General features: G+C 45.2%; 1 protein-coding gene, 1 long non-coding RNA gene and 1 other non-coding gene across 5 annotated transcripts; 2 read left to right on the top strand and 1 right to left on the bottom strand.

The window, feature by feature from the left end:
- Positions 1 to 16,457: 16,457 nt before the first annotated feature.
- LOC123426801 (1,4-alpha-glucan-branching enzyme 2, chloroplastic/amyloplastic-like) lies at positions 16,458 to 38,548 on the top strand. 3 transcript variants are annotated; one of them, XR_006622320.1, is made up of 23 exons: positions 16,458 to 16,700; positions 16,800 to 16,951; positions 19,017 to 19,246; positions 19,636 to 19,734; positions 19,809 to 19,851; positions 19,941 to 20,000; positions 20,443 to 20,523; positions 20,603 to 20,719; positions 20,910 to 20,993; positions 21,863 to 21,984; positions 22,464 to 22,583; positions 27,444 to 27,573; positions 27,668 to 27,778; positions 27,941 to 28,069; positions 28,922 to 29,025; positions 29,464 to 29,608; positions 34,785 to 34,932; positions 35,063 to 35,163; positions 35,491 to 35,568; positions 36,374 to 36,529; positions 37,999 to 38,073; positions 38,177 to 38,334; positions 38,435 to 38,548. XR_006622320.1 is itself a non-coding variant. In XM_045110694.1 (22 exons), the coding sequence occupies exons 1-22, from the start codon at positions 16,574 to 16,576 to the stop codon at positions 38,258 to 38,260; spliced, it is 2,496 nt and encodes an 831-aa protein (XP_044966629.1). In that variant the 5' UTR covers positions 16,458 to 16,573; the 3' UTR covers positions 38,261 to 38,548. The 3 variants fall into 3 exon arrangements, 2 of the variants coding, with proteins under 2 accessions (XP_044966629.1, XP_044966630.1); XM_045110694.1 differs by having other exon boundaries at positions 38,177 to 38,548; XM_045110695.1 differs by having other exon boundaries at positions 16,459 to 16,694; positions 38,177 to 38,548.
- Positions 38,549 to 49,258: 10,710 nt separating this feature from the next.
- Positions 49,259 to 49,397, bottom strand: LOC123433765. Its single transcript, XR_006625084.1, has one exon. It is a non-coding gene; the product is annotated as a small nucleolar RNA Z247 (small nucleolar RNA).
- Positions 49,398 to 56,669: 7,272 nt separating this feature from the next.
- Positions 56,670 to 58,820, top strand: LOC123430313. The gene is made up of 2 exons (XR_006622915.1): positions 56,670 to 56,938; positions 57,025 to 58,820. It is a non-coding gene; the product is annotated as an uncharacterized LOC123430313 (long non-coding RNA).
- The last annotated feature ends 13,269 nt before the right edge of the window (positions 58,821 to 72,089 follow it).

Here is a 72,089-nt window from a genome sequence, read left to right on the forward strand (position 1 = left end):
GACATAAGATCTCTGTCCGGTTATTTCCATGCATGTCCTGCACCGCCGATCACAACCACCTTTCAACCATCGTTCCACTGACCATCATGATCGTCTACACGGTAATAATAAGCAAATTGATTATAAAAATGCATGCATACACCAAAGTCATAAATAAAATCGGCATGACTTTCCCTAAAAATAGGACATATAGAGTTTGCCCGAAATTCCCCGAAATGGAAATAAATTGACATTTCAGCAAAACATAGGCAACTCAAGCACAAATCAACGACAACTCATTCCACACGCGCTATTTCCATCTTATCACCCGATTAGGTCAATATATATCGTGCGCGCACACACACACACACACACAGACACACACACACACACACACACACACACACACATATATATATATATATATATATTCTTGCAAAGCACAAATTTTTACTCATGTACCTGAGATCGAGCACAGTGATGAGGTCGATCCGCGTGCCTCCAAACACCTCTAGCTAGCCAGTGATCTTGACATGGTGGTATATATCTAGTTAGGGAGATAGATAGGTCACTTCATTAAATGGGTAGATCTATCTAGCTAGTTGGGGAAAGTGATGGCTCTAACTAATGGAGAGGGAAGAAAAGTGGGGAAAAGAGAAAGGGGGTTGCACTAATGGAGGTGATGTAGTAGCTAGGAGCATTAAAGAGAGAGAAAGAGAGATTGAAGAAAGAGAGTAATTGTCGTGGGTATAAGCCTGACAGTAGATGTGTAGGGTACGAAAGGATGGGCAGAGTCTTAGCTACGGCGAGGTTGTATGAGTTCAGGCCCCTCTGCGGTGGAGGTAATAGCCCTACGTCTCAGTGCTCAGGGAGCTTGTTGTCGAGTGGAATATAGAATACAGTGAATTGCTAACCCCTGCACCAGTGGGGGAGGGTGGCTTATATAGAGTGCGCTGCCCTCCACAACGGTTCGGTGCACAGGGGTGGAGTAGTGGCGAATAAATGCCTACGTTACAGGTAGCGTACGTCTTAAATGCTAATAAAGGCACATGGAAACGTATGACCATTTCCCTCCACGGGGTTACGATGCACAGAGTGGAATCCAGTCGGTTAGTTTGATAAACTCCGAATGCTAATCTCCGACTGGACGGTCGAGGATCTGTTACCGACTGGATGAAGGGAACTCCTTAGTTCAGTCGGAACTGACTAAGGGTCTTGTCCCTTATGAGGGGTAGTCCTTGGGTTGGACCTTCAGGGCAGGCTTATGACCCTACCCTAGGACTATAACCCCATCATTAGTCCCCGAATGGATTGGGGTTGGAACGACGAAGCGATGCTTGAAGTTTGGATCCGACTGGAACGGATGTGACTTTGCGTTGCTTGCCTCGATCCATTTTATTTTTTCTGACCAACGATCCGAGTGGAAGTATTGGTGGAACAAACTGTCGGAAACCGAGTGCTTCCAGGGTATCTCCTGACGTGACCAGTCAACTGACAGCGGCGGATTTTCCGGGATCCTCAAATTTTGGTTATCGCACGCTCAGCGGGGATGACGCCATCGCGCTCGAGTAGCGCCTGACGCCTCGATTCTCGCGCCTTCATCTTCTCCACTGATACCGCCGCGGTCGGTCGGTGGATAAGATTTCGGGGCCACTTGCCAGTGACCCAGTCGAAACCTTACTTAAATCCCAGCAGCGAGGGTTTTTCGTTACGCTCGCCAAACATCTCGCCTTTCCTCCGCTTCCTTCTCCATCCTCTGCGCACCCCTAGCTTCTTCCTTCTCCTTCTCCCACGCGCATCCGCAGCTTCCGCCATGACTAAGGGGTAGACTAGCAAGCTAGAGGCGCAGAAGAAGAGGGGGAAGGCGGCGGCTCCTGCGCGGAGGCAGCGAGCGCTACCGGCGGGGTGGATCCAGGGGGACTTCCTCCCCTCCACGGTGATGGAGGAGAGCTTTCTGGAGCTGGTGGAGCACGAGATGATCGCGCACAAGTCATGGAGGTTGCCGGAGGAGGGTGAGACCGAGCCGGCGCCCCGGGAGGGGGAGCGCGTCCTGCTGCTCAGCCACGTGCATCGAGGTTTCTCCCTGCCCCCGCACCCTTTCTTCAAAGGCATAATGAACCACTTTGGGGCGCAGCTCCACCACTTCCCCCGAATGCCATCGTCCATCTCTCTGCTTTCGTAGTCTTGTGCGAGTGCTTCATCGGTTGTCCTCCCCATTGGGGGCTTTTCAAACATATCTTCTCTACTAGGTCCCAAACCATCAAACGAATTAATCAGTCGGATGATAAGACTCACCTTCTTCAGCTCTGTGGGGGTTTAGGCTTCCAAAAGAAGAGAAAAAGTAATTATCCCGCTCTTCAGCTGAGTGAATCGGTTAGGAACTCGCAGTCGACATGGTTCTACTGCCAGGACGTCGCTTGCCCGAATGCCACGACAGGGCTACCTCCTTTCAGCTTAGATCGACCAGCTCCGCCTAAGCAACTCGCGCTCACGAAGGCGGAGAAGATCTGTATCCAGCCCCTGGTCGATGCACTCGTAGATGTCGTCAGAAAGGGGGTCACCGGCATAGATTTGCTGGAGGTTTTCCTCGGCCGGCGCATCCAACCACCGCAGGCCCGAGACCACGCCATGTGGCATTACACGGGACCCGAAGACTCCACTCGGACCAACGTCGAGTGCGTGATTGGGAAGACAGTGGCGTCGTGGGTGCTCCAGATCACAGGCGCCTGCGAGAACCCCTGATGGTCCCGGCGAGTGAAGGCTTTCCGCGTACAACCCTCCTCCGAACAAGGTGAGTACAACTTGTCGAGCGCACATAACTGTCTTAGATTTATTGTTGTCTTGAATCGCCGTCTGACGTCTGATGTCACCGACTGTATTTTATGCAGGAGTGGACCAACTGGTTCTCCCCTGTCTCGAACGGGAACCCGGCCGAGGAGGAGGAAGAAGGCAGCCAGGAGGGCAGCGTGGAGAGCGTCGAGTACGTCTCCGACAGTGGGGAGACGGAGGAGGAGTCTGGTGAAGAAGAGGAGGAGGATGAAGAGCAGGACTCGCCACCCCCGCCGCCAGAGCACCGAACCAAGTGCCGACATGAACCTGCAGCTCCCTCGGCCCTTCCAGCATCCTCGAGTGCTCCGCCAACTGCTCCCGTGGTCCCGAGTGCTCAGAGCACCAAGAGGACCAGGGACGCTGCTGCTGAACCTGCGGGCCAGCCTTCCAAGGTGGCCAAACCGAGCGGATCTAAACCTCGGAAGGCTTTGCCGCGGATGAGGGTCATCGTTCCCGTCACCTCAACGTAAGTGAATTGTTCTTCTAACTTCTTCTAATATCCGATTAAACTCCTGTTTGATGGTCGAATGAATTTCACTCGACAGGGTTGCCACCTCTGCCACCTCTTCGGCGCGCCAGGGGGATGATCCCATGGACACGGACAATGTTGTCTCATCCCAGCCAGGTGCGTCATAGCGATTCCGAGAGTTTACATTATTGCATCGCGAATTCTGTCTTCGGTCTTGCCCTTTTTCTGTGATCTCACGCCGTTTGGTCGGGTTTCTCTCACTGGCGATTTATGCGGATGAGGGTGACCAGGGAAGGTCTGAGAAAGCTGCGGTGCCTGTCCTTGAGGCTGCTCCGCCAGTTACTGCTCTCGCCGCGGACGTGCCGCTGACTCAGCCGATGCCGTCGACTGAATCGGCGCTTGTTGCTGCTGAATTGACTGGAGCGGGCCTTGGGATGCCGAAGGGGCCTTCAGCGATGACAGGCCCGTCGAACGTCGACTACAACGTGCAGCACCTCTCGGAAGACCAGGTGGGAGCAGCCAAGGGGGCCATGGTGGAGGCGGAGCTAATGGCGGGAGAAGCCAAGAAGGCGTACGACTCCATCGCGTCCCTGTACCAGCGAAGCTTGGAACTCTGGAACGATATCCGAGTAAGTGGGCTAGTAAGTATTTACTTTTCTCTTGTAACCCACTAGGTGTGTTCGACTGTCGTGCGATTTTTGCAATGGGTTCACTCTTAGTGAACCCAGTGGGTATAGTCCCCGAGACTTCTATCGAGTGCTTGCACCGGCAGTTGTCTTTATACACATTGTCTTTGACTTGATCAGATCCATAATTAATCTGGTCGAATGCTAACAGTTGGTGCACTCGGAGTGCACCTACTGTAAGAGTCCCCGAGAGTAATTTTACTCAGGTCGGGTAATATTAGCCTCGTAGGCGTAGGTGTTGTCATGTAGCTCAATAGGGCAGACCTGTTTGAGTTTCATGCCAGTGGGGTCACTCTCAGTGAACCCACTGGGTGTAGTCCCCGAGACCGCTGTCGACTGCTTCCGTCGGCAGGGGTCTGAAGAACTTAGACTTTTTATTGTTGGATTTGGCTGATCGTCTCTTGGCGCTGGCTGGCAGAAAACTTGCGAGATGGGGACAACGTACGAGACTCTTAGGGCTGAAAAGGTTCAGTTTGCTGGTGAGCTGGATGCGGCACTGGTTGCAATGGCTGGCATGAAGGATGTTCTGGTGGAACGAGAGAAGTCGTTGGAGCAGGCCCGTGAAGCGAACAAGGCACTGACTGCTGAAGTTGAGAAGATGAAGGCGCAAAGGTCTGATCTGATGGGGCAAATGAATGTGCTGAACAAGTGGTGTATAGCGCAGGAAAAATACGTTAGTGACTGGGCCCGGCAGATGATAACGCGTATGGGTGGTAAGTCCTGTTTTTTCGAGTGCTTGTGGTATGTGCGTTACACTCGGCGCTTATTGTTTGCTTGTCCTGTGTTTGTAGATTTTTGCATGGACGCGGAGGCTGAAGCAGCGGACGTGGAGCGGTCGATTACCGAGAACATTCCACTCGGCGAGGACGCCAATCGAGATCTGCTCCGAGCGCACATTCGCCTGGGCAAAGTTGGGCCTTTCATCGGTCGACTGAGAGAAGTCGTCGGCCGGATCGACAAGGAGCTTTGGCCTGAAGACGAGTCTCGGCATGAGATGGAAGGCTTGATGACTCGGCTGGAGGAGGTCCCAAACCGAGTGCAGTCATGGAAGAAGTCTGCGGCTCACTGTGGTGCAGATATTGCGCTGTCCCTGGTCCGAGTGCATTGCAAGGAGGTGCGCAAAGAGAAGCTGAAAGCGTTGAAGGTCGCCAACACGAAGAAACTTCGATTCGAAGACTTCATGGAAACCTTCCTTGAGAGTGCCACCCGCATCGCCGATGGGATCGACCTGGACACATTCGTGGAGCCCTCCAGTCCTGGCGCCAATCCGGACGTCGCTTAAGAAAACTTTTACCTCGGTATGCCGAGTGTTGGTTGTAAGAAACCTTGGCCACTACTGTTGGCCGTCACATTCTTGGTTCGGTGCGGGTAAGCTTGATCCGCACCGAGTCAACTATCCTTAGGTGAACTTCAGATTTAAATCAAATCTTTTGCTCTTCTGGTGCCAAAGAGTTGTTGACACCATTTTGGCTCGAGTTTTTGTTTGGCTTTTCTTGTTGAAGCCAATGGCAAACATGCGGAGCATGTAATTGTCAGTTTCCTTGAAATCTGTGTGAGCCTCTCTGAGGGTCTGCCAAGTCACCGAGTGGATATGTAGGATACACTCAAGGGTAATAGAGTACTTAGGCGATTCATGATCGCGGCTAAGTCTGCGAGTGCGACGGATATGCCGCACTCGGAGCGAGTTGTTACTCATGTAATTGTCAGTTGTCTTGACATCCACATGAGTCTCAATGAGGGTTTGCTGAGTCGCCGAGTGGATCTGTAGGATACACTAGGAGGTAATAGCGTACTTAGGCGATTCATGATCGCGGCTAAGTCTTCGAGTGCGACGATCATGCCGCACTCGAAGCGAGTTGTTACTCATGTAATTGTCAGTTGTCTTGACATCCACATGAGCCTCAATGAGGGTCTGCTACTCATGTAATTGTCAGTGGTCTTGACATCCACACGAGCCTCAATGAGGGTCTGTTGAGTCCCCCAGTGTATCTGTAGGATACAGTCGCGGGAAGCTTTCCCATTTCAGCGATTCTTGATCGCAGTTAAGTCTTCGAGTGTGACGAGTAGTGCATGCTCGGAGACAGTTATTACTTAGGCGATCAAGAATCGCAGCTAAGTCTCCGAGTGCGACGTTCAGTGCACGCTCGGAGAAAGTTATTACTTAGGCGATTCTTGATCGCAGCTAAGTCTCCGAGTGCGACGTTTAGTGCACACTCGGAGAAAGTGAGTACTTAGGCGATTCTTGATCGCAGCCAAGTCCCCGAGTGCGACGTTTAGTGCACACTCGAAGAAAGTGAGTACTTAGGCGATTCTTGATCGCAGCTAAGTCCCCGAGTGCGACGTTTAGTGCACACTCGGAGAAAGTGAGTACTTAGGCGATTCTTGATCGCAGCTAAGTCCCCGAGTGCGACGTTTAGTGCACACTCGGAGAAAGTGAGTACTTAGGCGATTCTTGATCGCAGCTAAGTCCCCGAGTGCGACATTTAGTGCACACTCGGAGAAAGTGAGTACTTAGGCGATTCTTGATCGCAGCTAAGTCCCCGAGTGTGACGTTTAGTGCACACTCGGAGAAAGTTAGTACTTAGGCGATTCTGGAATGCAGCTAAGTCCCCGAGTGCAACGTTTAGTGCACACTCAGAGAAAGTTAGTACTTAGGCGATTCTGGATCGCAGCTAAGTCCCCGAGTGCGGCGTTTAGTGCACACTCGGAGAAAGTTAGTACTTAGGCGATTCTGGATCGCAGCTAAGTTTTTTTTTTTGAGACCGGAGTCTGCGACCGCGGAAGAATTTTGGATCTGCAAAAGCAAAATCTGCTTTATATTATCTCACCAATAGTTGTTCTTTACATTGCTTCAGTCGACGGTCACGTATAGAAGCGCTTCAGGAGATCTCCGTTCCATGCTCGCGGCTCGTCTGTCTCCGTGTCGATGTTGTAGAGTCTGTATGCTCCGTTGTTCAGCACCTTGGAGATGATGAAGGGTCCTTCCCAGGCAGGAGCCAACTTGTGAGGTCTTTGCTGATCCACTCGGAGCACCAGGTCGCCTGCTTGGAACGTGCGACTCCTGACGTGTCGTGCGCGAAAACGCCGTAGATCTTGTTGATAAATGGTTGAGCGACTCAGTGCCATCTCGCGCTCCTCCTCTAGAAGGTCCACTCCGTCTTGCCTTGCTTGCTCTGCTTCAGCTTCGGAGAAGAGTTCGACTCGTGGAGCATTGTGAAGCAAGTCACTCGGAAGGACTGTTTCTGCTCCGTAAACGAGGAAGAACGGTGATCGCCCTGTAGACCTGTTCGGGGTTGTGCGAAGACCCCAAAGCACTGAAGGTAGCTCGGTGCCCCATGCGCCAGCGGCATGTCCCACCTCTTGCAGGAGTCGGGGCTTCAAACCTTGCAGAATAAGTCCATTCGCCCGCTCTGCTTGCCCATTGGATTGAGGATGCACCACGGATGCAAAATCCACTCGGATTCCTTGGCTTGCACAGAAACCTTTGAACCTGTCCGAGTCAAAGTTTGTCCCGTTGTCCGTGATTATGCTGTGAGGTACACCGAATCTGTAGATGATGTCCCTGACAAACTTGATGGTTTTTAGGGCGTCGAGCTTCTTGATGGGCTTGGCTTCAATCCATTTTGTGAACTTGTCGACTGCCACCAACAAATGTGTGTATCCTCCTTGCCCTGTCCTGAATGGACCGACTGTATCTAATCCCCATACTGCAAATGGCCACACAAGAGGGATTGTCTTCAACGCAGATGTTGGCTTGTGGGACTTGTTGAAGTAGAACTGACAGCCTTCACATCGGTCGACCATATCTTTAGCCATTTCGTTTGCCTGCAACTAGAAGAAACCAGCTCTGAATGCTTTGGCGACGATCGCTCTCGAAGAGGCGTGATGACCGCAGGTTCCCGAGTGAATATCTTCCAGGATTAATTGTCCCTCCTCTGGGGAGATGCATCGTTGAAGAACGCCTGAAACGCTTTCCTTGTAGAACTGGCCATCAATGACAGTGAACGACTTCGACCTGCGGACTATCTGCCTGGCCTGGACTTCGTCTTCTGGTAATTCCTGCCTCAGGATATATGCAATGATCGGCACAGTCCAATCGGGGATGACAGCAAGAATCTCCATGATCAGATCAACCATGGCACGTACGTCGACTTCAGTCGGATCTGTCGAACTCTTTGGTTGTACTGGTTCCTCTGTGAAAGGATCTTCTTTGACTGAGGGAAGGTGGAGGTGCTCGAGGCAGACGTCACTCGGGACTCGTTTCTGAGTGGATCCGAGTTTTGCCAACTCATCAGCTGCTTGGTTCTTCAGTCGCGGAACATGGTGGAGTTCTAGACCTTCAAACTTCTTCTCGAGCTTCCTCACTGCATTGCAGTACGTGGTCATGGTGGGGTTCCTGACGTCCCACTCTTTCATCACTTGATTAACCACCAAATCCGAATCGCCATAGACCATCAGGCGATGGACGCCGAGTGCGATGGCCATACGCAATCCATAAAGGAAAGCTTCATTCTCTGCCTCATTGTTGGAGGAATCAAAGTGTATCTGCAGCACATATTTGAGTTTGTCGCCCTTTGGCGATACGATCACAACGCCAGCGCCGGAGCCATTCAACATCTTGGACCCATCGAAGAACATTGTCCAATGAGCCGAGTAGATGTGGGTCGGTTGCTACTGTTCTACCCATTCTTCTATGAAGTCAGCCAGGGCTTGAGACTTTACAGCTTTCTTGGCCTCGAACTTGATATCGCAGTACAACATCTCCATTGCCCACTTCGCCACTCGGCCTGATGCATCCCGATTGTGGAGGATTCCCGCCAACGGAGCATCAGAAACGACAGACACCGAGTGGTCTTCGAAATAATGGGCTACCTTCTTCGAAGTCATGTAAATCCCGTAGATAAGTTTTTGATAGTGGGGATACCTCTGCTTGGAAGGAGTCAGGACTTCGAAGACGTAATACACTGGCCGCTGAACTTTGTATGCTTTGCCTTCTTCTTCTCGTTCGACTGTAAGAACAGTGCTGACGACTTGATTTGTAGCCGCGATATACAGAAGAAGGGGCTCTTTACTGAGTGGAGCAGTAAGAACCGGCTGGGTGGAAAGTAGGACTTTGAGGTCGTCGAATGCGACTTGGGCTTCGTCTGTCCACTCGAAAGTATCTGATTTCTTCATGAGTCGGTACAGAGGAAGTGCTTTCTCGCCGAGTCGACTGATGAACCTACTCAAAGCCGCTAGGCAACCTGTGAGCCGTTGAACATCGTGTATTCTGACCGGCCTCTCCATTCGGACGATGGTCCCGATCTTTTCGGGGTTGACATCGATCCCTCATTCGGAAACGAAGAAACCGAGTAACTTTCCGCTCGGAACGCCGAATGAACATTTGGCGGGGTTGAGCTTGATATCGTACCTACAAAGGTTGGCGAATGTTTCTACCAAGTCAGTCAGCAGGTCGGAACCTTTGCGTGACTTGACTATGATATCATCCATATACGCCTCCACATTCCGACCGATCTGGTCGAGGAGGCATATTTGGATCATGCGCATAAAGGTAGCTCCTGCATTCTTCAAACCGAATGGCATAGTGATGTAGCAGAAGCACCCGAATGGGGTGATGAAGGCTGTTTTTAATTCATCGGGCCATACAGACGGATCTGATGATAGCCCGAGTAGGCATCAAGAAATGACAAACGCTCGCAACCCGCAGTTGAATCGACAATTTGATCGATGCGGGGGAGCGGAAAATGGTCTTTCGGGCAGACCTTATTGAGGTGCTTGAAGTCGATGCACATTCGGAGCGACTTGTCCTTCTTGGGAACCATGACAACATTGGCGAGCCACTCGGAGTGGTGAACCTCGCGAATGAAGTTGGCTGCCAAAAGCTTGGCTACCTCTTCTCCGATTGCCTCCCTCTTATGCGCGGCGGACCGACGCAGACGTTCTCGGACAGGCCGAGCGGTGGGATCCACATGCAGTCGGTGCTCAGCCAACTCCCTGGGTACACCTGGCATGTCAGAGGGTTTCCATGCGAAGATGCCCCGGGTCTCACGGAGGAATTGGGTGAGCTCGGCTTCCTATTTAGGATCGAGGGTGGTGGAGATGTTCGTCGGGGCAGCAGCGTCGTCCGTCGGGTGGATGTTGACCTTCTTCGTCTCTCCCGCCGACTGAAATGCGGACTCCAAAGCTGGCTTCTTCGAACGCATCAAGTCAGCGGGGTCGACTGCTTTCTTGTACTCGTCAAGCTCGAGGACGGCCATCTGCTGGTCGGCGATTCTTGATCCCTGCTGCAGACACTCTTCAGCCCGCTGTCGATTGCCCGTGATGGTGATCACACCTTTCGGGCCTGCCATCTTCAGCTTCAGGTATACGTAACACAGACGGGCCATGAAACGCGCATACGCTGGGCGGCCCAGAATTGCGTGATAAGCGCTCTGGAAGTCCACCACTTCGAACGTCAGCTTTTCCTTGAGGAAGTTCTTGTCGGAACCGAAAACGACGTCCAAAGCGATTTGGCCGAGTGACTTGGCCTTTCGTCCAGGAACGACTCCATGGAACTGCATGCTGCTCTCGCTGAGTTTGGACATCGGAATGCCCATCCCCTTGAGAGTGTCGGCGTACATGATGTTCAAGCCACTGCCGCCGTCCATGAGGACTTTGCGCAGTCGGACTCCCTCCACCACCGGGTCGACGGCCAGAGCCTGTCTCCCTGGGGTGGGTACGTGTGCTGGATGATCCGACTGGTCAAAGGTGATCGTAGTCTAAGACCATTTGAGGAACTTGGGGTTGGTAGGGGTGGCCATGTTCACCTCCCTGTTCACCAGCTTCAGTCGACTCTTGCTCTCAACGTCAGCAAAAATCATCAGTGTTGCATGGACTTGGGGGAACGGATCCTCCTTCTCCTCCTCATCCTGTTCATTGTCCTTTTCACTCGGTTGCCCTTCGCTGAACCCCTGGATCAGGAGGCGACACTGTCGAGTGGCATGCTTCGCATATATGGGGTTGCCCTCTTCATCCATCTTCGTATGAACCGAACATGGCTGGTCCAGGATGGGGTTATTGAACTGCTTCTTCTTGGGGGTGAACTGAGCCTTCCCTTTGCCTTTGAACTTGGCATTGGTTACGGCTGCAGCTTCTGCCTGCGGAGTGGACGGAGCTTTCTGCTTCTGCTTCCGAGTGTTACCCCAATCTCCATCGGCGACTATTTTGTGCTTGCCGCTTCGGATGCGGTCCTCTTCTTCGCCATTTGCATAGCATGTTGCTATATCCATCATCTTGCTCATGGAGATGTCGCCTGTTCGGCCGAACTTCAGGTACAGATCCCTGTATCGCACGCCTGCCTTGAAGGCACAGACTGCTTGATGCTCTGTGACGTTCTCCACCGTGTGGTAGAGAGTTGTCCAACGCTGAATGAAATCACGCAGGGGCTCATTCTGCTTCTGGACGCAGTGCTGGAGCTCCACGAGGCCAGCAGGGCGCTTGCACGTCCCTTCGAAGGTCCTGATGAACACTCGGGCCAGATCTACCCAGCTGTAGATGCTTGAGGGGGCCAACTAGTTCAGCCACGCTCACGCCAAGCCGTCGAGCATCAGAGGGAGGTGCTTCATGGCGACATGGTCGTCTCCTCCTCCGATCTGCACTGCCACTCGGTAATCATCCAGCCACGTTTCTGGCTTGGACTCTCCTGTAAACTTGCTAATTCCCGTCGCCAATCGGAAGTTGGGAGGGAGGTCAGCCGAACGGATGGCTCGACTGAAACACTCGGGACCAGAAACGATGGTCCTGCTTCCACTCGGACGGTCAATATCGTAACCATCGCGATGGGCTCGGCCCCTGTCGACCCTCCGCTGGGCGATATGCCCTCTCTCGTCGGGCCTTGGGTCGTAAGTGCCACCGACTGAACGCCGATCATCATGATGTCGGGGCCCGTAGGTCCCACCCCGCGGAGGGGTGCGTGAACGGCGACGATCTTCGGGATTTATGGAACGACTGCCTCCTCTGTGTCGCTGATGAGAACCAGGGCTATGAACTGACCGATGCGTATTCGCATGAACATAACTATTGTAGATCCTGTTGTGCGACTGGGAGACCGCCGAATTTTGCTGCTGCGCCGTGTGCAACAGGGCACGGATTTGCTCGATCCCCCTGCCAGCCTCTGAATCAGTCGGCTGAAGGGAATCGGCTATCTTGGCAGCCGCAGCCAAGTTGAGGAGGGGTGTGCGGAACAGCTCCACGTTGCTTCGTCGAGTGTGCTGACTGGCAGAACGGCGAGGCGGACGACGTGCGCCGGACGTTTCGCCGATCTCGTGCTCGTTCCAGCCAGCTTGACGGGGATCTTCATGGGAGTTGGCCATGTGTACTTCTGCTGCAGGCCCGCGACCCGCGTACTCGGAAGGAAACTCAGTCGGAACCGAGTCCGAGTGCTGGGACGGCGGGGCAACCACAACTGACTCTAGAACCGCCACTTGTGAAGACGCGTTCTGGCGCGCCTGGGCGTGTTGCACCCAACGCTGGAGCCGCGGACGGCGGGACCGCTTGTTGCGGCGCGTGACGGCGGTGTAGGTCGACACCGGAGCCGACTGCTGGAGAAGAAGAATGCCGGGGGCGCCGGCACGGAAGTGCGTAGCCCTGCGACGGGGAAGCGCCTCGACATCGAGAGGGGCGTCCCGAAGCCATGCCGAATCATCGACGATGAAGGAGAGAGCGCCGAAGAAGATCTCGTGACCCATGCTCGAATCTCCACCGGACGACATGACGAAGTGATGTAGTCGCAAACTCATCGGAAGTCGCTTAGACGTCTGCCCCACGGTGGGCGCCAACTATCGTGGGTATAAGCCTGACAGTAGATGTGTAGGGTACGAAAGGATGGGCAGAGTCTTAGCTACGGCGAGGTTGTATGAGTTCAGGCCCCTCTGCGGTGGAGGTAATAGCCCTACGTCTCAGTGCTCTGGGAGCTTGTTGTCGAGTGGAATGTAGAATACAGTGAATTGCTAACCCCTACACCAGTGGGGGAGGGTGGCTTATATAGAGTGCGCTGCCCTCCACAACGGTTCGGTGCACAGGGGTGGAGTAGTGGCGAATAAATGCCTACGTTACAGGTAACGTACGTCTTAAATGCTAATAAAGGCACATGGAAACGTATGACCGTTTCCCTCCAGGGGGGTTACGATGCACAGAGTGGAATCCAGTCGGTTAGTTTGATAAACTCCGAATGCTAATCTCCGACTGGACGGTCGAGGATCTGTTACCGACTGGATGAAGGGAACTCCTTAGTTCAGTCGGAACTGACTAAGGGTCTTGTCCCTTATGAGGGGTAGTCCTTGGGTTGGACCTTCAAGGCAGGCCTATGACCCTACCCTAGGACTATAACCCCATCAGTAATGGGGGGAGAAGTAGTGAGGAAGAAGAAAAGTGAGGGAGAGAGGATGGGGGAGGGAAAAGTGAAGGGAGAGAGGAGGAGGGAGGGGGAAGATGGCTGCTGCGCCTTAGCAGTAGCGCTGGTTGGCGAAACACGCTACTGCTAATATATTATCAGTAGTGCATGTTTGCGAGCTCCGCTACTGCTACTCGAGGCCCACCATGTGGTGTAGTGCAGGTTTAGTTGCACCGATGGGCCTTCGACACGCGCTAGTGCTAACTATTTAGCAGTAGCGCGCTTAGACCGAGCCGCGCTACTATTCCGTTAAGCCCGATAACGACAGCCTGGTTCTCTTGACCGTAGCGTGTTTAAGCTGGGGCGCGCTACTGCTCAGCTTCTGTGTATAGGGTTTTTCCTAGTAGTGCAAGAGGGTTTCCATGTATGCATGCACTGGAAATGTAAAAATGCCCATATGCTCAACAAGGCAATACTAGGGCCATCACAAAATACTGCCATCAATCTTGAAGCTGTTTGTATCACAAGACTTCTGGATTTGACACTCTTTCTTTGGAATGCTAGAGTCCTAGAATGACAACAATGTGCTGCACAGGTGTACTTTGTTTGCCCGGTTGTGTGCGGGCGAAGCTCATGCGTGCAACTAAACCATTAATGGTCATGACTATAACATGGGTACGATATTTGTTACTGTATCTATCCTTGATGAACAACCTTTTTGTCAATACCATCCCCAATCCAAGAGGTAACAAAAAATGACACTTTGATGCAAGACAAGGAGGTGTTTGAAAGGATGCGGAGAGGACATTTGAAGTGCTCCAAGTCTTTTTTGCAGTTGTTCATGGGACCTACTAAACAATGAGATCCAAAAACATTATAGGTGATGACAAATTATGTGATCATGCATAAACGTTATTGTGGAGGATGAGGGTGAGGGAGTTTACCATGGTCAGAATTTTCAAAACATGGGTGATTCTATACAACTTCTAAAGCAGAATCCGATAACATTTGAGGAATTTCTCAAACTACATCATCAAAATTGTAATCGAGAAACTCACATGTAGTTTCAGAATGTCCTACTTGAGCATTTATGAGCGTTTTACATGGACAATTAGAACATGTGACCGAAATAACTGAATTCAAATTTGAACCGTTTATTTTAAAACTTTATGTTTGGATTGTAATTATTGCCACATTGGATATTTTTTCTTTGAGCTAGATGCACCATGATATTTTTCTTTGATTGTTTTTCAACCCATGTGAGAGAGATGTGTGTGATTCATATAAGAGAGAAAATGGTATAACACCAAAGAAGACACGACTATTACAAAAGCCACATAACATGGCCCAACTAAAGAAAACAAACCATTGATGATCCGCATTGGCAATTAATAAACCGACAAAACCAACCTAACTAGAGCAAGGGCACCACATAGGACACCAAAGTAAGGGAACATTTTTACTGCATAAGACTACAATAGACGATAACACCATTCAAACACGACCCACATCGATTAAAACCCAAACAATACTTGAAGAATGCATGACATCACTGAGCAACGAGGCCACAAACCCAACAACGCTGGGCCAGCTGTCACCGAGGCCATAGAAGAAGGACTGAGGGGTGCATACGCATAAACCGAAAGGGAGTAGGAGGCACGAGAGCACCAAAGACAATGTCCACCACGATCGACAAAGATGACATCAACCATGATCAAGTACGCAAGCAAGGGAGGATCGAGGAAAAGGCCGTTGGATACTCGAAATGACATTGGAGTATTTTTCTTGGATGACTCCAATTGGATGGCAATTGGTGGTGATGTCCATTTGGTCTTTAGTGATTCGCCCGAGATGCCAAGTTTCATAACCTCACACATCACACACACTCGCTAACACACTGACCCACTCGTCACTACTCTACCGTCCTACGTGGCACCTACTGCAAGGCGACGCCGTCCGACAATGTACCCCGACCCCTCCTGCTAAGGTTCCTTCCCCTCTCCCCGACCGCCACCGTCGGTCGCACTCACCCTGCTCCCCGCCCCCTCCCCCACCCCTCCCCCGTTGTCGCCCCTCGCCGCGTCCCCTGGAGGTGGCCGGGGCGGCAGCCCCCCTACTCCTCGTTGGCCTCCTCCCCCCTCCCTCCTGCTATTGCGTCCGAACGGCTACCGTCGTTGACAATGGAGGTTGAGCCCTCCCGTGTGCCAACGGTGCTGCTGTCCCTACTCTCGGCTCCTATTCGCCGCTATGCAGTCCTCATTTCGCGATGTCGTGGTGAGTCAACGTGGGGGCTTCAAGACCGTGTTGGCGCAGGGTGGTGATCGGTTTGGTGGCAGGCTCCGGAGCGTCCAAGGTGCTGGCAGGGGCGTAGCGAGGATTATCAACCATTAGGTTCAGCTCTACTGAAGAGTGGGTTCAGTTCTTTGCTTAGTCTTAAGCTAGTGTAAATCTATAAGGGACATGTCAAATTTCATTGGGTTCACTTGAACCCAATGCTAATGAGCTCGCTCCGCCCCTGGGTGCTGGTTGGGATCGGGGGAACCCCTATCGGCATGGCTGACGCTGACGCGGTGGCGCCTGTCGGTGCTGTCGGACATTCCCGGAGGACGTCAGGGGCTACCCTTCCGCGTACTGGGGGAAATCCTTGGCAACAAGGTTGTCATTGTCGTGATCCTTCTTGAAGGCGTTGATTGGTACCGACGCTTTGGAATCTTGAAGCTTGGTGGAATATGTTCGGTGGACGCAGCGATCGCGAGGCTTCTTAGTTTTTGTCAATTCGTCATTGTCAGCATTTATTTCTTTTGTACTTCATGTGTTGTTTTTTTTAGGCGTTGCTGTTTTCTTCACCACCTATCGTTAAATGTATTGCTTTGTAATAAAAAAGGGGAAACCCTTTTTCAACAAGGCGACGCCGTCCTGCAGCTACGCCACCGCAAAACCCCAAACCTCTTCGCCCCCATGCTACCATCCATGCAGCCGTCCGCCCGCGCGCGCGCGTTGGCCACGCCACCCGGTGGTGGCCAGGCCACCACGCCGCCACTCTCGCGTGAAGGCTCCGTCCGCTTCCTCCTAGTCCCACTCTCTGCCCGTGCTATATAGCATCCGCCCTCCGCCCCCTACCAATCTTAGCACACCCCCCTGCGCCTCCTCATTTCGCTCGCGTGGGTTTAAGCAGGAGACGAGGCGGGGTCAGTTGGGCGGTTGGGTTGGATCCGATCCGGCTGCGGCGGCAGCGACGAGATGGCGGCGCCGGCGTTCGCAGTTTCCGCGGCGGGGATCGCCCGGCCATCGGCTCGTCGATCCAGCGGGGCAGAGCCGAGATCGCTGCTCTTCGGCCGCAACAAGGGCACCCGTTTCCCCCGTAATTGTTCGCGCCACCTTGCTCACTCGCATTCTCTCGTTCATTCGTATCGGGCTGCGGTATTCAGCGATCTTACGCTCCCTCTTGGTGTGGTGATGTCTGTAGGTGCCGTCGGCGTCGGAGGTTCTGGGTGGCGCGTGGTCATGCGCGCGGGCGGCCCGTCCGGGGAGGTGATGATCCCTGACGGCGGTAGTGGCGGAAGCGGAACACCGCCTTCCATCGAGGGTTCCGTTCAGTTCGAGTCTGATGATCTGGAGGTACTTGACATATACAGTACTCCGTATTACCCTGAGTGAAATAGAACTATTATTGCCACCGCATTTTTACGGTTCACTCGAAATACCTGTTAACTTGCTATGGTTTTTGCTTTCATTGAGACGTCGACTAAATTCACTGAATTCCTATAATTTGGTAGACACCAAAATATGTGCCTTTTAGATCAAAATATTCCGGTAGTTTCACTCGTATACAAGAAACAAACACACAACAACAAAGCCTTTAGTCCCAAACAAGTTGGGGTAGGCTAAAGGTGAAACTCATAAGATCTCGCGATCGATTCATGGTTTTGGCACATGGATAGCAAGCTTCCACGCACCCCTGTTCATGGCTAGTTCTTTGGTGATGCTCCAATCCTTTAGATCTCTTTTTATGGACTCTTTTCATATCAAGTTCGGTCTACCCCGACCTCTCTTGACATTCTCAGCATGCTTTACCCGTCCGCTATGCACCACGGCTTCTCGAGGCCTACGCTGAATATGCCCAAACCATCTTAGACGATGTTGGACAAGCTTCTCTTTAATTGGCGCTACCCCAACTCTATCTCGTATATCATCATTTCGAATTTGGTCTTTCTTTGTGTGGCCACACATCCATCTCAACATGCGTATCTCCGCCACACCTAGCTGTTGCACATGTCGCCTTTTAGTCGGCCAACACTCAGCGCCATACAACATTGCGGGTCGAACCATCGTCTTATAGAACTTGCCTTTTAGTTTTTGTAGCACCCTCTTATCACAGAGAATGCCAGAAGCTTGGCGTCACTTCATCCATCCGGCTTTAATTCGATGGTTCACATCTTCATCGATATCCCCATCCTTCTGCAACATTGACCCCAAATAACGAAAGGTGTCCTTTTGAGGTGCCACCTGCCCATCAAGGCTAACACCCCCCTCCTCCTCATGCTTAGTAGTACTGAAATCGCACCTCATGTACTCGGTCTTAGTCCTACTAAGTCTAAAACCTTTCGATTTCAAGGTTTGCCTCCATAACTCCAACTTCCTATTGACCCCGTCCGACTATCATCGACTAGCACCACATTGTCCGCAAAGAGCATACACCATGGGATATCTCCTTGTATATCCCTTGTGACCTCATCCATCACCAAGGCAAAAAGATAAGGGCTCAAAGCCGATCCCTGATGCAGTCCTATCTTAATCGGAAAGTCATCAGTGTCGCCATCACTTGTTCGAACACTTGTCACAACATTATCGTACATGTCCTTGATGTGGGTAACGTATTTTGATGGGACTTCGTATTTCTCCAAGACTCACCACATAACATTTCGCGATATCTTATCATAGGCCTTCTTCAAGTCAATGAACACCATATGCAAGTCCTTTTTTTGCTCCCCATATCTCTACATAAGTTGTCGTACCAAGAAAATGGTTCCATGGTCGACCTCCCAGGCATGAAACGAAACTGATTTTTGGTCATACTTGTCATTCTTTTTAAGCGGTGCTCAATGACTCTCTCCCATAGCTTCATTGTATGGCTCTCCGCCTATGTTGTCTCAACATAGCTGATCCCAAACCCGGGTAAAGGAGCAGGGTTGTGATAGGCTTGGCGAGCCAACGTCAAACTCAGCCACTCTTATGAAGATGAAACCCAAAAGTCGTATACAAGAATTCAAATTAATTTAAAATAAATCTAAAAATTCAACTAATTGGTTGAATTTCAAGTGAGCGTTGTGGTCCTTTGGCCGAAATGTGAACCGAAATCACTGAATTTCACTGAATTTTCCCCTCAAAGAAGAAATTTCACTGGATTTCAGTACTGGCTGAAATATTTCCAGAACTGGAATTCAAAGTCTGCTATCCGGCAAAATTATATACCATTCTACTAAATTTTTGCTTATTTCACACGTAGGTTGCACTACATCCTCTTTCTAATTTGTTGGGGAATGGGGATTATTATCTTCTTGGTACCTGCCTGCATGACAATTGAAATCTGAAACAACACCCCACATGCGAGGCCTACACACTAGGTTGGTTTGCAACTATTTGTGCCACGGTTCTGAACTTTTTGTCTTGCATGTCTTGCTAGGTTCCATTCATCGACGATGAACCAAGCCTGCACGATGGAGGTGAAGATACTATTCGGTCTTCAGAGACATATCAGGTTACTGAAGAAATTGATGCTGAAGGCGTGAGCAGAATGGACAAAGAATCATCCACGGTGAAGAAAATACGCATTGTGCCACAACCCGGAAATGGACAGCAAATATACGACATTGACCCAATGCTCCGAGACTTTAAGTACCATCTTGAGTATCGGTATGCTTCGCTTCTTTTGTGTGCACTTTGAAAACAATTTACAGTCTTTGATAAGATGTGAATGGCTGATTGATGTGTCACGAAACTCTTGAAGTTCATAGTCACTCTTGTGTGTTCATTGTTCTGAGGTAACATGAATTTAGCATTTACTGAGGTGGTAACCGAACAAAAATAGGACAGTTTGGTAAGAACTGCAATGTAAAATACCCATAGCCACCCACTGTAATTGGGTACACTAATTAATGTATTTCTTGATGGGTTCTATGTGTTTTGAATATCTATGCCAATTGAACATTCATTTCCCCTGTGTTGCTTTTGTAAGGATGAACCGATATGCCCAGATCAAACTGTACTAGCAGTCTCACTATGCCTTAATGGATCAAAAACAGATACAGCCTATATAGGAGAATACGTTCAGACATTGATGAATACGATGGAGGCATGGATGTATTTTCCCGCGGCTACGAGAAGTTTGGATTTGTTCGCAGGTGAAATTTCCTGACTAGATAAGTATGTCTCTACCTTTTCTTTGTATCTTATCTATATTCCTCTTCCCATGCAGCGCTGAAGGTATCACTTACCGAGAATGGGCTCCTGGAGCAGATGTATGTTCTTCTGACTGTCTGATTGTTTACCTAAGTATACTAGTTTTATCTTTCAACTACTCTTGAATAATTACTGCTTCGAATTGCAGTCTGCAGCATTAGTTGGCGACTTCAACAATTGGGATCCAACTGCAGACCATATGAGCAAAGTATGCATGTAGTTTCACAAATATATCATGTTTTCTTTGTAGATTAGTTTTTTTTAGATCTGCCTATATATTTAAATGTGGTTGAATATACAACTTATGTATTCCGGAGTTGAGCCGTAAATATAGTTGTAAATTTTTAGGAGTATCAAATTCACTAGACTCTTTTCTTCACTTGCCTGTTGCACGAGCCCATTACTAGATATCAATGTTGATGATGCTTTTGTTGTATGAGGTCGAAGTGACAACATGCATGGTACTCTTTTATATAAGTAATGTTGCACCTTTTTTTTATGATTTAAGCATGATTTACTGATTTTTGTTATTCTAAGACACTGGGCGGTTTTACATAATAATGGTATTGGAGTAGGCCGACTGCATACCTCCTGAACTGTAGCTCCATGTATAGATTTGCAAATGCTCATATTCAATGTAATTGTTTCAGAATGACTTGGGTATTTGGGAGATTTTTCTGCCAAACAATGCAGATGGTTCGCCGCCAATTCCTCATGGCTCACGGGTGAAGGTTTGTTTCTTCTCCTTGCCAACTGTGTTAGTCTCAGGAACATGTCCTGTATTACTCAGAAGCTCTTTTGAACATCTAGGTGCGGATGGATACTCCATCTGGGACAAAGGATTCAATTCCTGCTTGGATCAAGTACTCCGTGCAGACTCCAGGAGATATACCATACAATGGAATATATTATGACCCTCCTGAAGAGGTATTTTACATTTTTACTTCATCTTTAGTGCTTTTAGATTTCAGAAATTTTTAATTGGAATGAAAATTATGATTTTTTTTCTCATGAAGCTTCACAAATGTTATTTCAAGCTGTCCTACTTCTTATTTGCTGTTGGCATCTTAGGTTTGTATTCACTAACCAGTTATGAAATTCTTACATGCATATGCAGGAGAAGTATGTATTCAAGCATCCTCAACCTAAACGACCAAAATCATTGCGGATATATGAAACACATGTTGGCATGAGTAGCCCGGTATTTCATCTTTACCATGTATTCCATAAATGATGTTAGCCATATGCAGTTCAAGTTAATTTACAGTTTGTTACAATGATATTTTTGTGTTGTTGCGTTTCTTCTGTTTTATAAGTGAAAAATTATCGTTTTTTTGCTATGCCACTTGGTTAATACAATCTGAAAAATATAATTTGTGGACAATCAAGAATTAGATAATACGAATCTGAAAAAAAAATGCTGGAATAGTGTGATTTCAGTCAAATATGATGTTCTCAATGCTCGAGAGAAGTGTTAGATTGTGTAGCATCAAAAGCTGGCGTCCAGTTGTTCAAACGCTTAACTTGATGTAACTGTGAATGTTACATCTTTTGCTAGTATAAGTTCATATTTTTATCACTGTATTACATGTTTGATGTTTCATCTCTGACAAAGGCCCAGACTAGAGCGCATCATGGCTTCTATTTCTCTAAACTCATTGTTATTAATCCACCATGAGCTTGAGAGCGGGTGTTAGAGTACTATATATATAGCCATGTAACCTTTCGTATTTACCCTATTGTATAAGGTGTTTCCTGCATATTCTATCCTGTACATGCATATATACTGGCCTTTGGCCTCTTAGAAATACAAGTTGCATATTCCTATCATCATCAACAATCTAATTAACCTCATTCCTTACAAACATTTGTAATTACATTTATTTTCCATGTCTCACTTCAGAAATAGAACAATAGAAATCATATAATCAACGATCTAGATAATTCGGCGTATGCGTATGAATGTGGTGGCTTGCTATGCTCTTGTTCTAAAATATAAAAATAACTATGCTTGTTGGTAGCCTTTTTACATTAACACATGGGTAATTACTTGTTTCTTTGTGCTACCAGGAACCAAAGATCAACACATATGCAAACTTCAGAGATGAGGTGCTTCCAAGAATTAAAAGACTTGGATACAATGCAGTTCAAATAATGGCAATCCAAGAGCATTCATACTATGGAAGCTTTGGGTAGTTCTCTGGGTCGATTTCTGGTTCTTTTACTTATCTATTTTGCCAATAGAACATATTTCAACTTTAGCAACTATTATATCAACTTTTCAGCTATTGTCTTCCTTTATTTTGTTTATGTGAGAGACTACTGCTTCGTGCTACTCCATGTGTTCTCAACTTCTCATTCAGAGTAGCCATCTATGAGTGGCCAACTCTATGTTGGTACTCTGGAAGTATCACCGGTTGGTTTGGTCTACAATAACATACTTCGTGTGATAGCCACCTAACAATACGATTACACACATAGTGCGGTAGTATGTTCCTCACCATACTAGCATAATGATTTGTTCTTTGTAGGAGTATATCATATTAGCTTCACTTCCAATGACATGGAAGCTGAAATAGCATTCAAATCATTTTTGTATTTTAAGTTCTGCCTTTTTCCTGTTTGATGATTAATACAACACCACTGTTATGTGTTTTTACTTCTATTTCAGGTACCATGTTACCAATTTCTTTGCACCAAGTAGCCGTTTTGGGTCCCCAGAAGATTTAAAATCCTTGATTGATAGAGCTCACGAGCTTGGTTTGCTTGTCCTGATGGATGTTGTTCACAGGTACTTAATGTAGTTTGTGGTTGGCATGTTAGGTTCACATTAGTCGTCTTAGTTCTTTATTTCAATTCCCATGGCCTTTCTCATGAATTGGATAAGTAAAAGCATCATCCAGTTTTTATAAATTGATAAAAGAGCATTTTACATGTCAAGTATTGTCAATCACTATGAAATACTCCCTCTGTTTCATTTTATAGTTCGCATGGTTGCTAGCTCTTATACCAATGCAATGAGCTGGAGCTGTACTTTGTACCAAAATGACGTTGCATGCACACGGTCTGCCCCACACCCATGTGCAGGCTCTGATGTGTGTCCCTCGTTTCACGCAAGGGATAACTGGAATGCGAGCAAAAAAAAACCTATGCACACTACAAAAGGGAATGGAGGGAGTATAGAAAACTACTTCCTTCGTCTGAAATTAGTTGATGCTCAAGCGAATATGTCCAAAAGTAGTATGTACTTATCAACTTTACGGCAGAAGTATCGATGTCAAGATGAGCAATTGGTTGATCACATTTTATTTTATACTACAATACAAAACATAAATAGAGAAGGCGCTAATATTAGCCTTGGTAAAGTCAATCACTTGTCCACAAATAGAGTATAGTCATGTCAGTGCAAAGGACAAGACATCAAGTTGGTTCATGGCCTCGACTCTAAGAGTGTAGCCATGCAGAACCTTGTGTAGTGGTTTGCCATGAGTGCAAGAAAGAATAGGGTGTGAGGAGCCATGCCTCCCTTTTTTCTTTATTGATTCTAGGATATCATGTACTATAGGTCTAGGTCCCATTTATATGTAGGGTTATCTGATGCAGATCCAATCTTAACTTTTAACTTAACACAATTTGTATCTACAGAATTACGCTAGTCACACGTAGGTTTGTATGTGAGTGGGACGTAATAAGGGCAATTCACAAAGTACCTAAGAACAATATGGTAGTCACACTTAGATTGGTGTGGGAGATTATATTTGGGATGTGTCACGGCCCCGGACTTGATACCCCTCCCTCCTGTCGCCCGAGCCGCTCTCGCGGGCAGCAGGGCAAACCCTAACCGCCGCTGGCCCGCTCCCCTTCCTCACCTCCTCTCACCCTTGCCGTTGCCGGAGGGCGCCGCCGGGCAAAGCCCGGTCAGGGTCGGCGGCGGCGGGGTCTCCTGCCTTCCCTCCCTTGCTGCTTGCGATGCGGGTGCGATGGCATGGCAGGGATGCGCTGCTCGCGTGGGGCGGCGCGGCGGCGACCGCGGCGGCCGTGCCGATGACGCGACTTGCCGGTGGAGCAGTGGCTGCTGCGCGTCCACCTGCGGAGGCTGCGTGGTGGGGTGGTGCGTGGCGACGGCGTGTTCTGTGGATCTGGCGCTGGCGGCCCGATCTGGCCGATGGGGATCTTCGGACGGCGCGGGGAGGTGGTGGCGACCCATAGTGGGTCACTGCAGTGGGATCGTGGCTCGGCCTTCAAGCTAGGTGAATGGTGGGCGGCGGTCTCGTGCCAGCTGTGCAGATCCGGCATGGATCTGGGAGGGCGGTGTGGGCCTGACATGGTGGTGCTGAGGGGCGGCCCGCTGCGTCGTGGCAGTGGTCGTCCGTGGTTCCGAGTAGTGGCGCTGAACCGGTGTGGTATCGTTGGTTGGTCGGGGTGGCACGGATCCAGTTGTGTGGTAGTAGATGTCGTTCGCTGGTGCATAGGTGCACGGGGCTGACCTAGTCCGCACGGGTGCAAGCCTTTCCGGTAGTGCCCTTCTTCCTTGTGGCTTCGTGTGGCGTCGATCCGAGTTTGCGCCCTGGTTGCTGTTGTACCTTCGTTCGGATTGGCGTCGGTGCCTTAGAGTGTGGCGACATGCGAGCTCGACTGGGCCTAGGTCAGCTGACTTGGTTGGGCCTTGCTCCATGGTGGTCGTCGGCAACCTCTAAGTTGTGTCCCTCCTCTCCACTGGGAGTGCCTGAGGACACAGGTGTTGATGCCTCCTACGGTGAAGGTGTCGACCCAAACCCGGGGGCTGATGTCGGGCTAGGAGTGGAAGGAAGCGTCTTCCGCTCTTCCGACCGTTCGTGGTACGTTGAGAATAGGATGATTTGTGGTGGATCGGGACATGGATGCCGGGGTGGCGGCCCCGGAAGGTGAGCTACACGGTTGGCTTTCCGACAGGCTCAGTGGTGGCGGTGGTGACTTCATCTCTTGGTTGTCTGGGCAGCAAGGGATGTAGTGATGGGAGGTGATGGCCTATCCCTCCCCTTCGAGTGTGATAGTGCTCGGATCAGGTCTGACTGGGTTGACCTTCCTCGCGGTAGTGGTCGGGGTGCCTCATGGTGGTGCAGGCGAGTTTCCGAGCGAAAGCTTCGCACTTTGGCGCCGACGACGGTGACGCCTGTGGGTGGCACGTTCTTTCTGAAAACGTCGTCGTGAGCCTTTGCACCAGGGCTACGGGTGAAAACTTTTGTCTGTGTGTACAGACTCGACAACGGCGACACTTTGCGTCATCACCTTCTTGAAGGTGTTGTCGTGGAGCTGAGGCATCTTCGGTCAGGCTTCGATGAAGCGTTAGGCTAGTTGTATGCTTCTTGTTGTATTTGTTGATCTGCTGTGTAAGAGGACCTCCTCACCATAATGTATCGTTCGACTGTGTGCTTTATATATAAAGCGGGGCGAAAGCCTATTTCGTGGTAGATTGGTGTCGGAGTGGAAGGTAACCACACATTGTCCGAGGAACACGGACACACGTCTTACCCAGCTTTGGACCCCCCTCAATGCGGCCAATTGTCCTACTCCTTACATGAGATTATCTCGAGATAGACTACAATTTGGGTTTACACTTACCAAAAAAGGCTTTCACCCCGCTTTATAAATAAAGCAAACTGCCAAATCACAACATATGACATAGGTTCAACACACTCTCTCACACACAGAAGTAGCACAACAAAACATCAAATGGTTCCGTTGAGGGCACGATTCAACAAGCCCTAAGGGACACACACACACACACCCAAACCCAACAACGGGTGGAGAAGCCACATTAGTCTAATCCGGCTCGGGAGGTGGAGGCGGAAGCGGGGGCGCCACGCGGAGAGCCATCAAGCGAAGGTCGGCGATGATGTTGTTGATGGTGTCTCGGTCGGAGGAGCAGCTAAGCGGCCTCCACAGCTGCAGGAAACCACACATTTAAAAAACTGCGTCAGTGGAACGTCATAGAGGCACACTCTGAATCACAAGCTTGTTGCGGACAGTCCAGAGAGTCCAGGTCAGCACCTCGATGGTCAGCCACCTAATGTGGCGGGCCGACGTGGGGGCGGATTGAATCTCTGCGAGGAGGTCAAGGACATTGGTATGGCACCAGTGACCACTGACGACGTCGCGGAAGCAACTCCAGAGGAATTGTGCAGTGACGCAATTGAAGAAGATGTGATTCGAGTCCTTCATCATATCGCACAGGGGGCAGACCCCATCTCCAGTGCAATTACCTTTGAGCATCTACACCCCTGAAGGTACCCGACCCCTAATCCATTGCCAAAGGAAGATTCGGATTTTGAGTGGTAACCTAATGGCCGAGACGGCAGTGGGGGTCTCCGGGGCAATCAACGGGGCGATGGCCTGGTACAAAGACCTAGAGGAGAAGCGGCCCGAGGGTTCCACGCGCCAGGACATGCGGTCCGAGGCAATGTCGACGTTGGGCGAGTGGAGGGTGATGCACTCCACCATATCATCCCAGGCAGCGGTCTCAGGAGGACCGAAGGGGTGGTGGAACGCGACGCGCCCTAAATCTAAAAGGGCGACCTCGATCGAAGTCCTAGGTTCCACCGCGATGGAGAATAAGTCCGGGAAGCAGACAACGAACGGCGAGTCACCAGCCCATCGATCATACTAGAACATCGTATCGGACCCGGATCCAATCGAGATAGAAGATCCAATGCAAAGGACAGGGAGCAGCTCGATGACCGATTGCCAGAACTGAGAACCTCCGGAGCGTTGGCACAAGGCCGGCGGGTGGCCCCGAAGGTACTTGTTCCTAATGATGTTCGGCGAGAGCCCACCGTCACCATTGGTGATCCTCCACAGCCACTTAGTCAGCAAGACGATGTTCATGCGCTTCGACGACATGATCCCCAGACCTCCCTGGTCACGAGGCTTGCAGATGTCGGGCCAGCTAACCATGTGGTATTTCTGCTTATCGCCCCCGCCAGCTCAGTAAAATCTAGACTCGAACTTGGCAATCTCCTGATGTAGAGTTTCATGGAGGCTCTCAACGAGTTGAGGATCAACTCGATTAGTTCTGTATGACTGATCTTGACGAGATATCTCGATCAGTTTGACTAAGTTGGGAATCTAGGTCTTGGGCGATGTTTAATGTGCCCTTCATCTTCAGCCGGGTGCCCTTGGGCATAGGGTATTGTCCTTCCTTCATGTGCTTCTTGCAGCATATGCACATGGACTCCTTCGAGTTTGGTAGATGCATGGTTCCTTTTGAGGAAATCCGGGGTGGTGCGTCTAGGGAAGTTGGTCGCCTAGGCATGGATCCTCCGGTCCATGGCTCCATGCGCACACAGGCAAATACGGCGAAACCACTTCTCCTTGACACTAGATAACTTGATATTCAAGAAACTAAGCATATAGCTTATCTCTAAACTGATTGAACACCCTCCTTGTGCCAGCACCTACAGACTAGAGTGACAGTTTCAGACTGAACTCTTGTGTTCATTCATGTGCAAATCAGATTGGTTCTAACTTTTAATCTGTTTTATGTCATGGTTGAAAGCCCTGTTTTGTTTTATGGCTTTCCTTTGTGTTCAGATCACTCTTATCCCATTGGTCATCCTAGTCGATTTAGTCCATTCTTTCGTACGTAGCTTTACTTTTGATTTTTTGTCTATAGTCACGCATCAAGTAATACCTTGGACGGTTTGAATGGTTTTGATGGCACGGATACACATTACTTTCATGGCGGCTCACGGGGCCATCACTGGATGTGGGATTCTCGTGTGTTCAACTACGGGAATAAGGAAGTATGGAACTATAGAACTCCTATATTGTCATCTGTTATGCATTTATCTGTTAATTAATTTTCCAACTGATTCCAACATTGTTATCTTTGTACAGGTTATAAGGTTTCTACTTTCCAATGCAAGATGGTGGCTAGAGGAATATAAGTTCGATGGTTTCCGATTCGACGGCGCGACCTCCATGATGTATACCCACCATGGATTACAAGTAATGCATTGCTTGATTGTCCTTATTCTATCTTGACTACCTGGGCAACTTTGATAGGATTACACCTAGCTAATATTTCCTTATATGTTGTAATATCAATTTTTATCCGAGCTTGAAACTTAATTTACTCTCTTTTTTCTGCATTATTGCACTCTATTTTAGGTAACCTTTACAGGGAGCTACCATGAATATTTTGGCTTTGCCACGGATGTAGATGCAGTTGTTTACTTGATGCTGGTGAATGATCTAATTCACGCGCTTTATCCTGAAGCCGTTACTATTGGTGAAGATGTAAGTGCTTCTGTATCTTTCTTGTAGTTTAGGTTATTCTGTCCATTCTTACAGGAGGTGCATACAGCAGTTGCTTTAGCTTTTGAAATGCAGTGCACACTGTGCCATTACTTTGCAGCTATATATCGAGTTGAGAGCCATGGGAATCGTGTCATGCATGTGCATTGGCGTATCAAAAGCGTTATTCTTTGCCATTCTTATGGTCAAACTCTTACCGAAACATGCTTATCTGATCCTGCCTGTGCATAAATGCAATGCCACTATATTCATAGCTTAATATCAGGTACTAACATACTAACATAGATAAGATAGCTAGCTTAGATATTTGCATGTCAAGTTCCTAACAAAAGAACGCACCCCCCGCGTCGTTAGCGGAGCCCTCACCCCTGCCGCCATAGGGAGCATCCACCCTTCTCCTCTCCATTCACCACCGTCGGAGGGCAAAGCCCACGCGGAGTTGGCTCTCTTAAAGCATCTCCTATAGGTGCCCTATAATAAGGCACCTTTTGGTGGTTCGAGCAAATTTTGCAACACCTAAAACTGTTTTTTTTTCTACAACACCAAAGACCTTTAACTCCAATAGGTGCCCTAAAATAGGACACTAGTGTGACCGAAAATGCAGGAATTATTTTCTCTGCTCCTGGGTCATGGAAGAGTTTCTTATATATTGGGTCCAAACTCTCCTCCACTCCTGTGGTTAGACTAAATTTCCAACCATTTCACGAAACCACTAATTGGTCTTTCAGATTATGCAGGAATTATTAATTATATAATATGGCCTAAGGCCCATCTAACGTTCAACAATAATAACTTTGTTCAACTGAGGTGTTGGTTTTTCATTTGAATTCTCAGGTTAGTGGAATGCCTACATTTGCCCTTCCTGTTCAAGTTGGTGGGGTTGGTTTTGACTATCGCTTACATATGGCCGTTGCCGATAAATGGATTGAACTTCTCAAGTAAGCTTTCAAAATTGGTATGCATATGTTATTATTTTACTGGGTAGAAGATCTGATTGTGCAGTGTATATTAATGCAAATTAAATGTCCCTTTGCGTAACACTATTGCACATATGGACTTCAACATGAATGTCCACAAACATGTACCATTGTTAGTGTATTTGATATGGACACAATGTGATTAGTAGTTGCGACTTCGTAGTTTATAGAGTATAACAACAAAAGTAGGATACATGTACCCAACTTTTAGAAATTCTCATAATGATATTACACTTCTTTTAATATGTTATATCCTCACTTGCATCTCTCATCATTTTTATTGTCTCAGTTGTTTCAAGTGTCTGTTTTGGAACTGTAAAAGTTTGGTCTCGTGTTCTGGTTATTGATGTGGAGTATCATGTATCTGAAACATGAATTGCAACTTTTTATTCTAAACAGAGGAAGCGATGAAGGTTGGGAGATGGGTAATATTGTGCACACACTAACAAATAGAAGGTGGTTGGAAAAGTGTGTTACTTATGCTGAAAGTCATGATCAAGCACTTGTTGGAGACAAGACTATTGCATTCTGGTTGATGGACAAGGTAACCACACACATTGTATCTCCAGATTTTACCTACTACAGTACCATTTATGTTGTTTCATCAATTTCCTCACATCTTTGATTTTTTAATAATACTTACCTCTCTTGATTTTCCTCCACGAAAATGCAAGCTAGAATTTTTTCTCAAAAAAGTATGCAAATCTTGTGCCTATGCATTGATAGAATGAAAGTATTTACAAATCTAAGAAAAGGTGACAACCGATCACTCAAGAGAAGTCCACAATCAAACGGTTGTCATACACTTACCAAACTACTTTCAGCCTAAATACCAACCACACAATTGTACTGGGTTGCCCCTGCTTTGGATAGACTCGATGGCCCCTAAACCACAGGTCTCACCTTGGAACTGCCAACCACCATGGCCGCATGAATGGTGAACCATCACATGTTTCCATATCCTCTACTCGTTGAAACTTACGTCCACAATCGTATTCCATCATGTCCCCGAAGGTGTAGATTCTTGAAAGTTTTCTTGATGTCGTGGCCGTTCCTCTTCATGATGCGCTTGGAGTGTCTAGAAACACTCTTCTTCTTGTAGGTGGCATTCTTCTTGTTGATGGTATTCCCGGTAAAGGGTGTGGTCTTGGACCCCATCATCGCGAAGAAGGTGTGTAGCTTGATGTTGCTCTTGGACTTCGAGGTGTCGATGCCAATGTGATCTTGAAGACACGCGATGGTTGAGCATGTTTTGAAAGAGAGTTATACATCAATTTGGCGTCCCAACCAGTGGCGGATCCAGGAATTCAAATTACCAGGGGCAAAAAATTAACTTAAAAAAATACAAAGACACATGCACTTCGGAAATCAACAGCTCTTGAAAAATATGAGGATACATATACTTTAAAAACCCAGCTAATGATCCAAAGTAGTTCCAGATTATCAACAACTAGATGATGTAAGCACCATAAACACAAAATACAATATGGTGGACAAGGACTACTAACATGGATTGTAGTTGCTTGAATCATTCGTTCTCTCGCACAAAATATCCAAGTCTGATTGGCACATACAACCAGTGCACAAATTGCATATTAGGCCCTGTTTGATAACGAAGAATTTTCGTAGTATTTTTAGAATACTGCAGTTTTGGAGATTATCATAGTTTTATTTACAATGAGGTGTTTGGTTGCCTCTAAGAATTGTGATTTTAAAATTGCAGTATTAGAAAAACTGTGGTTTTTCTCTGCATAAAAAAAAGAACCCCAGACCTCTTTTTAAAAAACAGAGAAGGCAAAAAGAAGGACTGCTAGCAACGGCTATGCACTATCAACGGCTAGCTGGTAAATTTTACACTAATATGTGGCGTAATCAAACGGTTTCTCTATATTGTGAATACTGCAAAAAAATGTTGTTATGTTAAAACCATGGTATTTTCTATCTACACGTAAAATTACTGTAGTTTTTAATACTTTAGTTTTTTTACTACTTTGTAATCAAACAGGGCCTTAATATATCTATGTTGCACAAGTATGACAATAGTTCGAAAAAATAGATAAGAAAAGTATTTACCCTAAGTTGTAATGATACGGGGAGGTTGTGGTAGATGGCCTCGACGATCCCTCAAACCATGAAAATGTACTATAATTTGCTTGTCATCAATTCCAGCAAATATTTCTCTCAACATAGCATATCATCATATCATCCAACCAATCATCAGCTATCATATTTCTTAAATCTGTTTTTATGATATTCATAACCGAGAAAACTCTTTCAACCGATGTCGTCGCTACTGGCAATGTCAAAGCAAGTTTGATGAGCCGGTAAACCAAACGAAAATGTAAATGTTCCTTAGTTTCAACTAAGTTGAGAGCAAGATTAGAGAGGATGTCACAACCACAAAAAGTAGGAGATCTTTTCATCATATCAATGTATATCTTGAGCTGACCATCCAAATGATATTGTTCTTCCGGATCAAAAGTTACCTCTTTCCAATGTTGGTGAAGTATCAAGATGTTGGTGAAGGATCAAGCGATCCCACACTATGGAATACTAAGAAAGTACAATTGGTACAAAACCTTGTTCAAGCTGACCTACATATAAAAATCTTATCGAGTAGCTTGGTAGGATTAGTTGCACAATATCATGCAATAGTGGATCAAGATGTTGAAAATGTTGAGTAAGATCAAAAAATGCAAATGTGATACAAGTAGATTAATGAGTAGAGATAGAGCAAATGGATACACACACGTAAAGATAAATGGGGCTTGTGCAACTAATGAATGAGCATACAATTTTTTTCCTAGTAATGACTAAGCTCATGCTGCACAAACACTAGGAGAGACGCTAGCTTGATTGCTCTCGTGGGCTAGATTCCAGTTGTGCACCAACCTATAGGAACAAGCGTATCGTTTTCCTATCAAAGTATCCTTGTCACATGTATCTTTTGATGCCCACTCTTTTGCTTATAAGCTTGCTTTATATATTTTTCTTTCACTCTTTTTTGCTATCTCTTTCTTTACCACTTTCCTTGAGCCTGAACCAAATATGCAAAACAAGAATCCAAAATATGTACGGAGTGACAATAGCACACGAGAAGAGGCACGTAACGGTACGACGCACAAGCTAACAAGGCCCCACAATTCTCAAATAGCTAATCTCGATAGGTTTAAGGTATTCACAAAGATGGTGGGGCTATCAAGTGCAACGGCAAGGGAAGACATTTTTTGACGGAATGGATATACTCGCCAACATAATACCTTTGTCGAGGTCGGAAGCAACCAGCCTCGTTTCGTTGTGGTGTCAAAGGATGGAGTGGTTGTTGTCGTAGATGAAAATGTAGATGGTGAAGCACTCCCTCTACCAGCCAAATCACATTGGGTAATGAGAACCAAAGCGGAAGAGCAACCACAAATCAAAAAGGGGCAAAAGAGGAACAACTTTTCAGCAGATCCAGCGGAGGTCGGACATTCCGAGTTGTTGGCCGGACATTCCAGTTTGCAAACCTGATAGTACGGGTAGGTCAACTCTGGCTGTTCTTCGGGGGAAATTGGATCTCGAAATTGGTAGTAATAATTTTTTTTGGGTTGATACGGAAGAAACTGGCTAAGGCAACGCAAAGGGAGACTAGATCTACGAGTAACACATCAAATCCATGGTCGAAAAGCAACAAAATCTCACATGAACCACAAATTGTAAGAAGATGGGTGGAAACATTTTTGGTGGGATTTTATAATTAGGTAAGAACAAAACAAAATTAGGGTAGAAAGATGATGAAGAGGGACTCTAAATCGTGGCAACCAAGCTCATGATGCCAAATGATGTAGGGCAAGCCATATGGTTTGTTCCAATCTTCATAATTTGGTAGGGAAATCACAAAGAACACATAAATCTCAAGAGAACAATCAAACAAGATTCACACATCACACATACCCTCTCAAAGCATCCAAGGTAAGATACACATATAGATCCACACACACCAAGGGAAAGGGTAAAAAAGGATGGAGTTCTTTCGAAATTGTGAGAGATGTTCTTACCCTGTATTTTCTTCTACAAACCCCAGGACGGTGAAGGTCGTGGTGATCCGATGGACAATTCTTCTCCCTTAAGAGGCCTTGTTCCTCTAGGAGGAGATACAAGGCGCAAAGCTCTCCTAAGTTCTAGTTTAATGCTTTGCTAACCCTAATGTGAGTCCATGGTATGATTTATATAGTTAGGGACGAAGGGGGTAGGTAGGAGAGTGATACATGGCCACTTGGCCCAATTTGCACGTAGACACGGGCTGGATAGTCCGGGTTGGTGTCCGGACACTCTGGGGTCATGTTCGACAGTCCGGGTCGCAGTCGGGCATTTTGGCCGTTGTAGCTCATTCGGATAAGAGCTTCCGCATGTGCCGCTCAAAGGGCTCGCTCGAGGAACCAACCAGTTTGGGTTCCAAGCCAGACAGTCTGGCTTTGCCAATTTAGCTTATATTGCCTTGCATGTGGTTGCCTAACGAAGGGTCGAACGATGATCCAGAGGAGGATTTTGTCCAGCTATAGGTCAGATAGTTCGGTTGCTGGATTCTATCAGCCCATCTCCTTCGTCGTGCGCTTCCGCCTCCACTTCCACGCTTCCTTCGCAGATGATGTAGGCATACTCTTGTGCTTGAACTCCTCCTCGTCTCATGTGAAGCTCGTCTCAAACCTCTTCCACCCTATGCACACATGAGTAAGGAGGGTCAATTAGTACACCATCCATGAGAGAACCAAGTAAACACACATAAAGGATTGAATTCACCTTTGTATATGCCTTGTGCGCATCCCTTGTGTCTCTTGGCGATGGAGCCAAGACCATGGTGATGACCCTAGGGTGCTCCGCACCACTAAGGCTATTGATTCGTCAATATACAACGTTGCTTTCTCTTCTCAGTATGTGCCACATCAATAAATCTTATATGGTAGTACTTATTGACAACTATCTCACTGCTGCTAGCAATGCCCTAGGACGTACACCATTTAATGTTCTACACCGTGCTGGCTATCATGTCAGGCCAAACACCAACCTCCGCCTCCGGCTGACCACGGGTGCACGGCCGTCCAAACCAGCTATCACACACTAATCACGCCTTTTGGAAAACTCTCCAACCCCTTATGTCTCACTGATAGCAAACTCCACCTCCCTCGCATGCCGACCGGAGGAGGGCAAGCCCCGATATCCATGCGGCCTTCAAGGGACAACGTCGTATGGGCACCGCCAGCCTTCGCGCATACCAGACAAACCGATGAGAATGTTGCATTGCCATGTTGGGGAACATCTTCCCTCGTGGCAAACAACACCTCCAACACGGGCTGAATCTCCTGCCGCGCTTGGAACCGAGGGAGACATGAGGTCAGGAAGGAGAGAGGGATGCGGTGGTGGTAGGGGAAGAGCTGGCGGAGCTAGATTATTCGTTTAGCTAGACGAGGGCCCCTACTTTCTCTCATATCAGTTGTATTCGTCTGCAATCACTTTATCCCGTATTTCTTAAAATCTTTTGCGCTTGACAATGATTGACACCATTATTTTTGTCTGACAGAATGATATTCATACCTAAGCCTTGTGATAACTGTGATTTCCTTGTTTGAAGATTTCATTGATGTATCTGATTTAATTGTTCATAGGAAAGTACATATGGAAGCACACTATCATAAATTTTGACTAAAAAATGACAGGAGACCTCATATGTTTTATTGATGCAGGATATGTATGATTTCATGGCTCTGAACGGACCTTCGACACCTAATATTGATCGCGGAATAGCACTGCATAAAATGATTAGACTTATCACAATGGCTTTAGGAGGAGAGGGTTATCTTAACTTTATGGGAAATGAGTTCGGGCATCCTGGTGAGATTAAATATTTTCTTGCATGTTATTTGAATCTTGACCAAACATTTGATTTGAATCTTGACATGGTAGTTCTAATGTCTGAGGAAGGCATTATTGTAAGGTTTTTATTCAAACATTTATTTTGTAGAATGGATAGACTTTCCAAGAGGCCCACAAGTACTTCCAACTGGTAAGTTCATCCCAGGAAATAACAACAGTTACGACAAATGCCGTCGAAGATTTGACCTGGTAAGTTTTCTTTCGAGTGTTGCTAACAGCAATAATTTTACTACCTCCATTGAGTCAATTTAGTTTTGGTTAAAAAAATATTCAATTTAGAGCTTCTTTTACCTCTTCTAGTGCTTTATTGAACAAGGTACCATATATGACGTTCATCTTGGTTCTGTGCTCTTATTCTCATTAGCATTTGGGTAGGACTATAACTTATTTTATTTTTTTGAGAAAACACAAAAGCTTTACATCTGGATGTATTGATTGAAGAAGTAATATGTCAAAGCTTAGCCATACTTTTGACCGAGGCATCGATAAGAAAAACTTTCTTGTTTTACTTGTCAGGGTGATGCAGAATTTCTCAGGTATCATGGTATGCAGCAGTTTGATCAGGCAATGCAGCATCTTGAGGAAAAATATGGCGTATGTACTATTTACATTATTTTCTTTTCCTATGAAATTGAGTCGCCATCACTTGGTGTTTTACCCACTAAAAACATCACACTAGGAGTTGGTCTTTCATTCTTTCTGTCATGCCATTCTATTCATATTCACTTAACTGTCACATTAGGAGGAAGTTTGGTATGATGGTACAAGGAACATCCACTAAATCTGATTAACTAATCCGCATAACAAAAATGCAGCATTTTGCATTCATGTACTCTCACTTTGTAATAAATCATTTTAATATGTTGTCCGTTTTAATTATTTAGCTTACAAAATAGCAAAACCTTATCGGTGTTTCGAAGTTGTCCTCCCCCTTTTGGGCTTGATGCTTGTATTCTTTTCTCTACATTATTGAAATAAGGAAGAGCACACGACCTTTCTTTTGAAATATAACCTTAACAGAACTAGTTACCTTGATAAATGCTGGATAGAAGAATTAAATTAGTACAGAAGGTAGTGGGATAATACTATAATCTTCCTTTGCTTCCTTATTAAGGGTCAGTCGTCCATGTTCTCCTTTATATTATCTCCATACATCAACAATGAAAGCATTAACCTCTTCAGGAGAAAGCTGCAGATTTTCTCCTCCTTTGAAAACACCTGATTTGTCTTCACTTTGTGAGTGCTAAACTTAGATTTGAAATCGGGGTAGTGGATTTACAGTACCTCTACTACTGCTTTCTTGCCTTAAAATTATATCTGGTAATGTAGGCAGATATTAGTAAGTTCATTATGTGGCACCTATGAATATTCGCTGATGAAACAGGCCATGTAATTGCAGTTTATGACATCAGACCACCAGTACGTATCTCGGAAACACGAGGAAGATAAGGTGATCGTGTTTGAAAAAGGGGACTTGGTATTTGTGTTCAACTTCCACTGGAGTAATAGCTATTTCGACTACCGGGTCGGCTGCTTAAAGCCTGGGAAGTACAAGGTATTCAGCTATTGCCATTCCTCATGTTAAGATTGTTAGTTTTCTTTGCTGTACACTTGTTCTATACACATTATCTCATGCTCATGCTTGAATACACTGATAGTTAGGTGTGAGGGAGTATTGGTAGTCTGACTAGGTTCTGTTTCCTTCTTAATTTTAGAAAGAAAAAAAAAACTTTTTGGGGTTGCTTTTGTAGTACGAGCAAACCTAGTAAGCAAAATCCAAATGATTTATACATGTTGGAATTAATTTCTCTCACACAAATCTTTTAAGTTTAATCAAAATCCAAATGATTTATACAATGCCTATGCTATGTTCTGGCTTTCAAAATTTATTCAAAAATTGTTGCTGCCCGACTTCCCTGTCACACGTGAGAAGGGGTGTTAAAGTGTATATGTGGATTGCCTAACCCTTTCCATTAGCTTGGACTTTTAGTTGCACTGTGTAGTGCATGAAGCCTAACATGATATGAGGACCTAAGGTCTTGAGTTCAAGTTCTGGCTTTCAAAATTTATTCAAAAATTGCTGCTACCCGACTTCCCCGTCACACGTGAAAGGGGTGTTGAAGTGTATAAGTGGATTGCCTAACCCTTTTCATCAGTTTGGACTTTTGATTGCATTGGCTACTGCATGAAACTTAACAGATAGTTGTATTCCATCTTTACTTGTAGATGACTTTGACTATTATATGATGAATAAAGTTCTTTACCTTAAAAAAAGAATTGACCACCTATGTTGGTACCTATGCCGGGTAGCTATATGCCTAATCTTTTGATCCTCCCATTGTTCAACCTGGTATTCTTTTCGAGCAACCAATAGATGCTCTGCTTTTTCATTAATAAGAATAAGAATTGACTCGTTAATAAGGAAAACGGCTGAAAACCAATACATCATCATCGCACACAACGTCCTTGAGGCCCTGCACCCGACGAGCCGCCAGCTCCACCACTCGAGCAACTGGAGCCGACACCCTAACACCAGATCCGAAGCCATCCACGACAGCTCCAAGACGGTGCACCATACAAGTCGACGAATCAGTCACTCAAGCAACTAGAGACGACACCCTATAATACCATGACGGTTTTCTAAGTCGCCGCTCCGACTAACAAAAGAAAGAACAAACACGCACGTCGATCTCGAGTCTGCGCATCAAGCGAGTTGCAGGCTCCGGAACCCAAGCAACCGGAGCAGACACCCTGCAACCATTATCGAAGCCGGGTCGAGAACGCAAAGTTTCTATTCTGAGCATATTGTTCAGTCTACTCATGTTTTGGAATTTACCTAGAAAGCTTACTCAAAATTCCTAGAATTAGTTCTGATTTCTGAAGCAGGTACGTATGTACTCCCTCCGTCTCATAATATAAGACGTTTTTAACACTACACACTACTGCGGTAAAAAACATCTTATATTAAGGGACTGAGGGAGAACCTTCTTGCGTTGGGTGCTGAAAGTATATTCTTTCTACCAGGTGGTGTTAGACTCAGACGCTGGACTCTTTGGTGGATTTGGTAGGATCCATCACACTGGAGAGCACTTCACTAATGTAAGCCTTTTGCTCAGACGTGGTTGCTTTTAGTATATGAGTACTTGTGTAATCTCATTTCTGGTAAACCTGAAATAACATATGCTTCACATGCACCTTGCAGGGCTGCCAACATGACAACAGGCCCCATTCGTTCTCAGTGTACACTCCTAGCAGAACCTGTGTTGTCTATGCTCCAATGAACTAACAGCAAAGTGCAGCATGCGCATGCGCGCTGTTGTTGCTTAGTAGCAACATAAATCGTATGGTCAATACAACCAGGTGCAAGGTTTAATAAGGTTTTTTTTTTTTTTTTTTTGCTTCAACCAGTCCTGGATAGACAAGACAACATGATGTTGTGCTGTGTGCTCCCAATCCCCAGGGCGTTGTGAGGAAAACATGCTCATCTGTGTTACCATTTTATGAATCAGCAACGATACTTCTCCCAAATACCCATGCCTCCATAAATCTTTATGGCCGTGAACCATTGCTACAACTGACAGTTTATCATAGATGTTTTACTTTTGTATCTTTGTAATGCTTGATTATAATTATACACTAGTTATAGAATCATATTCTATACATGTTCCACCCTACAGGACCGAAGCATTTTTCCCGAACTTGCAAGCGAAAAGAAAACCGCCCGGCCTCTTTTCCCAAACCGATAATTTGTAAAGAAAATGTCCAACCTCCCACAGACCTTAGAGCAACTCTAACGTGTCAGACTCAAACGGATGACACTTTTGTTCTATTTTGTCCGTTCGGATCGGCCGACCGCTCGATTTCCGTTGAGTTTAAGATTTGGGTCGGCAGTACGTCCAACGCCCGTGACCTGTATTTGCCGGCATGGCCGGCTGGCCATCCTTTTTAAAAAATATATGCACACATTTTGCATTATTTTACAAATAGACATAAAAAATAGCATAGTTTCACAATCAAATAAAGCATAGTTTTCAAATAAATAATATAGTTTTACAAACCTAATAAAAATTAAATTGTCTCAAATACATATAAAAGGATGCATCTATTGGTTGTCAATATGAGCTCACATATGCTCAACCAAATTATTTTGCAGTTGCATGTGAGTATCTCAGTCTCGCATTTCATAAAGGAATTGGACGAACTGTTCAAAAGTTGCCGCTCCTCCATGCTCACGCACAACATTCTCACCCTGAAACTGGAACTCTTGATCGTAGATACATTCCGGAAGCTCATCTTCTACGATCATATTATGCATAATCACACAAGTTGTCATCATCTTCCATAACTTTTTGATGCTCCAAGTTCTAGCAAGGTACCGAACGATGCCCCATCTAGATTGCGAAACACCAAAGGCACGTGTTCGACGTCCTTCCTAGGACTCTCTTGCTCTTGGGCAAATTTTTTCCTCTTCTCTCCGACAGGGTCGGAGATTGTCTTCACAATAGTGGTCTACTGAGGATAGGTACCGTCACCTAGGTAATATCCTTTGTCGTAGTTGTGGCTCTTGATGGTAACATTCACCGGTGGGTTGTTGCCTTCCGCAAGCCTTGCAAACACCGGCGAGCGTTGAAGCACATTGATATCATTATGTGATCCGGCCATGCCGAAAAAGGAGTGCTAGATTCAGAGATCTCGTGAGGCCACGGCCTCAAGTATGACAATGCAAGCCCTGACATGGCCCTTATACTGCCTTTGCCAAGCGGTAGGGCAGTTCTTCCACTCTGAGTGCATGCATTCTATGCTGCCAAGTATCCCTGGGAAGCCCCTGCTGGCATTCATCGCCAACAAGCGGGTTGTACCTTGAGGAGTTAGCTCTCTCAAGTACTCAGGACCAAACACATCAATCACAGTCTTGCAAAAACTGTACATGGACTCTAGACATGTAGACTCCCTCATACGGACGTACTCATCAATGAGATCACCGGGCACTCCGTATGCTAGCATGCGGATGGCTGAAGTGCATTTCCAATAAGATGAGAAGCCAATCTTTCCAAGGGCGTCCTCTTTGCACATGGAATAGTTATCGTATCCAACCACCCCCTCTCTAATATGGTTAAAAACATGCCTAGCCATACGAAAACGCCATCAGAATTTTTGATGTTTGAACAGCGGATTGGTTGTGTCAAAGTAGTCCTTCCAAAGAAGGAAATGACCGCTCTCTCGGTTACGAGTCAACGCCGAAAGGTGTCACGGGATCGAGCCATGGAACAACGACCGCTGGCTATTAAGGTGGGGATGGACCAACACGACAGCCAAGATCTCTTCCTCATCATCGAACGAAGAATCGTCGGAGTCGCAAAGGTGTGAGAAAAGAACTCGTCGGCGGAGTCCATTTTGTACCTTGGCAAATTGTCGAACAGCTTGCGGGCGGCGGCGAAGGAGCTGGTCGGCGAAGAGACGCGCGCCTCCCTTGGACCAGGTGGCTGGCTGGAGAAGTCCCGGCGGCGCGATGGTGGTGGGGCGAGGTGGCGACGTTGGGGGGAGGTGTGCCGACCCCGACAAATGGGTGGCAGTGACGACGCGGCAGAGGCGGAGGCGGACGAGGGTTTGCTGTCGATATGGGTGGAAGAGGATGACCAATGTGCCATCGACTAGCGGGCAAGGGGAAGAGTAGGCGGGCGCCACGCGCGTTCGTCTCGTGTCCACGCCGACCCAAATCAGGCTAAAAAATGAGCCGAAAATGGGTCGACAGGCGGACAAAAAGTGGACGTGCGTCCGTTTAGATCGACGCGTTGGGCTGATTTTTCTGTCTGCCGCGACCCAAATGAACGTGCGTGAACGAAATAGATCGGTGCGTTGGAGTTGTTCTTATCAAGTTATCCGCACCTGGAAGCTACATCGAGCCACCGGAAGAGCCTCCTTGGCGTTGTGTCTCGTTGGGCCACTAACATGTGGGACAGGTTCCCAACAAGCCCATATGTCAGTGGTGGAACGGCAGGTGCCGTACCTCAGAGGATCCACATCCCACCCTACCTGCCGCCGCAACCCCCTGCTGCCACTAGGCGTCGTTGCACCCTATTATCGCAATTGTGCTACATGTTGTATCTACTACCGTTGGGATGATGTCACAATGCATTTCTGTGGACTTCCTCATGTGTGACGTCTCCGGTCTTCCTCTTGTACGGTGTCTCCAGGGCCGGTCCTAGGGGGGTGCAACCTGTGCAGGTGCACAGGGCCCCCAGGTTTTTAGGGCCTCCAATTTATTATGCGGTAGTATTAGGCTTCCTTAGCGTTTCTAAAAAAAACATGCTTAGTTAGCGAAAGATGGACTGCTGTTCTCGGCTCCAGCATGCCCTCAAGTCTTGATCGCCAAACCTGCTCTCCGCTTCTCACGCCTCAGCGTACGCGTACAACAACTGATGTCCTGTCGATCGATCGATCGTTGAAAAACAAAATAGCGATCGAGACCGAGAGATCGAAGCATCCCTTCCCCCTTCCCTTCATTTCTTCGTTTGGCGGCTAGGACACTCGTCCCATCGACATCCAGGCAGCGAGCCAGCGACGCAAATTATGAGATCAGATCGATAAAAAGGAGGAGGTCAAGAGCCAGGAACAGACGGCTCCTGCTGACAGGAAGGCAGGGAAATTATGCACCATCTCCGTTTTCTCAAGGGTCGTTGCATCGACATCCAATGATTCCGTGAGCCTTTGACCTTGGCCGTGAGTTCCAATTTAGATCGTGTATACTGTATATTTTTGCTGAAACTTTGTAGCTAATTTTATTATTTTTATCACTTTGGCGTCCGAGTCATGTCTTCATTTAGAAAACATCGATATTATTGAAGATTTTACTTCAAGAAACACTAAAAAATGATGTCTTTTTAACATAGAATGATGTTATTTAAGTTAACCCAGAATAGGTATGATTTTTGATATTTCTCATTGCTATATATAAGATATTGTATGATCTTTACATTATTATTAGCAAAAGGACCCGTGCGTTGCAACGGAAGAAAAACAATTATAATCTCCAATGGTACTGATCATATTATGTCTTTAAAATTTTAGGACATTTCTTGAAATGCATGAACATTTTTTGAATTAGCAAACATTTTTTACAATTGCACTCAAAAAATAACACACAAACTTTTTTTCAAAATCCTCGACTTTTATTGCTTTCACCAACATTGTTCTCAAAATTATGAACATTTTTCTGAATATGCGAATATTTTTACAAAAATCCTGAGCATTTTTTGAATTCACAAACATTTTATATTTTCTTCAAACTTTTATTTCAAAATTCCCAGTTTTATAAATTGCAAAAGTTTTTCAAAGTTCTAAATTATTTAAACTAAAAAATGGAACAGAAAAATGAAAATAAAAAATGAGACTAAAAATAGAGGCACAAACTGTTTTTAAGATTTTTACACGGACTTTTGTTTAAAATCATTGACTTTTTTATTTTATGGACATTTTCTCAAAGTTTAAACATTTTTTATATGCAAACATTTTTTAAAACTCCTGAGTAGTTTTTGAATTCTAAAAAAATATGTTTTTTTAAATATTTTATTTTGAATTTCTCAGTTTCTTAAAATTGAGAAAATTTGTTTGAAGTTCTAAATTATTTAAAGTAGAAAACCAAAATGGAACTGAAAATAAAAATAAAAAACTAAACTAAAAAAACAGTAGCCCACGCATGGGCCGGCCCAAACAGGTGTGCTGCATCTTTTTCCAACGCCCAGACCGTAATATAGGAGGTGCCTACATCGGCCGGCCCAGTCCAGAAATTTTCCTGTTTGAAACCTTTTTTATGATTTATAGGTGACATTGGTGGGTAATTTTAGTCAACCTTAAGGGCAATTTGGATGACGTACGAAAGAAGCACTATTTGCTTTATTAGTAGGTAAAGATAAAGATAGTTATATATATTTATATTTTCTTTAGTAAGGTAGGGCCTATTTTAGAGTTTGGCACAAGGCCTCGAATTTTGCCGGCCCGGCCCTGGGTGTCTTCATCGTCACCAATGCAAGTAGGGATGTAGAGCGGCAACCGATCCGCCCTGCTTTCAAATCAAAATATCTGAGGTTAGTTATAATTCTTCCGACTAAATTTAGCTTAATTTGAACTAATATAATGTTTATGCGGGATTATGCAGGACCTACATCTCTAAATGCAGGTGGCCCTCGATCGCACGCTCACGTAGACATACCACCCAGCGGCTGGTCGGGGGCTCGCGGCCTCCTCCAGCTGCAGGCCAATGATGCAGTGACCATCCATGGTAGCAAGCAAAATCAGGTCGGCGCCAGCATCGGGTGTCCCAGCAAAGTGCACAAGACCGGTGTATGACGAAGCGTAGAACCCTTTGTCTCGGGCTGCAATGTATTTATATCACAATATCTTGGAGTACAAGGCAAGATCTTATCAAGAGGTTACAGGAGATAAAGGAGATCAGAGAAGAGATAGAAATGGTTTAAACTACCGTCTTATCCTATACAATTGTCTAACACTCCTCCACAATCTAAACCCTATTTAGCAAGGTTGAGATTGTACTTAAAATCATCTAGCCTTCTCATTGTGAGAGGTTTGATGAACCCATCAGCAAGTTGATCACCTGTTGGAATGAACCTTATATCAAGTAATTTGCGTGTTACTCTTTCTCTGACAAAGTTAAAATCAACCTCAATATGTTTTGTTCTTGCATAAAAACAGGATTAGCTGAAAGATAGGTTGCACCAAGATTGTCACACCATAATCTGGCAGCCTGAGGCACCTTGATTCCAAGTTCATGTAACAATGTCTGAATCCACATTACCTCAGCTGTTGCATTTGCTAAAGCCTTATATTCAGCCCCAGTACTAGACCTTGAGACTGTTGCATGCTTCCTTGCACTCCATGACACAAGATTTGTTCCCAGAAATACAGCAAAACCACCTGTTGATCTTCTGTCATCAGCACACCCTGCCCAATCTGCATCAGAGTAGGCTGACACAAGCATAGATGGAGATTTTACAATTTGAAGACCAAGTCCTTCTGTAACTTAAGATACCTCAAAATTCTTTTTACTGCTGTCCAATGAGAAGTAGTAGGAGCATGTATGTATTGACATACTTTGTTGACAGAATATGAAATATCAGGTCGTGTGAGAGTCAAATACTGCAATGCACCAACAATACTCCTATAGCTTGTTGCATCATCTGACCCAAGTGCTTCTCCACTTTCAACAGTGAGTTTTTCTGAAGTAGAGATAGGTGTAGTAACTTTCTTACATTTTTCCATGCCTATTCTTTTGAGAATATCAGTAGTAGACCTTTCTTGTGTAAGAAGTATACCATCTTTTACCTTCTTTACCTGAATTCCAAGAAAGTAGTGAAGATCTCCTAGATCTTTAAGAGCAAACTCTAGTTTTAAATATTTAAGCAGACAAGTTGTAGCATCTGGACTTGAGCTGGAAACAATTATATCATCAACATAAACAAGAACAAATATAGTAACATTGTTCTTACTGTAGAAGAATAAGGAGGTATCTGCCTTTGATGGTATGAACCCAAGTTTTTGTAACTTTGTACTTAACCTTGAGTACCAGGCTCTTGGGGCCTGTTTTAACCCATACAAAGCCTTATCCAATTTGCAGACATGATGTGGTGTGTTCTTGTTTTCATACCCTGGAGGTTGCTGCATGAACACTTCTTCCTCAAGAACACCATGAAGGAACGCGTTCTGGACGTCTAGCTGTCGTAGGCTCCAACCTCTAGAAATAGCAATAGACAGTACAAGTCGAATAGTGGCTGACTTAATAACAGGACTAAAGGTATCCTCATAATCAATACCAAACCTTTGTTTAAACCCTTTTGCAACCAGTCTAGCTTTGTATCTGTCTATACTACCATCAGCTCTTTTTTTGATTTTATATACCCATTTGCAATCTATCACATTTGCACCCTTCTTTGGTGGGACTAACCACCACGTTTTATTTTGAATCAGTGCATCATACTCAACATCCATGGATTTCTTCCAATCCTTGTGAGCAAGGGCATCATGCAAAGTTATTTGTTCACCAGTACTTGTGAGAAAAGCACGTTTATGTGTGTCATACCTGACTGTACCGTCTGTATATTTCTTATCCTTGACAACACCTAACCGAGACCATTTATGACGAGGAAGAGGAGGAGCTGGCGTTGCTGCAGGTCTATCCATAGAAGAGTCAGCCGCAGAGGATCCAGTCGAGCCGGTCGGGCTGGCCCCCTCGCCAACAGTGCCGGAAGGCGGCCCACTATTGGTGGAGCCAATGGGCGCCGTGCCTGGGATCCCGTCAAAGGAGGCGCTGACGCGGGTGGGGGCCATACGTGGGGCGCTGGTGGTTGGCGCGGGAGGATCCTCCTGGGATCCACCGACGCGGGTGGGCTCCACACGTGGGGCGCTGTCGGCCACACGGTCGCTGTTGGAATTATGCCCTAGAGGCAATAATAAATATAGTTATTATTATAATTCCTGTATCAAGATAATAGTTTATTATCCATGCTATAATTGTATTGAATGAAGACTCATTTACATGTGTGGATACATAGACAAAACACCGTCCCTAGCATGCCTCTAGTTGGCTAGCCAGTTGATCGATGATAGTCAGTGTCTTCTGATTATGAACAAGGTGTTGTTGCTTGATAACTGGATCACGTCATTGGGAGAATCACGTGATGGACTAGACCCAAACTAATAGATGTAGCATGTTGATCGTGTCATTTTGTTGCTACTGTTTTCTGCGTGTCAAGTATTTATTCCTATGACCATGAGATCATATAACTCACTGACACCGCAGGAATGCTTTGTGTGTATCAAACGTCGCAACGTAACTGGGTGACTATAAAGATACTCTACAGGTATCTCCGAAGGTGTTAGTTGAGTTAGTATGGATCAAGTCTGGGATTTGTCACTCCGTGTGACGGAGAGGTATCTCGGGGCCCACTCGGTAATACAACATCACACACAAGCCTTGCAAGCAATGTGATTTAGTGTATGTCACGGGATCTTGTATTACGGAACGAGTAAAGAGACTTGCCGGTAAACGAGATTGAAATAGGTATGCGGATACTGACGATCGAATCTCGGGCAAGTAACATACCGAAGGACAAAGGGAATGACATACGGGATTATATGAATCCTTGGCACTGAGGTTCAAACGATAAGATCTTCGTAGAATATGTAGGATCCAATATGGGCATCCAGGTCCCGCTATTGGATATTGACCGAGGAGTCTCTCGGGTCATGTCTACATAGTTCTCGAACCCGCAGGGTCTGCACACTTAAGGTTCGACGTTGTTTTATGCGTATTTGAGTTATATGGTTGGTTACCGAATGTTGTTCGGAGTCCCGGATGAGATCACGGACGTCACGAGGGTTTCCGTAATAGTCCGGAAACGAAGATTGATATATAGGATGACCTCATTTGATTACCGGAAGGTTTTCGGAGTTACCGGGAATGTACCGGGAATGACGAATGGGTTCTAGGAGTTCACCGGGGGGGGCAACCCACCCCGGGGAAGCCCATAGGCCATAAGGGTGGCGCACCAGCCCTTAGTGGGCTGGTGGGACAGCCCAAAAGGGCCCTATGCGCCATAGAGATAAAAATCAAAGAGAAAGAAAAAAAGGGAGGTGGGAAGGAAGGGAAGGACCCCCACCCACCAAACCAAGTCCAACTCGGTTTGGGGGGGGGGAGCCTTCCCCCCTTGGCTCGGCCGACCCCCTTGGGGCTCCTTGAGCCCCAAGGCAAGGTCCCCTCCCTCCCACCTATATATACGGAGGTTTTAGGGCTGATTTGAGACGACTTTTCCACGGCAGCCCGACCACATACCTCCACGGGTTTTCCTCTAGATCGCGTTTCTGCGGAGCTCGGGACGGAGCCCTGCTGAGACAAGGTCATCACCAACCTCCGGAGCGCCGTCACGCTGCCGGAGAACTCTTCTACCTCTCCGTCTCTCTTGCTGGATCAAGAAGGCCGAGATCATCGTTGAGCTGTACGTGTGCTGAACGCGGAGGTGCCGTCCGTTCGGTACTAGATCGTGGGACTGATCGCGGGATTGTTCACGGGGCGGATCGAGGGACGTGAGGATGTTCCACTACATCAACCGCGTTCACTAACGCTTCTGCTGTACGATCTACAAGGGTACGTAGATCACTCATCCCCTCTAGTAGATGGACATCACCATGATAGGTCTTCGTGCGCGTAGGAAAATTTTTGTTTCCCATGCGACGTTCCCCAACAGTCGCCTGGGGCGAAGCTGGCGATTGGCGCGGGAGAATCCTCCTGGGATCCCGCGTTGGGCAGACTGCGTCGGGTGTCAACCTCGGATCGCACGCCTACAGGAGCTGCAGCAGCGAGCGGATCAACTTGGATTTCCGCGCGAGTCTTGGCTGCATCTGGGTACATGAAATAATGCCCTGTAGCTGCACTTTCAACATCAGTTTCAACAGATTCCATGATATTTTTCACATGATTAGTCCTAATTAATTCACCCCTGTGATTAGAAGATGAAATAGGCTCGGAAAGAAGAGAGATTTCGGCACGCAAAAGAGCTCCCGCATTAGGATGGAGTTTAGCAAAGGGAAACATGGTTTCATCAAAAATAACATCACGGGAAATATAGATACGACCGGATGAGATGTGTAGACACTTGTAGCCTTTATGGAGATTACTATAGCCAAGAAACACGCATTGTGTGGACCGAAACTCGAGTTTATGATGATTATAGGGACGAAGATTTGGGTAACATGCACACCCAAAGATTTTGAGGGAACTATAGTCTGGTTTTTGATGAAACAAACGTTCCAATGGAGTAGTGTTGCCAATGACTCGACTAGGCAAACGATTTATAAGGTATGTGGCCGTGATAAAAGCCTCATCCCAATACTTGAGTGGCATGGATGCATGAGCTAGGAGTGATAGGCCAACTTCAACAATATGGCGGTGTTTTTGTTCGGCCGAACCATTTTGTTGATGAGCATGGGGACAAGAAACATGGTGAACAATGCCAATGCTACGAAAGAAGGAGTTAAGTTTCTCATACTCTCCTCCCCAGTCACTTTGGACTGTAAGGATCTTTTTGTCAAACTATATCTCAACAAGTTTTTGGAACTCTTGAAAAACAGAAAAAACTTCAGATTTGTATTTAAGCAAATAGATCCATGTGAACTTTCTATAATCATCGATGAAACTGACATAATATTTCTTTCTACCAAAAGAATCTCTTGCATGACCCCATACATCACTGAAAATAAGCTCTAAAGGAGCATCAGACACACTATTTGACAAAGGATAGGGAAGTTGGTGACTCTTGGCACATTGGCAAGCTTCACAAACAGACTCTGTATTGGAACTACTTGACAATGCAAGATTGTCTTTATTGACTACTTGCTTAACTATATTTGAAGAAGGATGCCCTAATCTCTGGTGCCATCTGGCTAGCGACGGCTTGGTGATAGAGTAAACTTGGCGACGATGCTTTTGATTAAAGACTCTTGATGTGATGGGGTTTAGTCCTCCAATGCATCTACCGTGGTGGATGAGCTCCCTCGTTGCCCGATCCTTAATGAAAAAAATAGGTAGGATGAGTTTCAAAGAAAATATTGTTGTCGGCTGTCAAACGGGACATGGAATCTAGATTCTTATCGGCTTGTGGAACATGGAGAACATCTTTAAGGACAAGATCACGTTTAAGGCTAGGGGAATTAATAGAGGATTGACCAATGTGAAGAATATCCATACCTCCACCACTTGCGGTGTGAATCTGGTCGTTGCCGTGGTACCTCTCCCGGAGGGCCAGCTTCTCTAGCTCATTCGTGACATGATCTATGGCGCCGTAGTCAGCGTATGAAACCGTCTCACCATTGGCTCCACCGTGTTCCCGTGTGGCGGTAGCAGCTTGCCGTGTTTCGGGCATGTAGTCCTCATCATACCGGTGCCAGCAGTCAATGACTTCGTGGCCCGGCTTCTTGCAAAGCTGGCATCTCGGTCGGCGATTGTTGTTGTAGCCGCCGCCGGTGTAGCCATTATTGTAGCCACCGTCGCGATCACCGCCGCCGTCGGTGTAGCCGTTATTGTAGCCACCGTCGCGATCACCGCCGCCGCGGTCACCACCACCACCAGGGCGAGCCTGGCCCTGGTTTCCAGCGCGTCCGCCACCGTCGTTTCCGCGTCCGCGCCCTTGCTGTCTACGCCCACGGCCACGTCCGCGGGAGGCGGCGTTGACAGAGGATTGGCGCAGATTGGTTCCTTGCAGCATACTGAGACGGGCGTCGAAGCTCAGAAGCTGGCTGTAGAGCTCCTGAACCGTGACCGATTCGACCCGCGCGGCCAAGGCCGAGATCACGGGATTGCAGTCGATGTCGAGGCCGGCTATGACGTGGGAGATGATCTCGGCATCCCCGAGCGGTGCATCGGCGCAAGCAAGTTCATCTATAAGGGTTTTGATCTTTCCAAGGTATTCTGCCATGGTTAGATTACCTTTTTGCATATTGGTGAGGGCCATCCTTGTGTTGATCTTTTGGGCTTGTGTTTGTGCAGAAAACATGGCATGGATGGAAGTCCATACCTCAGCCGGTGTTTGGAGCATCACCACTTGCGCGAGAAACTCTCTCGAGAGAGATCCCATGAGGTATCCTTGTACCTGCTGTTGCTGCGCGTACCAGATTGATCTAGCGTAGTTGAAGACCTGCTCTTCCTTCCCATCCTTGGTGATGGCGATGCTGGCAGGAGGCGCCGGGCTTGCGGCGTCGATGAAGTGTTCCATCTGTGCTCCCTTGATCTGGGGTAGCACGACGGCCTTCCAAAGGAGGAAGTTCGTCCTGGTGAGCTTCTCTGATGGAGGTGGACCAAGAGAGAGCGAGGTATCGGAGGAGGATGTGGGTGCGGTGGATGCAATCTGGGTGGATGCAATGGTGGGGAGCGCAGGGCCTGTCATCGTCGCCTCTCTCTACGATCGATGGAGCTGATTCTCTTCTCGGTAGCTAGGCGTCGAGAGGAAGGGCTCTGATGACCATAAGACGAAGCGTAGAACCCTTTGTCTCGGGCCGCAATGTATTTATATCACAATATCTTGGAGTACAAGGCAAGATCTTATCAAGAGGTTACAGGAGATAAAGGAGATCAGAGAAGAGATAGAAACGGTTTAAACTACCGTCTTATCCTATACAGTTGTCTAACACGGTGGCGCTCTCGTCCTCCTCTGCTCCCCTCTCTAATTACTTCAAAATTGTTGGTCATCGAGGTTAGTGCAAACAACAACCCATAGTTCTCGACCAACATATAAAGACACTTTCTTGTATAATACGAGATGCTTACAGAAGGTGTTAGAGAAATAAACCAATTCTTAGTTAAGTATCGTTACTTATTTATAGAGGTAGATGTTTCATTAGATACTTACTTAGTTATGTATTGTCCGCCCCTCGCGTCGTCCGCCCCGGGCGACTCGGGGGGAACCCGGCCGCCGTCGGCCGGCCACCTTTCCTCCAGCCTAGCCCGTGTCGCCGTCGCTGGAGGGCCAGCCGGTGAAGCTGTGTCGAGCCCTGTGATGGCGGTGGCTGGGCGGTTCTTCCCCTCTCCCTCGTTCCCGCGCGCCCAACTGCTCTCCTGACCCACCCCATCCCCAGATTTGCTCCTGTCGACGTAGGCGACCTTCCCCAGCGATTCCTCGGTGGCCTCTTCCCCGACTAGCTACTGCCGTGGGTGGCCTTGCCCTGACTCTTGGGACGTCATTCACGTCCACCCCGATTGGATCTGGGTCCTCCCCAGCCGGTTGTGGTGCCCCCTTCCTCCGCCCGGCTGCTGCGTCCTCTATGTAGCCTGCTCGATCCCTTCGAGCGGGGGATTCGGCTCCTTAGCGGCGCAGTGGGTCTGGCAGCGAGGCGGCGACGTTAGCCCATGCGCGGCGTCTGTCGATGCGCCGAAGGGAGGTGCGGATGGGTTGACAGGGACGGATGGGCGGTCATGGCCGAATGTGATGGTGCAAACCTATGGCAATGGTGGGGCCTGCTGGCGTGCTTGAATAAAGGCGACGGTCCTAGTGTTTCTCTTGCGCCAAGACGAAGATCTGCCTGATACACGAATTTTCTGATCTGGTCGGAGTGGCGGGTTCCGGAAGGCTCCGCCGGCGAAATCCCATGGGCGTGTTATGCCTGGAGATTACTAGATCGGGTGGAATTCGGTTGTGCCCATTGGTTATCCATTAAGGGGGAGCGGCGCGAAGCTCTGCTATATGGTTCCATCAGGAGATATCTTACTCTATGTAAAGTCACAGGAGGAGAATGTCATGAAAGCCAAGATTAGAGGACTAGTACTGGTGATTATAGCCTACGACATTGAGGAATTTGCTTGGAGTTTCGGGATTCGTAGCAGTGGTATGTAAGTGGAGGTGACATCACAAGTGAAGTTCAAGGTCCTACCTTTCAGGATGAAAATCCAAGGTCTGCCTTAATTGGTTGTGCCTGGCAATGGTCTTATTGAAGACATTGCTTTGAGAGCGGGCATTATCTTCAGGGTGAAAATTCAAGATTTACGATCGGGCGACGACGGTGCTTGTGCACTGTTTCCTTCTTGGAGGCGTCGTTTTTGCAGTACTTGAACATCATGTGTTGTCTTGGTGGTGGTTGTGCTGCTGTTGCAAGTACTGAAACTCTGTAGCGGGACTTTTCTTTTTTAGTTTCTTCTTCGTTTTTTGGCTGTGTGCATCCGTCATGCCATTCGGGCATTGCGTTGTTGCAGAGGCTGGGTGTAATTGGTATCTCCTTGATATTAATATATACTTTTTATCGAAAAAATAGAATAAACATTGATGCTTAAGAAAAACTTTTGATTCATCTTCTTAAGCATCTCCTTAAGCATCTCTTTTGGTTGCTTTATAATACAAAATGATGAAAACCTTTTTTGGGTAACGTGTCAAGAGAAGGTTATGCCATATGTACACGCACACTCACATTTCATATTTATTCATGTTTCATTACCACTCTTTTTGTTTTTATTTATTCCATATATTAGATTTGTCTAAAAAAACTTTATATACTTTCAACAAGTTTATAAAAAGATATATTAACATATACATCATCAAATCTATGCCATTAAATTCATCATTGCATATATTTTCACATCATATAAATTTAGAAAAAAGATTTCCATGAGCCAAACGATTCACGGCACGTCATCCGCCCACATGAGATGCACACCACGTGTTCCATATAGCGCCGATGACCGCTCATTATTTTTATTTCTTATCATAACCGCTAACGGCTATGTGTCATTTGTTTTTTTGTCTACATTCGTGTTCTGCAACATGTTTTTTGTTGCAAAAACAATCTACAGTATGATATTTGTTGTAAAAAATAATAATTTTGCACATGTTTCCGTAGCATGATCTCTGTTACAAAAAATTATGTAAAATCACCTTTGTTAAAAAAACAAGCTCGAGATATTTCTGCAACAATATCTCTGTTGCAGAAAATATTATGTAACATAAACACTATTGCTAAAAAAAATTCTACAAACATTTCCGCAACATGATCCTTGTTACCGAAAAAGGCCTTCGCCCCGTTTTTTATATATAAAGCAACCACCATCAACAACCCGGTACATACGCACGCCATCATAACATCATCCCTAGCACTACAAGAGCAACTAGGTACTCAACCGTGAACACGCCACCACGAAGAGATGAAGCCGCATACGATGAAGCGTGGGCTCCAAAGCATCGCCTTCAGGAAGGTTACAACACCAGGACACCTCCATCGCTCGATCCTAGGATCACAGTTTCCCGTGGAGCACCTCGAGGGGTAATGAGAGCCGCTACGACGCCTTCAAGAAGGGAACGAGCTTCGCCACCGTCGATTTGTCCGAAGATAGAACAGGTTTTCACCAACACGACAAGGATGCATGGGATGGCAATGAGGAGGAGGTTAAGCCGTCTACAGGAAATGACCACGAGGTAGGCCCTTTTGATAGAGGGACCGATGTAGGGCCAATGCCTAGTTTGACCAATATACACGAATTGGAGTTAGCACTACAAGAAATAAGCTCGTTTATGACAAAAAAATAATGACGGTGGTTTTATTGGTCATAGATCTATGACTAAATTTTACAAAAAGGTCATGAGGTGTCTAAGAGGGTCCAAACCCTAGAAAATTTTGACCATCTCTACCAAGAAGGTCATAATCCCATTGCACAAAATGGTCACCGGCATGTGTAGTTCTATTTATTCCTACATTGTAGGTCATCCATGACAAAATTAAGAAGGTCATAGGCTTAAATAGAGGTGACTGGGCAGAAAGCTCGACAATTTGGCCTACGTGTATTGTATAGGTGTCGACAAGGCCATAAAGTATAAGTACGTTGACAGGTCGGAATTTATATATTCTTGATTGCCCTCAATATTTTTGGACTCTCTTTCCTACCCAAATCATTGCCTCATGAATTTTTTTGCTCTATTTGCCTATTAAATCGTCCTCGGTAAATTTCCAAAGTTTTTGTTCAGCTAGAAGCTTTGTGAAGGAAGTAGTAGCTATGCATCTCCTCGTGAGCTGAATTTGTTCCACATATTCGATATGCCCAAATCATAGCGCTCCACAAAATTTGGTATGCATCTAACAATCTATCTAAGCACACAATCCAATGTTTGTTTCTCATAATATTTTTAGTTTGTGAAGCAACTATATTTTATATTTCTTTATAATTGCTAAAAATTTACCAGGGCATGACATTGCTCATAAAACCTCCCTCCACCAAATTTTAGCTCATTTTAATCTATCCTATTTCCCTCAATAATTTTCCCAATTTTTAGTTCAATGGAGAGCATTGTGAAGGAAGTACCATTTTTATTTATCCAAATGCTATGGCATTTTTATAGTGCTTTCATATGCCCAATTTATCATCCCATCAAAATTGCAGATCAATCCAATCACCTATGTGAGCCGAGCTTCAATTTATATTTTCTGGCCAGATTGGCATGTTGCAAAGAAAGTGCCACCTAGGCTCCTTCATTTGAGCTGAAAATTTGCCAAGATAGTCTTCATAGTATATGATCATCCTCTGCCAAAAATCAGGCTCATTGCCATGTTAGTTTCAAAATTTCTTATGTCAGTTTGAAAAAGCGGCCAAGTTTGCCGGTATGACCGTTCTTATCTAGGGGTGGAAAATTCTGAAAATTTTATTGTTTCTATGACGAAATAGATACTTGTGTACCTAAAAATGATTTTTGGAAAAAATAAATAGCAAACTATAAGGCAGCTGCATTTCAAATTTGACCCGCTTCCATCTCAATCGACGGAAATTTATCTTTTTCACGAGAGGTGGTTCAAAGCTTTTTACAGTCAACCATTTGGTCAATTGTACATTAAATATGTATTAGTATTTTAGAAAATTGATTTGGTCCAATTTTGCAACAAATATATGGTAGATCCTTCACAAAAAAACTCATTTTGGCCATTCAAAAAATGGAAAATGATTTTTTCGTCCATAGAAAATGAAAACTTTCTTAGGCAACATTGTATGTCATTCCAAGATGCACCTTTGTGCAAAATATTATATTATTTGAACAAATTATGCCATGAATGTTAGCATAATAGCTGTCTTTGACTTGAAAGCCATAGATCTTCATACATGATAGCACATTTCTGAAAAGATATTTTTAAGACATTTGTCGTAGTCCAATATTGTTATTTTTGATAAGGTTTCCAATTTTTTGGTTTTTTCTAAATTTCTTATGTTAGTTTCAAAATGCAGCCAAGATTGTTGGTCTGACCGTTCTTATCTAGGGCTCAAAAATTGTGAAACTTTTGTTGTCTTTATGATGAAATAGATACTTATGTACCTAAAAATGATTTTTGGAAATATAAAGAGCAAACTATGAGGCAGCTATAGTTCAAGTTTGACCCGCTTCCAACTGAATTGGCGGAAATTTATCTTTTTCACGAGAGGTGGTTCAAAGCTATTGACACTCAACCATTTGATCAATTGTACATGAAATATGTCCTAGTATTTTAGAAAAATATATTTTGTCCAATTTTGCAACAAATATATGGTAGGTCCTTCACAAAAAAAAACTCATTTTGGCCATTCGAAAAATGGAAAATGAAATTTTCGTCCATAGAAAATGAATACTTTCTTAGGCAACATTGTTTGCCATTCCAAGATGCACGTTTGTGTAAAATATGATCTCATTTGAACAAATTATGCAATGAATATTGCCATAATAGTGGTCAGTTGCCTTGAAAGCCATGGATCTTCATACATGATAGCTAATTTCTGAAAAGACTTTTTTAAGACATTTGTTGTAGTCCAATATTTTTATTTTTCCTGGTTACTAGGCCACATATAATGACACAATGCAAAGGTTTTCAATTTTTACATTTTTTTTCTAAATTTCTTATGTGAGTTTCAAAATGCGGCCAAGTTTGTCGGTATGACCGTTCATATCTAGGGGTGAAAAATTGTGAAACTTTTGTTATTTCTATGATGAAATAGATACTTGCGTACTTAAAAATGATTTTTGAAAAAAACAATAAAGAGCAAAATATGAGGGAACTGCAGTTCAAATTTGACTCGTTCCACCTGAATCGACGAAAATTTATCTTTTTCATGAGAGGTGGTTTAAAGCTTTTCACAACCAACCATTTGGTCAATTGTATATTAAATATGTCTAGTATTTTAGAAAATTTATTTTGTCCAATTTTGCAACAAATATATGGTAGGTCCTTCACAAAAAAACTAATTTTGATCTCTCGAAAAATGGAAAATGATTTTTTTGTCCATAGAAAATGAAACTTTCTTAGGCAACATTGTTTGCCATTCCAAGATGCACCTTTGTGCAAAATATGATCTCATTTGAACAAATTATGCAATGAATGTTGCCATAATAGTGGCCAATTGCCTTGAAAGCCATGGATCTTCATACATGATAGCCCATTTGTGAGAAGACTTTTTAAAGACATTTGCGGTAGTCCAATATTGTTATTTTTCCTAGTTACTAGGTCACAATAATGACATAATGCAAAACTTTTCAATTTTTTTCAATTTTTTCTAAATTTCTTATGTCAGTTTCAAAATGTGGCCAAGTTTGTCGGTATGACCGTTCATATCTAGGGGTGAAAATTTGTGAAACTTTTGTTGTTTCTATGATGAAATAGATACTTGTGTATCTAAAAATGATTTTTGTAAAAAATAAAGAGCAAACTATGAGGCAGCTGCACTTCAAATTTGACCCGCTTCGAGTTGAACCAGCGAAATTTGTCTTTTTCATGAGAGGTGGTTCAAAGCTTTCGACACCCAAACATTTGGTCAACTATAAATTAAATATGTACAAGTATTTTAGAAAATTTGTTTTCTCCAAGTTTGAAATAAATATATGGTAGGTCCTTCACAAAAAAACTCATTTTGATCACTCGAAAAATGGAAAAAGAAATTTTCGTCCAAAGAAAATAAAAACTTTCTATGACATGATAGGTGCAATTACATCTATGTCATGAAGCTTAATTTTGCAAAAAAAGAACTTGGTACGTTCTTCACAAAAAATATCTATTTCCAACACAATTATATAAGCTTAATTCTCATTGGTCATTCATTTGGGACACGGATCGATGACATGGCAAACATCCTACCATCCATGCTCAACCATCACACATCCATCCATCCATCCATCTATTCTAAATTAATGAGAAATAAAGCAATCCACCCCACCCAGCACCTCGTCGCTTCTATCTCTTCACTAGAGGCCCTCCTAGCCACCGCCGTCGTCGCCACCTACGACGGCCGATCTCGGCCGATTTCTCGGACCGGGGGCAGCGCCGAGCACCCCACATGACCCCCTCGCTCTGCTCCTCCATCTCCTTCAACCAGATCTGGTGGGCGCGTCCTCCTGCGACCATGGGTGACCCTCTGCATCCACTAGGGTTTGGGCAACCACGTTGACGGCGTGGCTCCGGCGTTGCTCCGGTGAGTCAGATCCCGTCTCTTCTAGTCTTCCCTTGTCACATCCCTCCTTCCTTCTCCTCATCACCACATCCCCTCTTCACTCTCAGATCCGTTGTTGCCCAAGCACCGAAATTCCATGGATGGCAGGGTTGCTACGCTTCCTCCCCTACCCGGATGCCATGGATTGGCTCGATATGTTCATGGACGACGACGCCTAGAGACAAGGGATGGCGTGGCCTGCCACCACAAAGCCATAGCAAGGCGGATGAGGGAGGAGGAGCCCACCGTCAGAGGGGAGACAGGAGCGGTCAGAAACAGTCCTTTCCTTCGAGCACCAAGACGGGTCTACGATGCATGTTGGGTTGGAACTCAGGTCGATGGCGCGGCCATGAACACGACCTCCTCAACTTCCATAGCAACCGCGTCGGCAGGGGAGTAACTGCTACCTGAACCTTTGCCTCTCCTCTTTTACTTAAAAGTTTTTATTTTAGTTCCTGATTTCTATGCATGGCACCTTGTTGTGATTAATTAGGTCAGTTTAGTTCCGGATTTCGGATGCTATTGTTGTTGCATAATTAACCCTGAATATTTTTTCATCTCATATGCTTCCATGGCATACCTAGCCTACCTCCTCGAGTAGTAGCATAAACCAGGGTATTTGGACAACCAACAAACAACAGCGAAAGTAGCACCAACTCTGTTTCTATTCTACTGGATACTCACGAATGTAAAGCATTTTGTGGCAGCCCTATATACATTAATACTAGTTTGGTAAAACCTAATTTATATTGCATCTTTGTTGACTTGTGGCTGCTTGATGAATAATGTAGGAGTACTACATAATGCAGGTGTTCTTATTGTGCAAACTATGAAACAGTGTTATGAAAAATACCGCGAATCTGGATGTATGATGTAAATACCACGAATGTGGATGTGTAATATATGTACTGTGCCTGTAACTAATTATTTTAAAATAGTGAATGTTCTATTCTTTTATAAGGATAAACCACACCATTTTGTTTACCTTGTATTGTTTCTCACCGGAGTAAGGATCTATGGTTGTGTGTGTAGGGAGGGTGATTTAGATCTCGGAGCACATCAACTACGAGCTTTCCAGATGTGACGACAAGTACCGCATGTTCACATGTGCACTGATCCAACCTGGCAACCCTCCATTTTCTCTCCTGTGATTGATATCCACCAAAATAGGAGAAGATTTTATTTTTTGCTTAGTCTCCTTGCACATAAGCTTTGGGCACCTATTAATGCTACAAGTTTAAGTAATCTGACGAGCCCTTCATGAATTGTATGCAACTGTTGGCCTAGTTTGTTATACCGGGATTGAACTATAGTCATGATGCCAACACATTCTTCTTTTTCTTCTGATGCAATCGTTAGCTGGATGCAGGAGATGGAACCAACACACATAGCACATCAGCTTGTTCTTTCCCTATTTAAAACCATTGATGATCAGGATATTGTACACTATCTATTTGGATTTTTTTCAATCAGTATTGCTAATACCTCCTTGGGTCCATTTGCTTTCTGTCGTAGACACATGTATGAACACTTCCTAGGTCAGCTTTCTAAGCCTTACCATAATTTTCTTCTTGCACGTGGCAATGGCAAGAGTGGCATATTGTGTAGAGGAAGAGGATGAGAAGAAACTTGTGCTTCTCATCAAATCTTTGTAGAACTCTCTTGATGTGCGATTGTGCACTTGTTGGGTCCTTTTTTGCGCACTTGCATTTGTAGAAGTATTCTGTTGTGCACTTGTAAAATTATTTTGATGTGCACTTGTTAGGACTTGAACCTTGACGTGTACAAGAGTCGATGGATGATGTATTGTATTTCATGTGATGTGCTACTGAAATGAAATATACATTTTATCTGCAATCTTTAATTCTGTTGTACTTCCTTTTTAACGAGCATATCCTGAGATATGCATCCTTCTGGCAAAATAATGCGTCAACCCAAATAAATCAGACATTTTCAATAGGAAAATAGGTATTGGGCTAGGCCCATGTAAGCTAGATTGGTAGACTGGGCTCTGAAATTTATGATGATTCCATTTGGTCACTAGCAATGCCACGTCATCTTTTCCATGTCATATCCTATGTGTCTCACACCAATGGCTAATGACCAAACCAAAATTTTGGTCAATCGAGATCTACGACCAAAATTTTAGAAAGGTCAAGTTTGTTCATTCCTACCGGCCAACTGTTGACTTTGTAAATTTGGTCAAAAGGGTCAATAAACGACAACAATGACGAATCAATGACCAATATAGGGAGTCATAATTGACCTTATTTCTTGTAGTGTAGGTTTGATGGGGAACATGAAGAACACAAGGGGAAAACACTCTATTGGACAAGATCCACACACAATATACTTAAATAAAAAGGCAAAGGGATAGATCTTAAGCATTCAACAAAAAAAAGGGAAAGATGCAAGGTAGTTCATCAAAATATCTAAGAGAGATGGGTCTTGAATTCCATGGAGTAATCTTCCCCACAAGTGGAGGTCTTGGTACTCCTATGGGGTCTTCGCCTCAAGAGGAGGTCTTCATCTCCATGATAGAGTAATCCTATGAGGGGAGGTACATGAACTAAGCTCTATGGTTGGAGTTCTAATCTTAGCTACCCCATTGAGAAGGAAGGGAAGGGGTGTTTATAGTCCTAGACATGATGGGGTAGATGAGGGGCAAAAAGGAAAGATACACGAGAAAATGCATAACACTTGCACACTGGAAAGTCCGGAGGTCCGGAGTAAAGGGGCCAGGGACCAGGAGTCTAGAGGCTCGGGCACCCAGGGTGTCCACAGGAGGCATTTGTCTTCTCTTGGACATGCCTTCGGGTTGTTACTTGGCCTTCCCGGTTCCTTCTATGCTTCCAACCTTCTCTCTTGGATGGTGTAGTTTTTCTCTTGCGATTCAACTCCTCAATGCCATGTGTGAAGCTCCGCTCAAACATATACATGCACGAGGGAGGGTCAAGTAGTATACCATCCTCGAAGGTAACAAGTAAACACACTCATTTTGATATGTATGATGTGAAGATGCATGTGTCTCTTCACAAGGTGATTTTCGTAGGGTACTACCAACTAGGGAGATCAACGCCGACTTAGATAACAACAACTTTGACGGGTACCTTGCATGTACAAAGATACATTCCATGTGATGGTCTTTGGTCTAGTGGAGAAGTGAGGAGGAGGAGTGTGATGATCTATCATAGTAATTTTTAATTAATAAGTAGTCTGATGTCATTTTAATGTTTAATGAACATGTTGTATTTGAGTTTGAAATTAGTGAGTATGCAATGAATCATGTTCATGTTTGAAAGTTTTAGGGCATCTGTAAGGGCAAAAATATTGTTATGCCCAAAAATCTTCTCTCTCCTACCCTAAAATCACTAAAACCAATTTTTGGGATTTAACTTTTGCATCATGTGTTTTTTGCAGGGAACTTTAAAGAACTTTATTCAACGAAAGCTTTCGCTGAGCAGTGAGCATAGGATGTTTATCAGGAAGCTATAGTTAGAGTCTAACCAACTTTCAGTCACATTAAATGTACAAGCATGCTTAGCACAAAGATGTGCAGTACCCTTTGATGATCTTATTATATGTCGGTTGACAAAAGAAGTAAAACTAAGAGTAAGTTCTCCAACTTCAACGAGAATTGGTGCTACAATTGAACGATCGATGTAGCGAGTGTTCCATAGGTTAAACACCTCTAGATAGACAGTTTCCATGATCATATGTGTGATGCCACTAAACTTGGCATAGATGACACCGTCTTTCAGTGGCGGGACCTCGATGATGTGGGGACCTGTGACTCGCAAGTTAGGCTTGCACCATGCACCCTTGAAAGTCGAATAAGAGTGAGCGACACCTCCATCTCTAGGGTTACCGCCAGCAAAAGGACCGCATCATTAGTGTTAAACTTAATTTGCAATGTGTGTGGAGGCTGCCACATAGCCCGATAACATCAGGGGTTGATGGCGAGATAGATCCATGAGAGATAGGTCTTCTCCAAAAATAAAAAGTTTCAGATTGCTAAAAACAATTAACAATAAATTTTCTGGAATATATTAGAACTTTTGGTATAAAAATTACAGCATGGAGATGCATCTATGGGCAAAAAGCCAACAGGGCATGGCCCCTGGCCATGCCATGATGGATTGTGGGGCCCACAGAGCCACTTCCTTATCCCGTCAGCTCACTTTATCCTCTACCTCCAAAAAAGATTCCCTAGTTCTCCTTCCCCGTGCTCTTCCTCTAGAAACTGAAATTTTCGATCTCTTTGCTCGGAACTCCATTTACAAAACTGTTTTGAGGAATTGTTCCTTGGTATGTGACTCCTCCACTCCTCCAATTAGTTTTTTTAGTGGTTTACATTTCACATAAATTTCTTCACTTGGTGCTAGAGAAAATGAGCTTGCATGTTGAATTCTTTGAGTTCCAAGTAGTATGAATGCTTGATATAACCTCTAGGTAATTATATGAGTAGCTGTCATTAATCTTGCAAAGTTTTATTGACATAAATTTGTGGCCCAAAATTTCAGAAATTTGTGCTTAGGAAGATGAATTTCTTTAGGAGGAACCCCTCAAGAAGGCATACTTTGAGTGAATCATCGAGTGAGAGCTTAGTACGACAAGCTTACATTGAATCCCGGGCCAATGAGATGGTTATGGCCGATGCCAAATCATGTCAATGGTGAGGTGATGAATTCATGAGAGGTGCAGGTATCAAGGAGGAATTTGACTATCTCATTTATAATACTGGCCTCACCAATTTCCTCACAGATAAGTGTGTCCAATATTATAACCTTACTCGTACATTCACGCATGTATTTCATTATCAATCGCATCCTTCTAGAGTATTATTTAAATTTTATGATAAATCCTTTAGCATGACTCTAGAAGAATTATCTTTTGCATGCAAACTTCCACTTTGGGGCTCGCCCGAGAAACCCTCAAAAACTGGTTATAATAAGTTCCTCGAGAGTCTTTGTGTAGGGAGAAAATAGGGGAGTAACTCGGGCGAGAATTAAAAGCATTCATTCTCCCTTTTTCGTTACTTTGCCATGTTTAATGGGAAATGCATAGTACGAAAACAAGATTGTAGTGTGTTATGTGCCCTTGACTTGAGCCTTATTCACACTGATGTGACTGGCGAACAACGCTTTAACTTTGGTGCCATTGTTGCCCGAAGGTTGAACTGCAACTCTAGCAACGGTGATTTGTATGGAGGAATTTATGCTTCCCGCATAGCTACACAATTATGAGTGTCACCTCAACCTAATGATCACATTTCGTCTGATAGATATTTAGATTATGAAGCTATGTGTTATCATGAATATATTGTAAACCGTGCTAGAGGTTATGAGTACAACTTAATATTTGAGAATTATATTCCCGTGTCTGTCACTTTGCCTACACATGCCCTCTTTGATTTTCAGGCTCGACAGAGATATTATGTTCTTGAGGACGAGGTGCATAAGTACAAAGCTCCAGTGGAGGCTGCTCATTTGGCAGAGGAAGTGGCCAGGAATGCCCCCACAAGCTACCACTTTAACCATTTTCCAGATTATGAGTGGTGATCACTAAGGGCAAAAGCCTAAGATTGGGGGAATGCGTATTTCTCACCGACATTTCATTCGTGTTCACACACTTCATATAAATCTTTGGTGTTCATCCTCTTTCACTGTATATCCATGTTAGTTTTATTTTTCCATCTTCTTGTGTGTTTGATTTTTTTTAAAACCCAAAAAGATTTCCGTTTGCATGTTGGGAGCTTTCCCATGTAAATAGTTTTTCTCATTCTTGTTTTCCCTTAGTTTATTTTGCTTGGTCGAGAAAAACAAAAACTCCAAAAGTATTTCAGTGTGTTTCTCTAAATTTCTTTTCCTTTTGTTGAGTTGTGAAAGGAGAAGACCATGAAAAAATATTGAGTGGCTCCTATCTGCTTTATTGTTGATCTAACAAAGAGCCAATATTACCTTGTCTTCTCCTTTGTATGAAACTGCCCTGCAGATTCCAGCTCAGTCCACAGCATTCTTGTACTATTATTATTATCACATCATTCGATCATGCAATGAAAGTCAATAATGACGATATTTGACGAAGTGATAGTGGCAAAGGAAGCTGGTATGAACTCTTCTTGTTTTCTGTTTTTGTAAATATGTTTTGCCCATTCGATCTTGATTCAGTATATCATGAGTAAACATGTTTATGATGACAATTAGAGATTATAGTTTCTCATGCCATGCCTAAATAGCTAGGAGTGTATAATGTTTTATCTTCTGTGTCAACATGCATTATAATGGTTATGATATGATATGGTAGTATGATATTTCCCTTTGAGTAATTTGAGTGGTTTCACTTGGACCATGTGAAGTTGATTTAAAACCAATGCAGCCATCATAACGTTTAAATTCAGAAAGTTCATATCCTACTCATGCTATGTCCAATGTTAATTGTTTTCAATGCATGCCTATGACCGTCTTCGCTCTCTAGCTGGTCGCTTCCCAATCTTTTGCTCGCCTTCACCTCTACTAAGCGAGAATGCTGCTTGTGCATCCAAAATCCTTAAAACCAAGTTATTCCACATGAGTCCATCACACCTACCTATATACGGTATTACCCTACCATTCCAAGTAAATTTGCATGTGCCACCTATAAATACTCAAATAAACATATGTTTTTTGCACTCGTCTCGCTCATGGAGCGGCGAGGCGGTTGGTATCTTCCATGTTAAGTGAGTTGTTCTCAAGGTGGACATTTATTCACCATCACTGCACGAGAGTGGCTGGTAAAAAGGATGCACAGTCCCGCATAATCAAAATTAATCAAACAAAACTCCTTGGACAGGTGATACGTTGGCAGGCACCCGTGGATTTGGTTAGCCATGGTTTCTGTATGGATGGTGGATAGGAGTAAAATTTACAATTCTATTTAGGAACCGCCAAGAATGAGTTTAGCATGGAAGATATTGAAAACCTTTGTCGCAACATTGACAAGAAAAGTGCACCATCCCAAAAGCTATACTTTCAATCCTCTATTAAAACTTTGAGCTTTGTCACCTCTGCAAATCAATGCTTACATATGAGTCATCACCCTCTTACTAAAAGCACCAAACTAGAGAGTATTATTGTCATTTTTGTGCATTTAGTCTAGTTAATGTTGGATATGAGCATGACTGGATATTTTCTACCCCGAATTATAATGTTTAGTTACTTCTTGAATCTCTGAGGTGCTCTGCATTTATGTTTTGCAGTCTCAGAAAGGGCTAGAGAAATACCATGTCACTATATTATATCATGATTGATTTGACAAATTGATAGCATGTTAGATATCTTATTATTGATTGCTAGTTAGTTATGTGTTGCCATGAGTGAATGAGATATTTAATTGTTATCATGGATGTGGTTATCAATGATTTATGCTGAAAACTTGAGCACTACCTAAGCATGTGTATAATGATAAGAACAAACGAGTTTGTAGAATTTTTCTTTATCACTTTCAGTTTGTCAACAGAATTGCTTGAGGACAAGCAATGAGTTAAGCTTGGGGTAGTTAATACGTCTCCAACGTATCTACTTTTCCAAACATTTTTGCTCTGGTTTTGACCTCTAATTTGCATGATTTGAATGAAACTAACCTGGACTGACGTTGTTTATAGTAGAACTACCTTGGCGTTATTTTTGTGCAGAAATAAAAGTTCTCGAAATTGGTGACACTTTTTGTGAATTATTTCTAGGATTTATAATGAATTATGGAGCGAAGAACTATCGGAGGGAGGTTGCCTGTGGGCCACAAACCAACAGGACGCCCCCTACAGGTAGCGTCATGATGGCTTGTGGGGCCCACGTGGCTCCTCCGACCCTAATTCTAGTCCTATAAGTTAACATCACCGGAGAAAAATAAGAGAGAAGTTTTCATCGCGTTTTACGAGACAGGGCCTTTGCCACCTCTCGCTCTTCCTCCGGCGGGTTGATCTGGAGTATGTTTGGGGCTTCAGAGAGGGGGATTCATCACCGTCGTCATCACCAACCCTTCTCCATCAACACCGCCATGATGCTTACCATCGAGAGTAAGTAATTCCTTTGTAGGCTTGTTGGACGGTGGTAGGATTGGATGAGATTGATCATGTAATCAAGTTAAGTTTGATAGGGCTTGATCCCTAGTATCCACTATGGTCTTAGATTGATGTTTCTATGACTTTGCTATGCTTAATGCTTGTCACTAGGGCCCGAGTGACATGATTTTAGATCTGAAGATATTTTGTTTTCACGAATATAATATTGATTTGGATCCTATCTTGCAAGTTGTATGCACCTATTACATGTCTTCATCCGCATACCCCAAGGTGAAAATAACTCGGATTCTTCCCACTGATTGTCGTAGTTTGAGGAGTTCATGTATTCACCATGTGTTAATGCTTTGTTCCGGTCCTGTATTAAAAGGAGGCATTAATATCCTTAGTTTTCAATAGGACCCTGTTACCACGGGAGGGTAGGACAAAAGATGTCATGCAAGTTCTTATCGCAAGCACATATGACTATATACGAAATACATGCCTACATTATATTGATGAATTGGAGCTAGTTCTGTGTCACCCTAGTGTGTAACTATTACATGATCGATGTCATTTAAATGATTACCCATCACCGATCCACGTGCCTACTCTTTACATGTACTGAATCTTGCTAAGTTACTATTGTTGTTGCTACTGACATACCCGCTACTCAATTTCTACTGTTACTACTGTCACTAAAATTGTTGTTGTCTCCCTAAATTTTTTTTGATGTTGTCACTATTATTGCTACTCCTACTATTTGTCATGCTACTAAACCTTTGATGCAAAGAGATATCCAAGTTGCGGTTGAATTGACAACTCAATTGTCAAGGCCAATAAATATTCTTTGGATCCCCTTGTGTGAAATCGATAAATTAGCGTGAAATACTACCCATGAAGACTATCGTGATCCCCTATACTTGTGGGTTATCAGGAGGTCTGAGGTGAACTACTCACACGTCACTATGGGACCAGCAAGGATGATGTAGAGGCCCTCCGTGATCCACCCCCCCGACACGGCACCAGAACAGGGCTCTAGATGGGCACACCGCGAAACAGAAGCTTGCAGGGCGGAAAAAGTGTTTCAGGAAGCTATCTAGGATTTTTGGGATATAAGAGAATTTATAGGCCACACAACGAGGCTAGGGGAGCTCGGAGGTGGGCCCAAGCCATCATGGCGCGTCCACCCCCCCTAGGAGTGCTTTGTTGGCTTGGGGGCACCCCGTGTGTCCTCTGACCTTCCACCAAAGCTTCTAGGTCTTTACTTTTTCCAATAAAAATCATCAAAAAGTTCCGGGGTATTTGGACTTCGTTTGGTACAATATTCCTGAAAAGCCCAAAACATGCAGAAAACAACAACTGTCACTTAGCACTGGGTTAGTATGTTAGTGCTGATAAATAATATAAGTCAGCAAGTAAATACCTAAAAAGCATCCTAGAATGACAATATAATAGCATGGAACAATCAAAAATTATAGATACGTTGGAGAGTATCACTTGACACGATCACATGAGGAAATTTCTTAAGTAGATATTCTATGGATGCTTACAGTGCTATGGGAAATTTAGTGGGTTCACCCCTATCGTTATTAATGGAACATATTTAACCTTGGAACATGTTATGTGGAGGTTAGAGATCATTGAAAACAAGATGTCAAATAGTGAGCATATCAAAAATCTTGATGAAATGTTTCATAACCAAATCACCAAACTTGAATACTCCATAGGAACCACTATGAAATAATTAAAGGATAAGGAGCTAATATATGAAAGGGTGTAGCAAAGTCCCATTGGAACTGATAAATTGGAAGAAATCATTAATAATTTGGGTTCCACTTTTTCTCTTGTCAAGACAATCGAAATGACTCCTACAAATAAGAGTCAAGGATTTATGTAGGTTCCCAAGAACAAGGGTGGCTCTTCTAGTAAAGGGAGAGAAGAATTTAAAATGATTAGTGTTCACCCCAACTACAATGATAAAATATGGGGACCTATGCTTGATAACAATTCCTTGAGTTTATACCTAGCAGTGTTATGATTCCAAACATGCTTGCTAAACCTCCAAAAGGGTATCTTTGCTTGATTAAGGAATTGGATTTGGAGAATGAAAAAACGTGAAACTTTGCATTATGCCTAACTAGAGTCATAAAACAATAGCTCTTGTTGCGAGGCAAACCAGTAGTTATCTTAAATTGTTGTTTTTACTTTTTTGTGTGTGATGACATGATTGTTGTTTGTGTAATGATTGTGTTTTTATGTTTGAATTAGTGTTTGTGCCAAGTAAATCCTTTGGGATTATTTGGATGATGGTAGAATGAATATGGTTGAAAAAACAGAAACTTCTACGTACAGTATTTAATTTCTATGATTTCACTTGAATGTATGGTTTTTGTACAGATCATTACAGACTGTTCTGATGTTTTTCCTTGTATGGTGCACTTGTTTTAATCATTCTATGGATTGTATCAGGGGGTATAAGTCATGGGAGAGTTAGAATTCATTATGTATTATGCAAGAATAAATATGAACCTATTTACAATAGTACCTAAAGTTTATGATTTGCCTATTATACTAACGGATCTCATGAGGTTTCTATTGAGGTTCGTATGCTGAAGTTTTCAAGTTTTGAGTGAGATCACGATGGATAAAAGAATAAGGACTGGAAAGATCCTAAGCTTGGGGATTCCCAAGTCATCCCATGTTAATATTAAAGGAAGAACTAAGCATGTAAGCTTGGGGATGCCCCGGGTGGCATCCCCTCTTTCGTCTACAATCCATCGGTTCGTTACTTGGAGCTATATTTTTATTCATCATGTGATATGAGTTTTTCTCTAAGTGTCGTGTATTATAGTTTATTTGATTTTCAGTTTACCACAATCATTGCTTGTGGGACACATCAGTTGAGAGAGATACACACACATCATGATTTATTGGAATGATCTTTATGCTTCGCTTATATCTTTTGACTTAAGGCAATTATGCTCACGTGCTTCACTTATATCTTTAGAGCATGGTGGAAATTATATTTTGTAGAAATCCTTAGCACTCTCATGCTTCAACTAAATATTTTTGAGAGCCTATGAAATAGGAAGTGGTAATTTGCACTGATTTATCATTAGTCAAAAAAGGATAGGTATAAATGGGGGATATAATAAAAACTTGCATGTAGATCACTAAATGAGAAACATACGATCAATGGTATTGGATTTATAATAGGGAGGTTCACTATCTTGTGGAAATTGATTAGTAAGAGTAATGATATTAAGGTTTGTGATCCACTATTCACTGAAGTGTCCGTCATGGCATGATAGGGATGTTGGAGTGTCGTGTATCCTTGATTGAAAACTTGTGTGTTGTCTAGCCGGGGGTGCGCGATGGTTAATTCCTCCCAACCTCCTCCCGAGGAGTATGCGATGACTCCTTTGCTTCAAGAGAGATAATAGAGGACACAATAAGTAACTGAGTTCCTTGTGTTTAATGTGAGTTTGTGGACCGTAAGCACTTCTATCCTTCCATAATTTGCTAGCCTCTTCCATACCATGCATTGCATGTTCTCACCTCGAGACTGGCACATACTTAACCAGGGCATCCAAACCCCATGATACGATACGCTCTATCACACATAAGCCTTGTTATATCTTCCTCAAAACAACCACCATACCTACCTATCAAGGCATTTCCATAGCCAGTCCGAGATGTATTGCTATGCAACTTCCATCATTCTTATGACTTGTGCATCCATAGTCATTTTGCTTTGCATGAGGATGGCTCGAGAATTTCTGATGTTTTCATAGTGATTTTCGCTTGGTTTGATCGTATTTTTGTTACTCTTTGGATATTTCTAATACTAATTCATCAAAAGATAAGAAAATCTACTTTTTCCCATGTTTGGCAAGAAGTATTAATTTTGGAAGGAAACCAAGGGGGATTACTGAAAATCAAGCCAAATGGAGCAACTTTCCTGAAGAGAGCCAAGCCAAGAGGTGCACTAGAGTAGAAGACACCATTCCATATGACCGCAAGCGCTCGCATGAGCAGTCATATGGATTGCCGGCACCTCCTCCTCATTAATATAAGCAACTTTCGTGAAGGGACCTCAAAGAGAAGAGAACCCTAGCCGATGCCACACCATCTACAATATGAGAAGAGGGGATCTGGAGGACTGAAGAAGATCATCTTACTTTTGGTTCTTTCATCAGCGTCATCATCATCACCTCCTTCACTATTGTAAGAGGGATTTCAATTTGTAAACTCCACTCCATATCATCTAAGATCAAGACTATTTTTTAGTACCATTTCATCTCATTTTGGGTCCCCCCAATATTATCGATACGGTTTTCATGGGTTCTATCTCTATTGTGATTGATTCCCCTCTTACGATGTGTGAGTAATTCCCCTAGTTGTGGGAGATGTAGGTAAGTGATAAGTGTCAGTGAATACTCACAACATAAGCCATGGGTAGGCTAAAGATGGTAGGAACTAAAGTGACACCGAAGGGCGCTGGGGGCGAGGTTGGTACAAGCATGGAACAGACGATGTACCCAGGTTCGGGGCTCTCTGTAGAGATAATACCCCTAGTCCTGCCGGAGTGTATGATGTATATGGATGGGATTACAAGTTGCTCCTGGAGCTGTATCGGGGAAGAGGAAAAAGGAGCAGCCGGCTCGACTCTGCCTCTCCTATGTGGTTGGTGTGTCCGATAAGTTGACCGGCCCTCTGCATGGAGAGGGGCGGGGGTTTTATAGACAAACCCACTGGCCTACAATATGGATAAAGGGTACAAGAGTGGGACCCGGCTGGCAGCCTCGCCGGCTGGCCAGGGGGCCCTACGGGGGTCTTGTCTTGTCGCTTGAGGGGCCCGCCAGCTGCGAGGTCCCGTCTGGCGGTGGGACCCACTGGCTAGCCATTGAGGCTCTCGCGTAAGGTTGATGTAGGACGCGTATGGTACGCTCGGTGTTATCCAGCGAGATTCATCATGGGCAGACAGTACGGCCACCTCCACTATTCCCACGCCGAGTACCGTAATGGAGTGGGAGTTTGACGGGCCGACACTATGCAGGGTGATGGATCAGAGCCGGGGGAGGTCAGCGGCGTGGCCGCCGACCCTGGTACCCGTCGTGCATTCCGATCTAGTACCTTTGCTGACGCGTAGCCACCTTTAATCGTAGGGTCTCGTCATGACCTAAGAACTGATGTGACTTGAGATCCCCAGCCAGCTAGCCTTCTCGGCTAGCCGGCCTGGGTACGGTGTCGTGGTTTTGTCACGGCAGATGTCCTCGTGAAAGGACTTAGTACTGGAGCCATCGCACCTTGGTGGCGACTCAAAGGGGTTAAGCGGGAGAGACACGGCGATTTACCCAGGTTCGGCCCCTCGAGAAGAGGTAATAGCCTACGTCCTGCTTTGTGTGTATTGATGTGTATTCGATTACAAGGAAGGCGTAACTCGCCTAAACCTAGCACTCGATGATTTCTAACCTACCTCTCCCCCTCCAGACTCGCCTTTATATATAGGTCAAAGCCTTAGGGTTTACAAGAGTCCCTTCCTTTTTACAAATCGTGACCACCGCGATCTCTAAGTCGCCGTCTTGCCAAACCCAGAGTCCTTCCATAAATCATAACCACCCTGCAACTTCGAACCGCCCGGGCTGAGGCCCAACTAGCCTTAAAGGATGAATCGCCTTAACAGCAACCCGGCCCATACTTGGCGGGTCACTTTAGCAGGCAATATCCCCAACATTAGGCCCCAAATTGACTTGAATCTTCACGCCAATGCTTCCATTTTAGTCGAAGGCGATTCACTCCTCTGTGTTCCTCCGTACACCAGAAATCTTAACTCGCCAACTGGTACCGGCAAAAGTTTCTGAGCCGCCAACGCATTTCCCATCAGTGGTTTCCTTAGCCCTCGACTTTCGGGAACTCCAACACAATCCCAACGGATCTTTTAATGCGTCATTATCCCAAAATTTTCGGACGTCATCATGGCGAATCTTTCCTTCCCCAACGGTTCCCGCTCATAACGCCTCGATCCCCACGCCCGTCCTGATAAATAGGTGGAAGGGACAGGGCTGACACCGGCCACCTACCAGTCCCGTCAATCCCTCCACCATCAACTCAGCGAGAAGAACACGCTCCGCATCCCGAAGGCTTTGCCGCCGGCCACGAACTCCACCCCCGTCCGAAGAACTCCAGTGCTGCCCACAAGCCGTCGCCGTTCGAGGAGCTCCGGCGCCATCCGCAAGCCGTCGCCGTTCGAGGAGCTCCGGCGCCACCCGCAAGCCGTCGCCGTTCGAAGAGCTCTCGCGCCGTTCGAGGAGCTCCAGCGCCGCCCGCACGTCGTCGCCGTCACCAGGCTCCACCGCCACCGAGGGTCCTCGACCAAGATCTCCAGGTTAGGTTGCTGTTTCCCCTTCTTTAAGGGTAGATTTACTTTTTTGTTCTAGCTGCCGCCATTGCCATAGTCCCGAAGCTCTATGCTCGTTACCATCTTAGCTGTCGAACTGATTAGTCCGAGCGCCATTAGGGCACCTAGTGCTTTGAACACTGCTATCCATCTGTGCCCTTGCGAATTTTCGAAACAGACTAGTCTTTTTAAACATAAGGCACCATCCTGATCACACATCGTTCATGTTCTAGCCACGTCCGTAAGCTTTTATATCTGTTGAATAGATCCATTCCTCTTTCACTGTTTGCAAAAAGCTGTTTGGAAACCTCGTCCTTCCCCTAGCGTTTCGGAAAGAATAAATTTTACCACCCACAGTAGCATCGCTTCTGAGAATAGCCCTGCTTCGATAGGTCGCCACATCAGCCCAACCCGGCCTCCCAATCCGGCGGGTTAAGCAGAAGCTAGTCCCGACTCACACAGTAAATGTTCGAGACATGTAATACCATTTTCTTGCCTATTTGTAGCATGGCTGCCGTTTTCAAGAGTGATTGGCTACCCACCAAAGTTGACGATGCTGTTTTGGCGAATTACGTGAAAGCGGGCTGCTTGGATCCTCAAGACGTCATTGGATGGCGCACCGGGTTAGGAGAAGACCTACCCAACCCCAAGGAAGGGGAGATAGTAGTTTTTGTGGAACACTTAGAACGGGGTTT

Source organism: Hordeum vulgare, chromosome 2H, assembly GCF_904849725.1.
Source record: "Hordeum vulgare subsp. vulgare chromosome 2H, MorexV3_pseudomolecules_assembly, whole genome shotgun sequence".
Taxonomy (NCBI): Eukaryota; Viridiplantae; Streptophyta; class Magnoliopsida; order Poales; family Poaceae; genus Hordeum; species Hordeum vulgare.

Coding starts and splice junctions, on each gene's coding strand:
- LOC123426801 (XM_045110694.1), top strand. CDS start 16,574: ATGGCGGCGCCGGCGTTCGCAGTTTCCGCGGCGGGGATCGCCCGGCCA. Junction 16,701..16,799: donor CACCCGTTTCCCCCGTAATT/GTTCGCGCCACC, acceptor TGATGTCTGTAG/GTGCCGTCGGCGTCGGAGGT. Junction 29,026..29,463: donor AAATGGATTGAACTTCTCAA/GTAAGCTTTCAA, acceptor TATTCTAAACAG/AGGAAGCGATGAAGGTTGGG.